Raw genomic sequence first — 72,089 nt, 5'->3', positions numbered from 1 at the left:
AACCAAAATAACCTTAGACCATCAAAACGAATTTTTTTTAAGGACATTCCGGAAAATTTACTTATTCTGGAAGCGACGAGACAGGTGGCGTGCTGATACATTTGTCGTGATCTTTTAGTATGTGGAACGCTTCGACAATCTCCCTTTCAGTCTGATCCCTCGAATAGAGCAGCAACGTTGTGTTTTTAAAAATTGGTTCGCATGGGTTGTTTTTTCCGCCCTCTCTTTTTTTTTCGCGATTTATCCAGGGAGAACTCCCTTCAGCTTTTGGACCTCCGTCTTCATTTTGACCCAAAACACATCTGTTGGTATTAAAATCCAAGAACAAAGAAGGTCCCACTGCCGTTTGAAAGTGCACATTCCAAACTAGTTAAGAACGCTAACATAACCCTAGCTTGTAAGTCCGGCCTGGAACAATCATGCGAGAACAAGTTAAAAACCAGTTTCAATCAGCAAGTTAGGCGCATCCCCTCAGCTGGTTACCCTCAGAGTTTAATCATAGGCGCCTGCGAAAGTCTTTTGCAAAAACATAAAAGTAAAAAGCACCAGAAATATGCAGGAAAAAGGGTATTAAGAAAGAAAAACTGCAGGTCATGTCCTGTATTCATCGAGTGTCGCACAAAATCAACAAAGTAAGCCGCTACGGAGTCAAGGTCATTATTTCGGCTCCATGCAAGATCAGTAAGTGTGCCCCATGGAGACAGGCATGGGAAAGAGTAGGCCACAGTGTTCAACCATGCACGAAACGCACTACACAGATTGTGTTTGTGGGGTAGTGTATTCGATTCCCTTTACATGTGACAACATTTATATTGGACGAACGGGCAGGAGTTTCAACGAAAGGGCACGGTAACACCAGTGGCATGTAAAGAACAAGGCAGGAGGCACTTTGGTACCTGCACTTTGACAGGTGCAGAGGAAAAATTAAGGGCGGAAGAAACAATCCTTGCAAATCAATTTTTAATAACACAGGGTTGCTTTCTATTCGAGGGAACAGACTGAAGGGGGGATTGTCGAAGCGTTCTACATACTAAAAAGCGGCGACAAATGTACCAGTACGACATCTGCCTCGTTGCACCCAGAAGTGAATTTTCTGGATTATGCCTTTTAAAGAAATTTCCTTTTGACGGTCTAAGGTTTTTTCGCTTTTTCTCTTTTGATTTTGTTCGTTGTAGGTGTTTTGTGCTGTGAATGCTACCGAGCATTAGCTTTTAGTCCAGGGTTCACTCTTTCCATAGTCACGCTTGTAATTCCATGGTCGCCATCACGCCCACTTTCCATGATTGTTTTCATTAAACCATATCTTGAAAATTCATCCCTTCATGACGTAATTTCTACATTTGTTGATCGGTGTGATATTCGCCGTCGGTTTTTATGTTGTTCTTTGTTTTTTGTTTGCTTTTTTTGCTTCCTTAAACCGATTTTATGCCCCCATCCTTCGCCTTTACATTGGTTATTTGTTAAGTGCCATATCCATTTCCTCCACATCAGAATCAGAATTTATTATTAGAAGTTGAGTCACATTACAAGTATTTAGTATGCAGACGGAGGTCCCATAGTTAAAGACTGTATGGGGACCTCCTGTACAAGAACAGTTATTAAAATTAACATCTCAAAGCAACAGTAGCCTATAATATGGAAGTATACAAGCAACAAGAAAAGAACGGTTGCAGAACAAAATACAGAATTGATTACAAATAATAAGGTTTAGCATATGTCATGGTAGGACGAAAAATACTTGCGGTCCCTGTCAGTTTCTTTTTTTTAATTTTATCTCTCCGTCTTTTACGACGCAGTAAGAATGGCTCAGGGTTTTGTTTGGTGATTGCCTGTCGCAATCTTGGATACGTTGTTAAGAAGCAGATAATATTTTAGGTTTTTACGTTTATCGGCACATCTGAGAGTGACAATGCGGGTACGTGCACAAATTGCCGAATGAAATATATGTATGTTGCTTGCTTTACAAAAAACAAACCGTCGGCAGTCTGCCCTCGTGGTGTGGCCTGTGTTTCTTTCTTCTGTCCACGTTTTTTCCCGCAGGTATAAGAAACGTCTAAAGCTATGAACCAACTAGACCGCCAGACCGACCTACCGGTGACGCTTGCTCGCGGGGTGATTCGGCCTTAGGACGGAGAAGCACGGTTTGCACAGGAAATTAGCCGCGGTGCGCTAGCCGTGTCCGTCATGTTGCCGTTAAGGCGGCGGTTGCTAAGCACAAGCTAAGCACGAGCTAAGCACAACGCGCGAGCTTGGGGGACGAGGCGCGGGAAGGCACCTCGAGCCCCACAACACACCGAGTAATCCTCAATTCAGAGACGCGACGTGTGCAATGACGCACAGACAAAGCACACCTTTGCTCACAGACATATCCGCGCATCAGTAAGAGCACTCGTTTGGTGACTTGCAGAATGTTTCCAGCTGATCTCCTATCTCTCTCTTGACACAAGCAGTCCTCATTTACAACCTATCATAGTATAACTCTCCTAAATGCACGCGCCATTCGTACGCGCTTTAGCACAAGCAGTGAAATCGTTGTGTTTTACAGATAGTACAGAGAAATAAAACAATTATTTATTACAGCATCTGTTTGGCCAAAGCAGAGCAAGACATTGATAACCGCCGCATCCGGTGGTTTCTGACAAATTTTCAGCACTTCAGCTACATAAACTTTAATATGTAGGTGGATTGCAAGAAAAAGTGTATTTCCAAGCGACGGCAAACAACATTACCTTGCTTCTGTCTAGGTACATGGCATTCGCATATTCTTAAATCGAATATAAATCTTTAAACTTGTCTATTGGCCGTAATTTGGAGTATTCTTTCAGTGTTTCACCTTTAGAGCACTTGTCGCATGGCCCTACCTCATCCAGAGTTTCCAACAGTCTTCTTGTGGCCGAGGTTACGTAATACGTTCATGTGACTACCGCATTTAGAGCAAGCGAAATCTTGACCGCGGGCACGCGACTGCTGTTCAACTAAGATATACATACAAAGCCCTTATCTGACATAGCACAATGAACTTCTTAGACATCGCAGCTTCATTAAGTGATGTACATCTTTCTCTGCCTTGCAGAGATTTTCCAAGATATTGCGGCAGACTGGTGTGGATCAGGGCAAAATAAAGAACTTCTTTGCCTACAATCCAGGCCACTTCATACCGCATACATATTGGTACCAGCTTCTCATGCTGAACAGGTGTGGGACATTTCTATTAAAGCTTTCTAGCTGAGCTGAACTTCTGCGCAAATATCCTTTCAGAGTTTACCGACTTACAATGTTTGACTAGCCGCGCTTAATTAGCGTAGGACACTGGCGACAAAACAAATATTTGTAATATGGCGATAACAAAAAATTCAGTCTTCCGTTACCCTTATGGCACCTTTGTCTGCATGTTATAATTTCATCAATGTAAAGCAGTGGTTGCACATTGGTGTCCGGTACTCTGCATTAGATTCCTGCAGTTGACATATTACATAAGGTGCTGAAAATTTCCCGCCCGCCTCTCCCACAATGTGATCGTCTAGCGAAATAAATATTGGTAATAATATTTGCTGCACTTGGAATAAAGTTCAAAGCCCTTAAAACATATTTTGCATTTAAAAAAAAAACAGTGGCAGCTTCGCCAGGAAGGCGAAGCGTCGATTGTAATAGCAGATAAGTAGATAGCTGTACGAAGTAAGGATTCTAGATTCATCGGCCGTATAAACTTCGAAACATTCGTTTAACAACTAAATTAACAATCATGGTGTCAGCGCGTAGAAGCAAGCATGAACACATCGCACTCGATGAGCGCAGACACTCGCTTTCAAAACGGTGGTGTGAGCACGCGCAGCAGCAGCAGCGATCGAATTGATCTTCGTGCTGCCTCTCGCTTCTACGCGAACTAAGCGGCGAAAACACATCGCGCACGAAACTATCAGAACGTGGCCCACTCTGTCGGCATCGCAGACCTTTTTCAAGATAGGACCCGCGGGGTCACGCCATACGCAGCAGCCGACAGAGTAGAACGCCCCCTCCCCCCCCCCCCTCTTCGCTCCCCTCCCACCGACACCTTGCGCATGAGCCACCATCGTCGGCTCACCCTCGCAAGCTTTCACTCGCACACACATTATACGGCGCGTGGCAACGCTGCTTCGCCCTGGAACTTTATACGAAGCATCACGGTGATGCCGATTGAGATGGCAGAAATGTGCCTGGAATGTCCATATAATTTCTATCGCAATACAATCTATTTGAAGACATCGATGTATTGCGTGGTTAGGAACAGAATAACCACGCCTGATTACCGGGTGCTTTTTTTAGAACGTATAGAATTTTGAATATCGTCTGTAGTGGACGTGGTTATCGCAGATGTTGAAGTGGATTTTTGACGTGGCGGGACATAAGTCGCACGAGAAATAAAGAAGCATAATCGACTAATTGAGAAAAATTATATAATTACCCTTGTACTATCAACTACTTCCAGGGCTAGTTCGCCATGCGGCTACATACGCGCTCCACGCATAAACGCCAAGCGCAGCTGCATGTAATCACGGTTTCACCGGTAGTGAAACCGTGATTACATGCAGCTGCGCTTGGCGTTTCTGCGTGGAGCGCGTATGTAGCCGCATGGCGAACTAGCCCAGGAGGTAGTTGAATTACCCTTGTATTTTCTTTACGGCACGTACATCAATTTACGTAATGTAGCAGGCGAGTGTGCCAGCCGTATTCACTTGGAATAAATTCTAAGGCTCACACGGGCGTTTACAAGGGCAATGAAGCTTCTTGTTAAAACGCACTGTTGTTCCACTTACCTTTTAAAAAACCACAGTTTTATTCCTTGAAGCGTAAAAGTAAATGGAACGCCCAGGTATTTCGTCGCACACTTTGGGAATGGACATCTCGATACTGGTGCCCTCCTGATACTTCGTTCCAAGAGGATACGGCTTGCAACCTCACCGGCTACAATTAGTAAATACTAATACCCGTAGTAAAGCAATCGATTAAATTTAGACTAGTGAATTTTCGTTGGATAGTACATTACTATGTAAACTTTACGTGCACGTAATGAGCCCGTTTTAGAGTAATCCAGCTTAAGGGCTAGAATTTTGCGATTTGCGGCAGGTGTTCTCATTTTTAAATTCTGTATAGCCTAAAAAAGGACACCTACTATACTCAACATCTTCGTGGAATCTTAAACAATTAAATTTATTCACAAAAGATGAATCAATGCTCACTTAGCAGGAAATCAGACACGTATACAGACTTTCTAATCTAATTCACTGTGTTTGCTATAAGTATTCGAGCTAATACATTGGGAATGATCAGGAGCAGGAATAAACGTATTGGACTGTTCTACGTTATATAAGATTAGCAACAAACGATGAAGTACCTTAAGCTCCGAAATACAATGGTCATATCATCAGAAGCCAACAAACACCGACACCAAGGACCACATAGGGGAAATTACTTGTGCTCAATAAATGAAATAAAGAAACGATAATTTAATGGAAATGAAAGCGGATGAAAAAACAACTTGCCGCAGGTGGGAACCATCCCACAACCTTTGCATTTCGCGTGCGATGCTCTGCAAATTGAGCTACCGCGGCGCCGTTTTCCCATCAACTTCTTAGGGTATTTATGCTTCCTAGTAGAACCCTGGGAATGTTAGCCAGCGGCACCACTCACAGACCATGGCGGCAAATGGGAACATCCTTTCTGCCTCAAGCGTCACGAGAACGTGATCTTTTTGGGTGAAGGCAACTGGTCGAAATTCAATGGTAGATGTTAAGCTTACTGCGCAAAGACCAAGGTCACGCTGATTAATCTAGTAAGGCAAAGAGTGTCTGTTTGGTAGAAAAACTCTCTAGTCAACGACGGAGTGAATGCATCCATGTTATGCAGTACGTCTAATTATACTTTTATCCAAATCCGTCTCAAGTAAGACCTCGAAGAAACAGAATGGGTTAACCAGGCTAGAGAAACTACTTTCAAGTAACAAAAAGTAGCGCCGCCATTATCCATCAAAAGCTACACTCAGTACATTCTTCCACTGCTTGACAATGGAGCTAGAAATAAGATAACAAAATCAGAGAAATTGAGGGGTGCGTCAGCAGGGTTGAAACATAAAAGTGTAACAGTTACTATTTTCCAGAGTCGAAACCGCAGAACCCCTAGTGCTGAGGACAATTAAGCTTAAAACTATTCCTGTCTGGACGCACTAAAGGAATGCGTCTTGGGCGGCGATCTTTTTATAGCAGAGCCATTGTGTGATCAGCATTTGCTCACTTGATTGTTTTAGATAATCTCCTCCTAACGCTTCCTTCTATTCAGGCCATAGAGCAAGTGGTTTTGCAGTTCCGTCCACCGCATATTTACGCACGCGTCACAGGACCCGCCTTACTCATAACCATCAATGTGTAGGTATTCTTCAAATACTCCAAAGAGTACTGTTAGATTCCAGCGAACACGCTAAAAGCAGAGTGATTGGCAAGAGGTCTAAATACAACACTTCTGAGAGCTCTGAAGCATGAGGTAAAGCACCACTTTGTGCTTTATTTGCCGCCGGTATATCAGCTCGTACACTGAGTAGAATTTTGCCGTTCTGTTTGCTGCGTGGCTGCTATCTCCTCTTTCATAGAAGTCATCTCTCGCATTGTTCATATGTGAATTCCCTCAAAAAAGAAGTTGTCCCAGCACTAATGAAATTTTTACAACAAGTTTTGTCAACGCACGTGACCCTATAAAGCAACATTCTATTCGCGCCATGCGGACCAGAATACTGTGTGGCTGATTTCATACTCGGTTGATGACATCCTGCATCTGATGGAAAGCTGATGCCATGATGCAAAGGATTTTACAAACGTCAGCTGACCCATAGACAGTGTCTGCTATGTGGCCAAGAAATCGATACCAAACTGGTAACACCCCTGCCCAGGAAGCTGTTCACGTGCAAACTCAGGGACCGTGCTAAGACCAGCTGCTACTAAACACTACTACGCCAATTTTATCGCCAGTCATCGCAATTTTAGTGCTGCCTGATTATGATGCGTGCGCCTACCTTTTCAGTTACACTTTCACATGGCGTCATTATTATATTAAGGGCGCATGTTCGTTCAGCTTGTTCCAAACGAACTTTCTCAAATGTTTCGAAAACATTATTGTAGGATTTTCCACGTTCCACGAAGTATGTAGGTTGTTTGTCAGCATTCGCGTGCTTTGTGTAAAAAGTAAAAAAAAAGATACCTAACGCTTTAAAATCTGCAGAACGACGCATTAGTATTGCCATGCAGGTGCCTTAGAAGAGTTCCATTATAGGATAGATGACAGAATATACTTGTTTTTTTTTGCAGCATCAGGCACCTGAACCTTGTAATTATCCTGACCATAACGAATGAAAGGCTAAACCAAGTTTACCCATCTTCAGCTTGGGACAACCAATGCCTCCCTCAGAGCAACGAAACAAAAATGGTGGGTCGCTATCACGGTTTTAACCTCTACGTGCATTGAACTTAGGAGCTTTTTAAACACATTTCTGAAACTTCCGAGTAAGTTCGACAACCATTTATGGGCAATAGTTAAAAGTACTGTTCATTATAAATTGCTGGTTGCACGATCCCATGCTTCCTTATATTAGTGCAAATGTCCTACTTGTGAAAACGTTCTGTTAATTCGCGTAGAAATATAAGTTTTCCATGTGCTGATATACAATGTCAGCTGATTGATTATTGTGACAACGAAATTAAATTTCAAAAGAATTCACAGCTGAAATATCAAAGTAAGGACATCAAATTGGTACATAATAACCATTCTCCAAAAGCAAATAAACGGCAGATAAACACAAGTGTGTTATTGAACAGAACAAGCGCGTAGAGACGCTAAGAATTACAAAATTAGCACATAAATTGCGTGCACCGACCTATACCTACAGAAAGTTCATTCGCAAAAGCTTGAAAAACACTCTGATGACGTTGTTTTAACAAATGCCTAAAACTGAACCACGCAGGTATGTAGAACACTAGACAGGGGAAGAAAAATATCGTCACAGTCTTACGCTAATCTTGGCAACTTTATACATCAAGGACAGCAGAGCTGCGTAAGGGTGTTCTAGCTGGATGCTCTAGCTGTCTTGCACCGTTCGACACGTACCGAAGACTGTGCATACGTTTCACTATATCTGGCGCAATTTCTTCTCCATACCTGATTGTTTCTATATGGTTTGGTGTATCCGAGCTTTGTACAGAGACTTGCGTCTTCTTTTTCCTTTAAGATCGTGAAAGGATCATCACCAATTGTTTCTATACAATGAACGGTGTGCTTTCACGCACGCTGGCGCTGGATCTCACGCACTGTGCAGATCAATGTTCCTTGAAGTGTTTTCCGTATAGCCGACTATCAAGCACCCTTCGGAGTTCCGCAAACGTTGCCAGATCAAGAAACGTTCTCTTTATTTTTTTCGTAAGGCCCGCACTTATATGTGTGAATCCAGTGTGTGTGTGATGACGGCAGCAAGATGACGACTATGACGACGATCGTATGAGGTGAATTCGCGGTTTTCAATTCAACCACGCTAGTTTACGATATACCGATACCCTCCGTTGTACATAGGTACTGGCCGTGCGAAGCGAGAGAGAAAGGCGAATTGTGACGCCATCTGCGAGTGAGCGGTAAAAAGTCCTGCGTATCTACGTCTATGTCATGCGATATATGTAAAACAACGATGGCATATGTATTCAGGCACAGAAATGTTTAAAACTAGAAGAGCTAAGGTTAAGGTTGTCGGGTTGTACGTGTTGAATTATTGCAGTGCGTTAGTGAGGAATAAGACACGAAACTAAAAACTGTTTCACCTGCGCTGGTCATGAAGGCAGCACAACGTCGCACAGCATCCAAGGCACATGCATACGGAGAAGCAAAGCTTTCATAGAAGCCCATGCATTCAGGAAATTGCGGTACAATCGGCAATGTATGGCGTTCAGCGTCATTTACGTCAAGAGGGGACACTTCCACCGGAATAAGAAAATGAAGCAGAAGTGACGCGATATCCGGCAAGAAAAAAAGTCGTGCCATTTATATTTTCCGTCTTCTTTATTTTTTTTTTTTCTTTCTCTGAAAGCCTAGCTTTCTTTGCCTTTTCCTTCGACTTTTTCACTGGTAGTGCTGCTACTGCTGCCTTGCAATTCACGTCGGGGAGTCGTACAGAACGTGTATATTGTGGGGATGCGCGACTCTCACGCGTCCCGATATCTTGTTTTCCCGCATAGCTCCCGCAGTGCGGCTTCGCTGCGTGGCCTGGCGCCCGCAGCGGTCGGAGTGGTACAAGCGCAGTGCGAGAGATGGCGCGAGTGTTGCGCTGCTGCAAGGTTACTTGGGCGCGGGTAAGAAAATTGTGTTACGGCGCATGTTGTAGCCATTTCCTCTTCGGCGGCGGGCCGGCGAACGCGCCTGGCGTCCCGCGCGCGCGCCTATCCATTCTTCTGCGAGACCGTCTCGCGTGGCCGCCTTCGAACGCACCACCGTTCGCGTGACCGTACGCGCGAACGACCAGGCGTTGGGATCCAGCATGGGGCGAACATATTCGCTCGTTATCCGGTCGCGGTGAGTCGCACTTCTAGATTTGTCGCGCGCCCATCGGCATGTTTTTTGTATAGCAACTCGGCTATAGACATTGATCTATGAAAGGTGCAATAAATGCCCTTGTGATTTCTTGCACTACTGTGTTGTCGTTCCTTTGTCCCAAGAGCACGGGAGGAGACCCCCACAATATAATACATAGGGTTGTTCGCTTTCCGGTAAAACCCGATTTTACCCGATTTTTGCACCCCGAACGTGTTCCTAAAATATCGGGTAAAACCCGATTTTTCCCGATTTCTGAAACAACTGTGCCCACGGAATTGTTGTGCCTCCAGTTGGCGCGCAGGCGAGAGGCGGCCGAAGCGGCCGACAGACAGACAATCATTGACTGCAGGCCCCGTGGCGCCAGCTTGCGTCGGAGTACCGAACACAGCGCCTGCAGCTTGGGCACGCGCAGCGGCGATATTTACACGTCGTACATTCGCAGCACTGCTGACTAGCGTTCACGATGGGAAGAAAACAAAAGACATTGGATGATTGGTGCAAAGAACACGAGGATTTACAGACTACAACAAAAGACTCTAAAGGCAACCGCGCGCTGGTGTGCAAGTACTGCAACACCTAGAAGGTCACCGATACAGCGAAGAAGCCCTACGACCGAATTCGCGAGCATCTCGCGTCATCGCGTCATAAGAAGTTGAAGATGGCGGTCCATGAAGCTGAAAAGGTGGGAACATCTCAGCCAACGCTTTTCGATGTTTCCTGTAGGCAGCGTGCGAAAGAAAATGAAGCCGATGGCGTGATTCACGACTTCGTTCGTGCCCTGGCGTACAGTGGAATCAGCATGCATCAGGCGGACGGACCTCTGGGGGATTTCGTACGCAAATACTGAAAGGCCGCTAAAACTATGCCGACTGGACAGCGACTTCGGATTAAATACCTGAAAGAAGCTTTTGACAAGGACATGGCGAAAATCCGTGATGATATGCAAGCCGTTAAAGTGAGTGTTATCGTCGACGAATCCGCTGACATAACCGAAGTGCCTACCATTAACACTCTGCTGTGCTATTATAGTCAAAAAGCAAAAAACAAGCAGATTTCTTCAGTCGACGTAGACAGAGTTAATGCTTCGAACAGCTACACAGTAGCCCGAGTAGTCGGCAAGGCTCTCCTTACTGTGGGCAAGACGTGGAAGGATGTTGTAGCCGTAGCCACAGATTCCGCGGAGTACATGCGAAAAATGGTACGTGAGATCTGCGAAGCTGAAGCGATCCACATCTTGCATGTAAAGGACTTAGCCCATTTGATCCATGTGAGCGTTGACTATGCGATTTCGTCACCTTGCGTGTCTCATGTTCGATCCGCAGAGATCAAGTTTGGAGCATTATTTAAGCACGCTAACAATCTGCACCAAAAGTACATCGAAATATCTGCCTCTAATAGCCTGTTTGGCGCTGCGCTGATGCAAAGAAGCCTCCTTCTGTAGTTCTGAACAGATGGCAAAGCTTCTACAAAGCGCTTGTTGTCATAGAAATGTGGAGCTCATTAACAGAACGTGAGAAACTGTTTTGACCTTTCTTTCCATCGCGTCGCCGCGAATGTTCTCGGGAGCTCCCTGGGTGTCGCCGCAATATCCTCCCGACTGCTGAAATTATCCATGGGTCCCCCGCCAAAACAGTGCAGAAGTTACAGCGCTTGACTTTGTAATAATGAGAAATAGCCTATAAAGGTGAGGCAGATAGAATGATAGACAGGAGTTAGGGAGAGGGTAGGGTAGAACCGACGCAGACACGAAACGAGTGAATTTGTGTCTCCTGGCAGCTCGCATGCATGGAGGAAGCGCAGGCGAAACAAAAGTACGTAGGAAAACAAGGTAACGCCACTGCTACACACGGCAGCAGTTGCGGACAAAAGGGATGCATTTAATTCAAGGTTAAACTCAAGTAGCACAAACGGTACGTTACTGCTATTTTTGCAAATAAACACCGTGGCTACCTTGTCAAGTGGACAAGTGACGGAAGGCGCTCCGACACAATACTGCAATCTCGCTTCGCATCGTTTTAGAAGACACCAGGAAAGCAGCCGCCCGTCTTAATCAACACTTCTGTACCCGCCGCCGTAGCTTTGTGACTATGGCGTTGCTCGAGGTCATGGGTTCAGTTACAACCGCTGCAGCCGCGTTTTGGCCTGCTCGAAGTGCAAAAGCGCTCTCGTACGTAAACTAGTGTGCACATTAAATAAATCCACGTGATCTAGATTAATCCGCAGTGCCCCTCTACCGCGTCCCACATGATCAGATTGGAACTTCTGCACGTAACGCCCCGTATGTCAATTAAAATTTTACACTTCTGCCACGATTCGATGCACCGTGTGAGGCAAGAAGGTGCATTCTCCCAGGCTAGGAAGAATGGCACTCAACATCGCCTCAAGCCAACACGTCTCACTGTGTGTTAGGCGTGCTACGTAGACCATCACAAGCGATGCACCTAAGGTAACTCGCCACTCTTGTATGGCACTAAACCCCGAAGGCCTAAAAAGGCAGCGTCAAAATCACCGCCTATTAACGTCAAGCGACGCAAACGGCACTTAAGGCTTCACTTACGAGTATTCTCATAGAGTGCGTGGGATCCGCATAATTTCTTTCTTTTGTATGGAGGGTTTCGATTAAGGCAGCGTTTTTGAACACCCTTCAACTAGACAGGAGTCCCCTGTGGACATTGTATCGTAAGTTTCAAACTTCACTCGCTTTGCGGTTTAGGTCAACGACGGCTTTTTTAGATCTAAAGCCTGATCAAAAGCGGGTTCATATCATGTGGTAAGTCAATGAAATTTAGTCATGCTGCTGCTCCTGCTTGATTACGCTGCGAGAATTAGAACATTGCGTGTTTGTAACCATGCCATTACCTTGGCCCTTGGTCAATATTTATTCTGCATCCGGCAAAGCAGACACAGCCAAGTAAAATGTGTCGTTGCAATATTTTGTTCTATGTCAGCTATGTAGGGGGCTCTGAACTGAAGAGTGGTGGCCTTCGCGGCTATAGAGAGGTCACTTAAAACAAAATCATTCCTATTGAAGTCCGAATTTCCGAAAATAATTTTGGTTGATTGACTGAATATCATCAAGCAAGGATTACACATAGTGTGTGGCACAAGATACGTGCTAACTGTGGCAAAAGAAAAATATTACCGCCAACTACAATACTCCCTAATGTGAAATTTGATCGCAGGTCTATAAGTGTTTTCATTTCGCGATATATTGGCTGGCGCGGACAATCCTGTCTTGTGCGGCACCTGATCATTCTGATCATACGTTGCAAGATATGCACCTGTTCCAAGTAAATGAGGAGCGTATCTGAAGAATATGAAGCTGCTTCCACCTTCTTCAGCAAACGTTCAAGATGTACGAGAGAGATGCGACGGGATACTCCCCATAAAGTTGGAGAATAGCTTACAAGCCTGGCGTAGTTGTTTTGCCATTGCGCTGCCAAGTTCGGAGGCGCAGGATCAAATTCAGGCCATGGCAGCCGCATTTCGTTGGCGTCGAAATGAATAAAAAAAGAAAAACAAGAAAACACCCATGCACTGTGCTTTGGGTGCACGTTAAAGATTGGCAAATTAATCTGCAGTCGCCCACTACGACTTGCGTCATGATAACATCATGGTTTTGGCGTATAAAGCAAACCCAGAATATTAATTTTACAAAATAGTTTATTGGCTGCGGATGAATGTCTACGACAGTGCTTTGAGGTTAAGATGAATTTGAGCTAATAAGCAACATTAATCTTGTATCTTCAGGTTGTCCGCAAAAATTTGGGCATTGCTGGTGCAATGCTCTATCAAAAACTATAAAATGCTGTCACGTGCAAATTTCCTAAAATAGTGACACAGTTGCCCGGAAAGTTAGTAATTTGCCTGTTAATATAAGTGTGTGTGTGCGTGTGTGCGTGTGTATGTGTTAGAGAGAGAGAGAGAAAGAGACACGCGTACTTTACCCTTAGTTGACCAGTTTCCATTGTTTTTCTTTCAGATTGATGTTGTGAGTAGCATAACAAGTGTCCAGCGCCCGACGGTCCAATTCGCCATGACACTCAGCTTGCGTCTCGACCTTTTCGCTGGTGTCTCTCTTGCAAATGTGCAAGGAGACCCCCTGCAGCAAGTTCCATGCAGATTCCACAAGGCCGCCTGGTTTTCCGATGTGAGTGGAGCGAAAAGCATGATTCCTGTGGCAGCCAACTAAGAGCGCTTTATGCCCTTCACACAAGGTGGCTAGTTTCCCACGATATTTATCGTGTGACGCTTCGCCCTCGTCTAAACGGCATAAGCATGTCGTCGCTAACTTCAACATCGTTATCAGCGAGCTTGTCAAGCTCCATCGTGTATGGGTCCTCCTTTACAAAAACATTGTCACGTCGTTGTTACGATGAAGAACACGGTAACAAAACTGTAAATCACGCTATGAACTTTTTACTGAGCGCACCTTAGCCCGCAAAGGCAACTTCCACACAAAGACCGATGGCTGCGGCGAGCGCAGTCGGTATTCTTCGAAACCTGACCAGCGGGTCAAGTGCGTCGGCTTTTATACACGACTCGTCGAAAGTTCCAGCGTAATCGTTGGTGCAGCCAGCCTTCCAGAAAGTACTACACAATTAGATAGGCGCATACAATCAGGATTCACAAGGTTCGGTAACAACAGACAACGGCTAGGACCATCGATAACATTCGAGAAACTTCCAATCCATACAAGCGCGTCCTACGCCGAGCTATTACGCTTAACATTTGTTTCGCGGTGAAAAACCGGTCACCGGTGAAAAATAAGTATAAGTGTCAATATGCGCTTTATCTGTCGTGTGGTAGTTTAGGGGATATAGGGGTGCGCAGTTGTGCTCAATCTTACGGGTTGAATCCAGGCCGTCATGAGCGTGAATTAATGGCGCCGAAATGAAAAAAAAAGAAAAAAAACACTCCATTGCGGTCCTCCTTAAAGAACCCTATAGGTGGCCAGTATTCTTCCGGAGGTCCTCCACTGAGGGCTTCCTCACAATCAGATTGTGGTTCTGACAAGTGAAACCCGAGTTGTGAAAGCCGAATTTCTATATAGCCACGTTACGGCAAAGGTCTCGCACCTGCATGCCGTGACGTCATAAATTCTGATAACATTTGCTTAAGCATCGTTAACTTTTTATCAAGACTGCATTCATCGAAGTGCAGGTCGAAACATTTATTTATTAATAAGCGAAATAGGTGGATCGGCTTAAATTTGAGGATATAGTTTTGCCGCAAAGGTAAAGAACAATCGACCACGAAAAGGTTGATGCAATAAGCTGCAAAAGAAGTGGCTGCTGATTTTACTGTTTGTATACAATGAGAAGCAAGTATGTCAGTGGAGGTATAACTCATACATTCGAAGATTTGAGAGGGAGGAACAAGCTCAGAACAATGTGTGGCTAGGAACAAGTTCATATTCTTTCGACATGTCTACTTCCCATTGTCTGGTACAGTGAACGGGACGGCATCAGCACGGGATGAAATTCGAGCCGAGCTGAGTATGCCAGCATTTTGGAAAATGTAGCATCTCGAACGCTCTAGACGTAAGTAAATACGGCGGACTATGTGAAGAAATCGGTGACAACAAAGCGAGTGATGTTGAAGCAAGCAACGACGAGTTAAGGTTTACCTGCAAGTAGACATTGTGTGCGGATTTTCAACTAGCGGTGGAAACCATAAACCAGTTGCCATCATCAAGGAATCAATTTTTTTCGTTTGGCGTGCGTTCGCAGCAATGTATCGTATTTATTTATTTTTTTTTTCTCAAATTTGAGGGATCAGCCTAGAGTGGCGGCCAGCCTAAAATTTAGTAAACAAGCGTAATTTCCTTCTAAAGGGACCAAAAAGTCTGCATAGACTGTTCAGAGGACTTGGCCTTTCGTAAATTGGACAAAGGATTCAGAATGTAATTTGATATCCATGACGTCCTTTAATGTACCGGCGTTGCGGTTTAGACTCAAGTCCCGTAAAAGGAAGGTAAGCTCGTCATGTTCACGAGTAATACCTGATCTCTCCTTAGCAAACGTATCAAAACTGCCCAGAGAGACCAGTCGAAACTGAGTGACATTGATGCTTATTATCACATTGAGGATACCCACGTGACGCAATCATCGGTGATCCAGACAGCTCAACTATCGTGACTTGATGTAACTCCTAGGCTTTAGGTTGGGTCAGCAAATGACACTTGTAGGATGAAATTGCGTTTCCTATTATTGCGCAAACATTGCATTTCTAATATGGGCTGAAAGGATAACAGAAAGATCTCGCTCACAAGAAGTGGCGTCTCGTGAAGTGCTCAGAGCAACAGCAAAAATGATACATAGGCTAGGAGGTCGTGAGCTAGCTGTTAGTAATGTTACGTGATTTGAACACCATCTATGCAGGGGATACATCAGCTGAATAAAAATGCAATGCTTTTGCCTTTTAACCCGATACCCAAACACTACTCTACACGAAGAACAGTTAGAATGACATGCATACTTTTATTTCCAGCCGTGGAAAGTGCACTTGCCCAAAAGATAACAACAAGAAGTTGCTACGTAAAATTTATTAGCGCACAAAATATTATTTAATAAATTACGTACTAAAGCTAAAGTACGTCAACAATGTGCAGAAATGATCGAAGACGATTGTTAATGTTAGAAAATAGTTTAAGGCGAAGGTTCACATACAGAGTCCCGCTCTCCTGCGTAAAAGTGACGTTGTGTCTCAGCATGGTGCCCTCGCCTGCCTTTTAACGGTCTTCTTCAGGTGTATATATATATATATATTTCAAGGAAAAGTTCTGTAGGTCCGGTGCATAGGTAGTTGAATAAACGAAGGAGCACACTTACGAAAATTCCATTATTAATGTTGTAACGTTTTGGCCGTGGCACGGCATTCTGACGAAGGCCGTGCCACGGCCGAAACGTTACAACATTAATAATGGAATTTTCGTAAGTGTGCTCCTTCGTTTATTCAACTATATATATATATATATATATATATATATATATATATATTTTAATTGGCTTTGTGCACAGACGCTCAAGGACCCGATGGGGTGGCCTAGTTGCTATGGCACTGCATTGCTAATCACGAGATCGCGGGATCAATTTCCGGTCGTTACGGCCGAGCTTCGATGGTGTCGAAATGCAAACACTGTGGTGCATCGTGCATTTGGCGCATGTTAAAGAACCGCAGGTGGTCCAGTTATTACGGAGTGACTCACCAGGGCGTGCCTCATAATCAGATCTTGGTTTCGGCACATAAAACCCCAGTATTTTTTTTAGTATTCTGAAGACTGTAGAGCATCTTGTTTACGAAATCTTCAGAAAGTCGTTTTACGTGTTCCCAAAATTGTTTGCACCGTTCAATTTTTTTCTCGCTAAGTTATGACATGTTTCACTATTAAAGCGAAGCTTTCTATGGTTACTCTCCTGGATATTGCGTTACAGCTGGCAAGGTGGGTCAGTGAATATATCAGTAGAAAGGTTTGTGGATAAATATCAGAACGTTAAATATGCTAGGAATAATATTACCACCGGGGCCCCTGTATAAATAAACAACTCATATAACCAATGTATGCGACCGACAAAGAAGTGCCTGTCCTGCGCGTAAAAAAATTACTACGACAAACAGCAACATGTACGAGCAATGTCGGCTCACAGGTACCATTAAAGTACACTCGCTTGGCAATTGACGAAAGCATTGTATTCAACGGATCTTTCCAATTTTTTTCCCCTGAACTTTGCCATGCGGCATGTGGCATGGGGTCTGCGACTATTCTTGGCCGATCCTCCAGAATGTGTACATGCAACTGTGACACAATAGGTACAGAATGTGTAAGAGTAGCTACATTTGTGTTGCATTTTTATATTTATACACATGTCATCGCCATTCTCCCGTCGACAGCTATCATACAATCCTCTCGTCCGCGTTACATCGCTGTGTAGACCTCCGACACACTCCATCCTCCTAATTTGGTGCTTGCGTTTCGGTACAGTTGTGAGTGCAGTACCAAGTACGCCGCGAGAATAAAGTTATGGCCTTCGTGGTCCACGGACGTACACACAGCGCTAAATAGCCCATTGCATAGCCTGAAATAAAACGATATTGTGTGCATCACTGCTGCAGTGAAGCAATAGTTTAATAACCGCTTCATTGAAGCTTCACTCCGCATAGATTGCAACATGTGCGTTGAATCTGCATACATTTCTTTCGGTACGTTCTTCACTGTCAGGTAGAACTTGCGTTATTAATTTTTAATGTAGAGAAAGGTCTGTTGTGTTTACAGAAAGCTGATGCTATTGCAGAAGTATAACGTAAGGCATCATCCTTCATTAGATCCGTTCGGCCTGAGCTACACTGTACGCGTCGAACACTTTAGAAGATATTCTGTTTCACTGATTAAGCCAACGAAAAACCGTACGTTCGATCCAACCAACACTCTCTCGTACAAATGCGAAAAAGAGACGCGGAGATTAGAAATGGAAGAAATGTACAACTGTTCAGCGGGCATCTGTGGCCGTTTGTAGACGACTTCAAGGCCTAAGTAAGCATTTCCCCCCTAGCTCGTAGCAGTCTGGAGTAGGTACTGGCTACAGCTTGACACGACAGATCCTACGCTGTTACAAGTTCGGCGAGGTCGTCGATTTCCCGGGCTTCCCCCCCCCCCCCCCCCCCTTCTTTCGCTTGCCTGAAGAGGCCGGCCCGATTCCTTACGACTCTGACGATGATCCAAGATGAATGCCGGGTGTTTCGTTGCAGTACTACGGGGTGCCACAAATTTTCGGAGGAAAAGGCGAAGTCCACGAGTGGCCCGCGAGTAACCGTAAGGGTGAACCGATCTAACTGTTCGGGCTCTACCGCGCAGGTGGCGCAGCTGGCCCCCTTACCTTCACTCGTCTCGTACGAGAACCACTAAGACACGCGCACTTCGATGTCGCTTTTCGTCCAGGAGCTCAAAGCTTGGGATGGAGACGCCAGTGCAAAAACGAAATGCGCTGCACAGACGCTTTCGCCAAACGCCTAGGTTACAGGCGAGACATGTACTAAGTACATTGAGGAAATGCTCAAATCGTGTAGAATAGTCAACTATCGAATATCTAAAGAGGCTAAAGTTGCACGTTCGTTGAGAGTTATAGATTAAGACGCTTACATATTTTTTTGGTTGGCAAAGAAAGCTTGAATTCATTGTCTGACGTCATACGTCACTGCAGAACCTCTGATTCGCTGACAGTTTGGTAGCTTGGCTAACGTCACAACAGTGGTGAGAGTGGATAGGAGATCGCGCAGTGTTAATCCGTCAGACATACGGCAGAGTGTTCGATAGGAGTTGCTCCGCCCAGACATTCCGTCGCTCAAACAGGCATCACTGGTGCGTACTCACAACACGATATGACCAACACAGCCGTTCGATGGTTCACACAGTGGCTGTTGGACATAGTCCTACTCCACACTCAAGAGAGAGCAGTAGCTATCAGGATTCTGACAACGACCAACACCTTTGTCGCACGCACTCCTCCCGGCGGCCCGTGCCTAACCAAGGTGAATGTGACCCACCTGGTGGCTATGAGATTGACACCAACATACCTTACTATATTGAAGGAGCATCGAAATATCCGGCACTGTTACAGGCCATAGACCGAGTTTATGCAATCGGCGCCCAATATCGTATAGTGGTCTACCAAGGTTTTCAATAGGCCCGCATTTTTTATGATGACAACTCAACTTCCGTTCACCAGCTTTTCTTCAGGTGGCGCTACTCCCCGCAACGCTGTCGGAGCCACACGCCTGCATCTAACAGGAGTTTAACACCCCAACCACCTAATGGTGCACCACGTTTACCTCGCTCTCCATCGCCACTGCGCCGCTGCGCCACGCCTTTACCATCGGAACCCGAACTAGCGCGGCCGATGGGGCAGAAGTCGTTCGACACATACTAGCGACAGAAGTGCCCCCTGAAGTTATTATCTACTACGACGTACATGATAAAAAAATTAAATTACGGGGTTTTACTTGCCAAAACCACTTTCTGATTATGAGGCACGCTGTAGTGGAGGACTCCGGAAATTTCGGCCAACTGAGGTTCTTTAACGTGCTCCTAAATCTAAGTACACGGGTGTTTTCGCATTTCGCCCCCATCGAAATTCGGCCGCCGTGGCCGGAATTCGATCCCCCGACCTCGTTCTCAGCAGCCTAACACCATAGCCACTGAGCAACCGCGGCGGGTCGACGTACATGTGCTTTTTGATGGTGCTTCTACAATTGCTTCATTTTGGGTACCGCAGCGACTGCGTGTGTATCGATTCTCGCTTTTAAAAGGCTCCTTGGGCGCAACGTTTTCTGGAGTCAGCGGCGAGTCGTTGCGTCCTGTATGTGTGTGCACTGCCGAAGTGTACTTGGGGGGTGGAGTGTTCCCGACGGCATTTGTAGTTATTTTCCGATCAACATACGAAGTAACTTTGAGCATTGATTTTTGCGACACCGCGGGACGGCCGTAAACTGCCGCACGGAAGAAGACTCCTTCGGTGGCCATCCTTCATCCGGGCTCTTGTAGGAGACGCTAAGTCAATAGGAACTGCAGATAGACACTCATTTCAAAGCAGTCTTTACTATGACCCGTTCTATAACAAGTCGCTCATGTGCACGTAACGGACTTCTCTAGAAAAAGAACTACTCAAGCACGACTGTACGCTCACTTCTACCGGTTCTGGAGCATCTACGGTCAACAATCCTTCGGATTTGCACGACGACCCTACCTCCTGTCATTTAATCATCTTGCGCAATCTTTACGTCATTCAAGCACGCTTTGACAGGCCGCAGATCCGACACTCGGTTAAGCTGTGCGGGGCCAGGTGCGTGAAATGCCAATGCCTGAAAGCTTCAGTCACTGCCCCATCTTGTCTCCGTCTAGTTGTGTCCTCCCCCAAGCTTGCCCAGTCACCCAAAAGCAACACCGCTGGATACTTATCTGCGACGACTACTTGACGCGTTACTACGAGGCGGCGCCCATACCCTCAACCACTGCCACGAAAATGTCGTTCTTCCTACTTAACCCTATTGTTCGGAGAAACGGGGCACCTTGGGTTATTATAAGTGACCGCTGACGTCAATTGAAGCACACGTCGCTGTATCATCTATCGATGAACCGTGTTACTGAGCGTATTAATCGAACGATCAGCAATATGCTTTCCAAGTATGTTGCGTCCAGTCACAAGTTCTGTGATGAGGTACTACCACTTATTACATAAGCATACACTACCACCAAACATGAGACTGCTGGCTACAGACCCTTCTTTCTTCGACATGTTCACCCTTTTTACCACCATGACAAGTCAACGGTCGCCGATCCTCAATGCCTCACTGAAGATGCTCGGCGACTTTCGCGTCTGTGTACTATGGCGTTCCAAGAAAACTCTAAAGCACGTTACGACGCACACCACTGGCTTGTTACTTATAAGTGAGGTGACCTAACTTGGCTTTGGAATCTCACAAAAGAAAAAAAAAACGTGGTTTGTGCCAGAACCTGCAAGATCAGCGAAGTATACTCTCGCGCGGCTAACATGCACTGATAGATGCTCTGCTAGGACTCAAGTTACCCATGTGACCAGGTTGAAAGCACATACGCCACGACAAGCCAGTTGACTTCCCGGTGGGCTTTATTTCCGACGTCAGTTAGGCTGCGTCCATGTTCGAAAAAGAGAGCCGGAGATCTGAGAGGAAAGACAACCAGGACCACGACTGTGCAGTGGCCATTCTTTTGCCATTTGTAGCCGATGGCAAGGCCTAAATAAACCTTTTCTTTGTGCTCATAACAATATTTTTTCACTTCAAGATAACGGAAACTTAGCTGAGCGGTACCGCTTTATATTATAGTGGAATTCAACGATCAAGGAAACGCTCAATTTAATTAAGAAAACATGTTGCTCTACTGAGAGCGTTTTCTTATTTTTTTTACAGTATATGGCATATCCTAAAGAAGTAGTTCTTTTGCAGCTTTTCTAATCCTCATGACTTCTAGGGCACCCTTGGGTGGGCTGTTTCACAGCCATTCAAGAAGCGCCTCAACGATTTTTTGTCTGCATAGTCTTCAGATCCTATAGCATATTTTACACCAAACAGACCGAACTAGGGCAGGTTGTTTACATGGCTGCCACGAAGATAAATGTCAATCTTACCCAATTTCGCGAGAAATGCGTTTTCTTTTATTTTTGCAACAGGAACATATCGATGTGGAACTAGTTTTGTAAAGACCATTGCGAGTAACAGTGTCTTTCGCGCTGGGTTTGCAGCTGTGCGAAAGCCAGCTGTTCGGACGGCTGGCCACCGGTGCCTCGATATACTACATCGATGGGACTGGCTGCGCTTTCGCCGAGGGCAACGATACAACCAATACAGTGATATCCTTCGAAACGCCTCGCACAATAAGGCACAAGGTAAGTGTTTTGATTCACTGCGTCATGCAATATCAGGCTATCACATCATGCCCATGCAATACGGCGGCATGGAAAGAATGGCAGTATATGTGTGCCGATTTGCGCTCCGGTAATGATGTTACGTGCCTTCAAATAAATAGACTGTTACACGAAAGCGAGGCCATTATTTAGGACAAGAAGAAGATTATTAACCACATTTGTGCATAAGGCTGTACTTAGCTGTGAAAGTGAGAGGGAAAAAATACTATCTTTACAGCAGCTTCACTACAGGCTCACTGACCGCTTATAGACGAGAGGAATGTGCGTACTATGAAATATGCACATTTACAAATACCACATATACTGCAATACAGCTGAAGTGGTAATATAGGTCGACCAAGTACTCTAATAAGAAACAAAAGGGTTGAAGAAAAAAATGGGCGAAACGTCTTTGTTTTCCCAAGGGCGCTGCAGCTTTACTGTGAATTGACATCACTGACAAAGGCAGTGTGCGCGCACGAATCTCCCACAAAAAGTGCGCAACTGCTTCCTCAAGCTGTTGAAGAAAAGTGGTTTTACGTGAGTTGCCCGTCCACAGTTTTCGTTTTTGCGCTCGCCATTACAGCACGTTTTCTTTTTCCGAAACGCCAGAGTGGCGCGGAGTGGCCAGGTTGCGGTTTTATTCGGCAAAGTCTACATTTTATTTTTAATGCCGCTGAAAGCTGTCTCAGTGTGCCGCTACTAGTCACTCACCGCCCGTCAGTTACTAGTGGCTAATCGTCCGTCTGTGACAGATTAGTAGGCCGCCCGCCAATCATGCGATTGTCGTAATACCATAGACATTATTGTGTTATCACGCAATGCTCGTCGTGAATGCGTGGTTATATCATCATAGTGATGCCATTGCCTTGGTTCCATTGTCTTTCTAGCTTCGTCATACGATTTCCGTCATGTAGTCGTCTACATACTGTTGTTGTGACGCTTCATCATTATGCCGTCATTGTCCGATCTTTGTCATTATTCCGAAGTCTTCATCCAGCTGTCCTGGTGACGTCGTCTGAATGTTTTTCTTCATTCCTTCTTTGTCATTCAATCGGTGTCATCGCGCGGTCGTCATGGGGTCATAGTCGCTCATTGCTCGTCATTTTCTCGCAGTCATTCCGCTGTCGTCGTACCGTCGTTGTCATACTATCGTCATCAAGCGTGGGATGCACATGTTCCTGCACCACAACTTTATGTTGAGCTAGGCGTTTGTTTGTGAAAATATGTCGAAGTTAATCGAGTGCTCTGTACTTGCGAATGGTCCTCCCCGATACCAATTAAAGCTTCGCTAATTCCCATATCGAAGGAGATATTTGCGTTAATGCGATTAGCATTCTTAATGTGCTTCACCAACTTTTAGGGCGGTGTCTCGGGACATACTATGTCTCTGACCATTTTCACACCAATTTCGGTCGCTGGGTATGTGCCACTGCGTTTGTATCGCTCTTCAATGAACCTCTCTGATGCCAACTGGGAGCACTGTATGTGGCACTTCCCATGTGCCACTCTGCAATGAAACTATTCTAGGCCAACTTGAGTTATTGAGAATGTGCCACTGCGTTTGTGTCGCTCTTCAATGAACCTCTCTCAACCCAACTCGCGTCCCAGGGCAAGTGAATATGCGCATGCATCGCGCTCAAGTTAATCTTTTTGATGTCCATTTGGGCCACTGGATATGCACAACGGGGTATGCGAGACTTATCAATGACCCTTTTTACAAAGACCTGGATCACTGCGGTATGCATACCACTGCATATATGCCACTCGGTGTATGCCGCTCTTCAGTGAATGTCTTTTACGCCGACTTCGATCACTAGCTAAGGGTAACTCGATATGCGCATTTCTTCGACAATCGCAAGGCGCACAAGTGTGCGTTGGGACTTGCGCCCGGGATCAGCACGACCAAGCTCTTAGAACTAGGCTTACACAACACGCTCGAGGAACTCGTGGAGGCGCAACGAGTGTGCCAACTCTAGCGCCTATCCAAGACCCTCCAGGGCAGACACGTGCTCGGAAAGCTCGGCATCACGAACCACACGCAGCACTTCATCAAATTAGAAATTCCAAGAACCATACGCGAGCATACGTGCCCCCATTGCCTTGCAACATCCAATCCCAACATCACACGAGGAGACGTAAAGCCAGGGCACAACGCATGAACCAAAGTTACTCCAAGAACAAGGAGGCCGTCTTCACCGACGCAGTCCGTTATCGAGACAGGAAGTGTTTCCTGGCGGCAGTTACTAGCCACCGAGGCAACCGCCTCACGTGCGTCACCGTGAACACGGCACATGCTGAAGCGGCACACGCCGAAGCGGCAGAGGAAGCGGCCAAAGCACTGGCCCTCACACGAACCAAAGCGACATACGTGTCCTGCGATTCGCAAACGGCAATTCGCAATATTGCAAATGGGCGCATCTCGCAAGAGGTGTATCACGTACTCCAGCGACATCCCATACACCAGGGAGAGGCCGAACTCGATCACCGAAGGCATTTGCTATGGCTCCCGGCACACAGTGGGTTGAGCACCCCCAACGAAGCAGCTCACCGCGTTACTCGAGGTCTAACTCACCGAGCATCATCGGAGGAAGAGCACCCGCGGGGTACTGCAAACGTCTGGGCGTGGGAGGATCGTATGACCAGGTTCCACGACATCACGACACACTACCAGTTACAAAGACGCGTACACCCATTCCCTCACGCTGCGTTAGGCAGGATGAAAGCAGTACACTTCAGACAATTACAAACAGAATCTCGCAGAAATCGCAGACTCATGCAGGCCTTGTATCCAGACATGTACAAAACAAACAGATGCACATCGTGGGGCGAGATTGCCGCGCCTAATCAGATCTTATGGGAATGTCAGCACTTAACAAACAAGTTGGGCAGTGCCGACCCCTTCCTCTCTTCTACCGCCTGCCTCCGCTCGCACTGGAAGACCGCACTGCTAAGCTCGAATCTGACAGCACAACACTGGGCCGTCCAGCGAGCCGAGAAAGCCGCTTCGAGACAAGGTATCGGAACCGCATCCGCGGCGTGTGCCAAGACCCACTAAAAAGACACCGGACTCAAATCTTATTGATTTGATAATAAAGTTTACGCTCTCTCTTTCTCGACAATCCCCTTTGACGCAAACTTGCCTCAATGGGTCTTCAATAAAAATAAAAACTTGCCTCTTCAAATAAAAATCTAATTTAAATTGGTAGGGGGCTAGGCGGAGTCGAACCCGTATCACATATATTCAGACCGCCTTTCTTGGAATATATATCCATAGGCGCTTCATGCGTGGACTTTCGTGCGGCGCCCCTAGTTTGCTCAGCGTCCCCTGGCGAGCGCGATAGAGCAGCCCGGCTGCATACACGGCCTTGTACAAGACGGGTGTTGGCGCTTGGAACATGGTGCACCGACGCACTGCTTCAATACTAATAGCGTTGTTGTCGATATTGGTCGTGAAATAAATTTTGCAGATTTTCTTAAATTTTTAATTACCTGTTATTACAGGTTTTTTTATTGCTCTTAGCAGAGGTTCTTAATGTCGCGCGTGACATCTTACACAACTCGGCTTTTTATGTTGCATTACTCCAAACGGCAAATATTTTCATAAATGTAAATACATATTTTAATTAGTGAAAGGGTATTTGAAATTACCATTCAATATACTTACTTTGCAGGACAAATTGTCGCCCACGAATTGCAGCTTGTCAGATTGCACATGCAAATATTATCCACTTCGAGCGAATGAACGAAAGTGCAACAATGATCATTATTGCGTTCGATACACACAAATTCATCAGTGACCCAGCTACATTTGAGCTTATGCATAAATACGCATAATCAATCAAACATAAATGTCAGGATATAGCAATTCCTAATGAAAGTATGACAGTTCTGATCTCAAAACTGGCACTGCCTTTAAAATATGCAATAAGTGAACAGGCCTTGCGAGATGAACTGCGTCAGTTGAATTGCGATGTCGCGTTAACGCAATGAAATAAACATTTCATTCGTATATATTAGTCATTTCTCAATTATGCAATTTGATTTCTTGCACAATGAATGTGCTGATGGAGTGATGAAAATTAATTAGGAAGATACTGTTATAAACCACAGGCATTTTTCTTAAAAATTTATTTACCGTTAAAGAACACAACAGGTATAAATGCGCAATGTTAAAGCGATACATGTTATGATTAGCGGCGTTACTAACATACGCAATTATTCAAGCTTCACACGCTCTGGCCCCTACAACTTTCCGTTCTCATAGTTGACGCGGAGAATTACTGAAACAAATGGATGGCGTGAATTACTGAAAGGAATATAGCAAAACAGTTCATTTGCAATTACGGTAATAGAAAGTAATTATTATCTAAATTTAAACATGAAACACAGTTACAAGGGGAACAGACTGATACTTGCGCCGGTTACTAAGCGGTTCGAAGAGACTGTTCCAGTAACGTCTTTTGTATTGGCTCGCAGAACTGATATTTCAAGCTGTATTCTAGCGCAATGCCATTATTTCTTACCAGCAGTACGTCGTTGAATGCTGTTATGGCCTAATCGAGTCATGATTTATCCTGCGTAACTGGTTTCATATTTCTGCAGTGCTGTGAGTAATCTTTTGTATATGTTTGTTGATGTCATAATGTTTGCATAATGCTTTACTTTTTTCCTTGTGGAAAATCACAGGGAATCATTGTTTGCCTTCAATCGTCATTGCAAGTTTTTCAATCGTTAAAGAATAATTGCACGTAAGATCGACATCAATATGTAGTATTTCGTTCTTTGCAGATGGTGGAGACATACCGCAAGATAGGCTACGACCGGACCGATAAATACGTGATCAACTGGGTGGTATACAACATGACGTATGGTCTGGCTCCAGATGTCTGCAACGGCGCACACCATCGAATCTTAGAGATCCGCAAAATAATCGACGAGAACAAGTGATACCTGCGTCATTAATTGACGAACTCACCCACGCACTTGCATAAGATCCAGTTCTCCACTACATATCCAAAATCATGCCGAATATCGCGCCTTCACTTTCTAAGAAAAAAAGCTTTTTATCTTGTACTTGCACCCCTATTTCGTAGCGTAGAGGAGTTGGCTTAAATATTCGCCATGTTTGGTCTCTTTTTCCATTAAGTAAGATCAAAAATGACCGACTGGTTTCTTTTGACCTGCGCCGAATGCCTTTTGTTTTAATTAGTTCACTGAAAGGATAAACACATATAATGATTTGCAATAATACAAGCTGCTCACAGACCTTCTAATTGTTTTTATTCCTAAAGCTTGAGTATTGTATAGCAAAACGCGTTGATTGTTCAGATTTTCTCACATGGTAGTTCCTATAGGACGTATCCTAATAACTACAACGATTCAGACTTCATAAATGTTTAGTCGACCACACGGTTTTCTTATGTTCATATTGCCTTGTGTAAGCACTATCATGCATTATTAACAAAACAAGTCGTGTTTTCCGTCGCCCACCGCTGCATTGCGCGCGACCTTAACCGGCGCGCTTTTCCCTCTTTCCACTCTTGCGCGCGCGAGATCGAGCCACCATCGTTCGCTCAGCCTCGCACACTTTAACTCACACAAACAGCATACGGCGCGCGGTGACGATGTTATGGACCTTGGACTTTACAGAGAACGCCGCGACACCGAAGGCGGCCTCAGAAATGCGCCTAGTGTGTCGTCATAACTGCTATCGCAATAAAAAAGTAAATGTACAATAGCCAAGATTCTGCCTATCCAATATGACTTTAGATGCGGCATTGTTATTTTTGCCATCTTTCGATTTCGCATTTGTTGCTACTTTCTTGCACGGTGCTAAAAATGGTGTCTAGCGTTTTATCGCATGCTGTCTGATTATCGCGTAGTGTCCCGTCTTGGTTCTGTGTGGATTTCTTTTCGCTCATATCTGCAGTATGAATGAACACTGAATTTTTGCATTTTCTTTTACAATCTATTACAGTCTATTACAATGCGCCGCTGCCGTGCTTGGTTGTTGAATTGTAGGGGAACAGAACAGAATTGGGGTGGTTACTTTCTTTGACGTCTTGCCGCATGCCTTCCTTTAGGTAAGCGTTGAAGTATTAGCTTAGCTAAAGCCTACATATAAAATAACCGGGATCGGGTTTCTTAACTTTTTCAACACAGAAAACAAAATATAGACATAAAAAGATCCTAGATTATCTCTTATTAGCTTAGTCCTTTTATTGACTATATTGTTGCATGAATTCACTGAATATGTGCTAAAATCTGTATTAGGAGGCAAACGTTAAACTGTCGTTACACATTTATTTATTTATTTATTTATTTATTTATTTATTTATTTATTTATTTATTTATTATACCTTAAGGCCCGCCGTTGAAGGGTATTACACAAGGGGGATATGAAACATCGCCAAAGGTAACGTAACAGGTGACAACAACATACAAGGTAAAAAATAAAAGCTGAAGACAATCAAGGCTATCACACTGAAAAAAAATTTATTAAAGTCGAGTTCTGTTCCAATGTCAGATGGCAGCTGATTCCACTCGGTTGTATTGGGTGGTATGAAAGGATGAGCGTATCGTGAAGTGCTGCGCAAAAGGCGTTTTACTTTAAAAAGATGATCGCGATGAAGAATTATAGAGGACTGGATATGTATTGGGTGGTATGAAAGGATGAGCGTATCGTGAAGTGCTGCGCAAAAGGCGTTTTACTTTAAAAAGATGATCGCGATGAAGAATTATAGAGGACTGGATATGAAAATATCATGAAGGAACGGGCGCTGATAATGTTTTTGAAAGAGTGGTATTGGTGCTATTTTGCCGAAGAACTGACAAATTCGCGAATTCAGCACGCTGTCTACACTGTGTGACACTAGTTGTTCCTGAATAGTCCGAAAAAATGGACCTCACAGCACGATTTTGCAGTTTCAATATGTTTAATAGAATACTCTTCTTCTGGGTCCCATAAGGCCAACGCGTACTCAACCTTTGATCGCATTAATGTAGTGTATGCTAGTTTCGTAAAGGGGGGCGAGGCGTGTCTTAGACTACGTGTGATGAGGCCTAGACAGCGGTTAACAGATGCTAAAATGGTTTCAATGTGGCTTTTCCACGTAAGGTCGCTGCAGAAGAAGAGCGCTACGTATTTATAACTGGAGGCAAGCTCAACGTTAGTTTCGCCTAATGGGTAGGACGTCTGGAGTGTAGTAGTTCGATTAGTAAAAGACACGAACTTAGTCTTTGAGGAATTTCGTGACGTTGACCTATAGTACCGCACCAAGCACTTACAGAGTTAAGGTCTCAGTTTCAAGAGCCTCTGCAACAATTAGAGAACAAATGTTACGGTGAATTACGCAGTCGTCTGCGAAAAGCCTTAGTCTGAATGAAATGATGCCTGGTAATGTTTAATGAATATACAAAGGAGTAACGGCGCAAACACGCTGCCTCGCTTTACACTTGACGTCACTTGGCCACATGAAGAGCTAAAATTGTTTGTGATAGGAACTACATTCTGTATCAGATAAGAAGTCGTTATCCTTAATGCATGCAATAACTAGCGGATGAATGTTATGCCTCGCAAGTTCAGTTAGAAGACAGTGGTGTGGAACACTGTCGAATGCCTTAGCTTAATCAAGCAATGTTGTGTCGATATTATTACGATATGCTCAAGCGATGCTCAAGAAATGAGCCGCCGCGAGAACGACGACGAAGTTGGTCGGTGCGCTTGGCGCGAGCGAGTGTCAGCCTGGCTGTCTGGCTCCAGTGTAAATAGCCTGTAAATAGCCTCTTCTGTCTGTGTCTTTCTACACGCAACATTCTGGTGGAGGTCAGCGATCCCCGTGCTCACCACGGAACTCAGAAGTGGTCGGCACACCGAGCTTGTCACCATGCCTCCCGGTGACGCGCCCACCTCTGCAACGGCTTCGGCATGTCCCACTGCTCCCATCGTCACGGTCGTCCCACATCGCGACCCAGGTGTGTTCTCTGGCCTGGAGGGCCAGGATGTTGACGACTGCATCAAACTCTATGAAAACGCCAGTGCTAATAACAGGTGGGACCCAACGATTATGCTCGCCAATGTCATCTTTTATCTCGGTGGCACCCCACGCGTGTGGCACCAAACGCATGACGACGAGATAACCAGTTGGGACAATTTCAAAGAGAAGCTACGGGAACTGTTCGGCGACCCCATTGGGCGCAAGGCTGCCGCGAGAAAGGCTCTTGCGTCTCGTGTACAGTCATCTACGGAGCCGTACGTTTCCTACATCCTCGACGTCTTAGCTCTATGCCGCAAAGCTGACGATGGTATGTCCGAAGCCGATAAAGTGTCACATATACTAAAAGGCATCGCCGACGACGCTTTCAATTTGCTTGTTTTCGGCAACGTCTCGACTATCGACGCCATCATCAAAGAATGCCGTCGCCTTGAGCAAGCTAAGAGCCGCCGTATTACACACCACATCACACGGCTACCCAACACTGCTGCTACGTCGACATGTGAGGGTCGACCACGTCAGACCACCACCTCTGACGACGTCACCAGTATTGCTCGCCGCGAACTCGAGGCCACGTGTTCGCCAGCTTTCTCCACGACGCCTCCCGATCCGCCAGCAACCACCATTGCGATGATCCAGGCCGTCGTCCGACAGGAATTTCAGAACATGGGTCTGAACTCTGTGTTCCACGTCTCAACCCAACGTTTCCCGGTTCTCTAGCGGCCCTCCCCGTCCTCGGCAGTCCTTTTCCGCCACATCTCGCCACAGCCCGTCCGATTGGCGTACCCCTGATGACCGGTCGATCTCCTTCCACTGCTGTCGCATCGGCCACGTCGCTCGTCACTGCCGCAACCGATGGCCACCAACTCCTCGGACATACACCGCCGCTTATTCCCGCACATTTGGACCTTCCGTTCCCTATACCAGCCGCCATGAATCCACTGCCGCTGATGCTCCTGCTCCGAACCTTCGGTACAGCCGCTCGCCCTCACCTCGACGCCATCAGTCTCGTTCGCCCCAACCCCGTCGCTTCTCTTCGCCGCCTATCGCCTCCCGGATCCAGCCGGAAAACTAGGCACTGCCGCTTCTGGAGGTGAAGCTGCTTTATTGACCCTGCCCTCAAATCCTCTGCTCACGTTACCCACGAACCGAAACCTTCTTGACGTTGACGTTGACGGCTATCCTGTCACGGCACTCATCGATACAGGAGCACATCTTTCAATTATGAGTGCTGCCTTCCGACGACGACTCAAAAAGCTCCTCACCCCAGCGTCGGCCCGCGTCGTACGCGTTGCGGATGGCGGTACTGTGCCTATCATCGGCATGTGTACGGCACGCGTCAGCATCGCCGGCCGCCACACTCCTGTCCTCTTCACCGTAATTGCTCATTGCCCCCACGACCTTATTCTCGGCCTCGATTTTGTCTCCGCACATTCTGCTCTTATTGACTGCTCTTCCGGTACCCTTCGCCTTGAGTTGCCGATGCTCGCAGAACCTTCTGCCGCACCACACTGCCGCTTACGTCCCACCGGTTTTCTTCGCCTGCAGCCAAAGTCAATAGCCTACATTGAACTGTTTTCTTTCCCACCAGTTCCTGATGGCGAGTACCTCGTCACTCCTCTGCCCGACATTCCAATAAGGTATGACGTTACAGTGCCTCACAGTGTACTTAATATTACTGGGAACCGCACTCGAATGCCTGTCTGCAACTTTGGATTGGCAAAGCAAATTCTATCGCAAGGTATTTGCCTTGCCACCGTTGATTGTCTCGGCGACCAATACGTGGCAGCGTTAGCGACCGAGCATTCTCGCGAGCTTAGCAGGCCCCTCGCGCCAGCCTCGGGTGCCGATCCCAATATAAAGAAAATGGTTGCAACGGACCTGTCCTCGGCACAGGCTGAAGAGCTTTGCCAAGTATTATCGTCCTACCGAGATATTTTCGACATCGACGATCGCCCTTTAGGCCAGACGCTCGCGGTCAAGCATCGTATTCTTACTGGCGATGCTACGCCTATTCACCGACGACCGTTTCGAGTTTCTGCGTCAGAACGCCGAGTAATTCAAAACGAAGTCAACAAAATGCTCGATAAAAACATCATTGAGCTTTCTTCGAGTCCCTGGGCGTCACCCGTGGTGTTGGTTAAGAAGGACGGCACGTGGCGCTTCTGTGTAGACTACCGTCATCTGAACAGCATTACAAAGAAGGACGTCTACCCGCTCCCACGTATAGACGACGCCCTTGACTGCCTGCACGGTTCCAGCTATTTCTCGTCTATTGATCTTCGTTCGGGGTACTGGCAGATTGCTGTTGACGATATGGACCGCGAAAAAACCGCGTTCATCACACCTGACGGCCTATACCAATTTAAAGTAATGCCGTTTGGATTATGCAACGCCGCTGCCACCTTCGAGCGTATGATGGACTCCTTGCTCCAAGGTTTCAAATGGTCCACATGCCTCTGCTACCTCGACGACATCATCGTCTTCTCGCCAACGTTCGACACTCACCTTGAACGTCTCACAACTATACTTGATGTATTTCGAAAGGCGAAGCTGCAACTTAACTCGTCCAAATGTCGTTTTGGCCACCGGCAAATTACTCTTCTGGACCACCTCGTTGATGCTTCCGGAGTACAGCCTGATCCCGACAAAACTCGCGCTGTCAGAGAGTTTCCGGTTCCGAAGACAGCCGCAGACGTTCGAAGTTTTGTAGGGCTATGCTCGTACTTTCGTCGTTTTATTCAAGATTTTGCGGCAATTGCTAGACCCCTCACTAATCTTTTGAAGAAAGGCGTACAATTCTCGTGGGGTACTACAGAAGCCGCCGCCTTCTCTCGTCTCGTTACTCTTCTCTCCTCACCACCCATTCTCGCCCACTTCGACCCTGATGCCCCTACGGAATTGCGTACAGATGCCAGCGGTCATGGCGTAGGTGCCGTCGTAGCCCAGCGTCAGCGTGGCCAGGATCGCGTAATTGCTTATGCGAGCCGCCTCCTCACACCATCGGAGCGCAACTATTCCATTACGGAACGAGAATGCCTTGCTGTAGTCTGGGCGGTTGCGAAGTTCCGTCCTTACCTTTACGGTCGCCCTTTTTCCGTAGTAACTGACCATCATGCTCTCTGCTGGCTCTCTTCGCTAAAAGATCCTACAGGTCGGCTTGGTCGCTGGGCTTTGAGGCTACAAGAATTTTCATATTCCGTGGTGTACAAGAGTGGCCGCCTGCACCAAGACGCTGACAGCTTGTCGCGTTACCCTGTTGACGACTCTGATTCCTCTAATATTGCCAGTGCTTCTTGCGTATTCTCGGTATCCCAGCTGCTTCATTTCGCCGACGAGCAACGCCGTGACGCCTACATCAGAGCACTCATCGACCGTTTTGAGCACTCTCCGGCCGATGCTACTCCACGCCTCTTCGTCCTCCGCGACGGTACTCTGTACCGTCGTTACCTTCATCCGGACGGCTCTGAGTTCCTGCTTGTAGTACCTAAACACCTCCGCTCCATCGTTATAGAAGAGCTCCACGACGCACCAACGGCAGGACATCTCGGCGTATGTCGAACCTATGACCGTGTACGTCGCCGTTTTTTCTGGCCTGGTCTTGTCCGTTCCGTACGACATTACGTCGCCGCTTGTGAAGTTTGCCAACGACGCAAGAAGCCTTCCCAGCTCCCCGCTGGTTACCTGCAGCCGCTCGACATTCCTGCCGAGCCCTTTCATCGTGTCGGCTTAGACCTTCTTGGCCCATTTCCGGAATCTACATCAGGAAACAAGTGGGTTGCAGTCGCGGTGGACTACGCGACCCGCTACGCCGTAACCCGTGCTCTTCCGACCAGTTGCGCAACTGATGTTGCGGACTTCCTCCTACATGATATTATTTTGATGCATGGTGCTCCGCGTCAATTGCTAACAGACCGTGGCCGTACGTTTTTGGCCAAAGTCATCGACGACATCATGCGTGCCTGCTCAATACGTCACAAATTTACCACCTCCTACCATCCCCAAACGAACGGCCTCACTGAGCGCTTGAACCGCACCCTTACAGACATGCTATCCAAATACGTTTCCGACGACCACCGTGACTGGGACCTGGCTCTACCTTACATTACCTTTGCATATAACTCTTCCCGTCTCGAAACTGCTGGCTTTTCCCCGTTTTACCTCTTGTATGGCCGCGAACCAACGCTACCACTGGACACTGTGCTTCCGTCCGCCACAGCTTCCACTAGCGCTTATGCCCGTGATGCAATCGCCCATGCTGACCACGCTCGCCAACTTGCGCGCAGTCGTCTACAAGTGTCCCAAGACAAGCAGAAGCAACGCTACGACCTCCGTCACCGTGATGTCCATTTTGTGCCCGGCAGCCTCGTGTTGCTTTGGTCACCTTCGCGTAGAGTTGGCCTATATGAAAAACTCCTTTCTTGTTACACAGGCCCATATCGCGTGCTCCGCAAAGTGACCGATGTCACCTATGAAATCGTTTTAGCCACGCCCACTACGTCCTCCGCTGTGACAACCAGGGACATCGTCCACGTCGCCCGACTCAAGCCCTACAACTCTCCACGCGCCTTGGATATTTAACAGCACCGTGACGGTGCTTTTGCCGCCGGGGGGTAGTATTACGATATGCTCAAGCGATGCTCAAGAAATGAGCCGCCGCGAGAACGACGACGAAGTTGGTCGGTGCGCTTGGCGCGAGCGAGTGTCAGCCTGGCTGCCTGGCTCCAGTGTAAATAGCCTGTAAATAGCCTCTTCTGTCTGTCTTTCTACAGGCAACAATATGAATACCAGCACCTATGGATGACTGCAGGTCAACAATAAAGCCAGCAATCTGCGTGTCGAGTGAATATCCCTTGCGGAATGCACGCTGATACATAAGCATTAGGCTGTGGTCTTCGAAATATTTGAGTACATGTGAATGTACGACCTGTTCTAATAATTTGCAGGTTGTACTTGTTAACGGTATGGGTATGAAGTTGAGTGGTGAAGCACCCTCGCTGCACTTGAAGACTGGAAGGACCTTGGCCGTTCGTCAATCGTTTGGAATGCTCGATATGGACAACGAATGTGAAAGTATCGCGATGAGTGCAAGCGATAATCCTCCAGCTCTGCTTTCAATAATCTTGTGATTGAATCCATTCTGATCCCACGCAGAGGAAAATTTTATTGGCTCGTCAAAGAAGAAAAATACCTTCTTTATCACTTACTATTTCAGACATGCCTACATCAGAAAGCACGTCTAATGTAGTACACGTAGTAATATCTTCATGACCAACACTGAGGAAAACGTGTCATTTAGAATTTGCGCACAGATTAAGATCGAAACCATCTCGCCAACTATCTCGCTATCTGAATATGCGACGATAACATCTGGATAGGAAATTGGATTTATTATGCTTCAGAATCTGTGAGCATCAATGCCAAGTTATGAAGGAAAAAATTCCTACGTGTTGTTTTAAGCAGCGATTGGTACTGAGCATCACATTTTCGTATCATTTCCATGATACAGACTGGCTGTTTTTTGTCCGCGTTTCGTTAGAGACGCTTCTTCTTGTTATTGATACTTTTCAGTTGATTAATAAACCATGGTGTGTTGTTGATGCATTATATAGTAATAACTGGTATATACCTCTCAATTAGTCTACAAGACGTAACCCTGGAAATGGAAAGAACCAGTTTTGCTCAAGTGTTCGTGACACGTGGGCCTCTAAATATTGCTCTGTAAACAATGATAACTCCGATATGACACTTGCATAATTAGCTTATTAGTAGCATCACATGCACTCAGGCGTAACTTCTTTTTATTTGGCGTTTGTGTCTGTTGACAAGTGTAGATGGTATGCGTGGGCAAGGCACGGAGAAGAGTAATCTGAGAACAGGAGGCGGGGTCACTAGTCAGAATTAAGTCGAGGATAATGGCTGACGAGGCTCAAAAGCGCGTGGGTTCTGTATTGAGTTCTGTAATGTTAAATCTGCCATCATCAGTGGTTGATGTAATATCGAATGATTCTGTATGCCTGGCTGGATCGATTCGACATTACTTATGTTTCTTTTTTTTCTACATGCAAATGGTGTCTATAATGCGTTGACCATTGTACTTACCTTTCGTACTGCATTGTTCCTTTTCAACTCGTATTGCATGAATGCGCTTGATGTTCTGCATTTTCCCCGTGTAATGTATGTGAAGGTGCTAAAGGTATTGTACAAATAAATGAATAAATAAATGAATAAATTATTTAATAATTAATAGAAACTGTAGACGTGTGTGAGAGTATTCACGTTCTTCAGTTTGCGAAACTAGAACAGACAGTGTGGCATTTAGTAGGACGTTTTTGAGGGCTAGTTGGTTCATACATGAGGGGAGGTTTAAACAGCGCGAAAAGACGAGGACAAGGAAAGGAAAAACACAACACACCACAAGCGCACTTTTTTTTGTACTGCATATTGAAACGGGTCCTTGCCAACTGTTAGTAGTTCTCAATCGTTTGTTGCCACGTTTCTTTCTATGAAATAATGGCTCGCAGGGGGCAGTCCGTTTTGTGGGTTTTACCGGTGAAGATTTCCATATGACTTGTCACATTTTTTTCGACTACCTTGCTTAAGGCATCAAGGTGCATGCTCTTTAGTAACTTGACTGCAAGGCGTTTGTTTTTTTGGGAAGAAGTCAGTCACATGGAAATTCATTTTCACAGCTTCGGTGGCCTTTCTTCCAAAGGCGGCGACAGGCAGTCCTGCCAAAGCGACATTCTTTATCTGGCTGTATAATGGCGAGATGAATTTAATTGAGGTAGTTCACGACTTATCTTAAGGGAGATATTTTTTTCCTGGCGGACCACTTACGGTGCGTTGCAGACAGTCCACTCCGGCCCAATGGCACGCTCCTGCTGCTTTTCAGGAACGCGGAGGCCCACTCGTCGCACCATGGCGAGAACCTCTGAGCGCTTGGGTGCTGTCTCAAACGAAAGCTTCGGTCCTTTTTGAAGTATCTTCTGCATTTCTTCAGGCAAAGCGGCGTTTTCAAGAATGGTCACAGCGCTACCAGACGGGCTTCTTTTCCGTTTCCGAGGAAGAGCCAAGCTGACGCGTTGCCATAAGAGATCTCCAGCGTTGGCGACTAGCTTCTTACGTTCACCGAGACGTGCAGCCGCAACGAAGGCGACTAGATCGCTCTGACGCAGCACTATAAAGCAGCCGGAGTATATCCTAACATTTCTCCAGCATTCGGACTTCAGTACATTGGTGATTCTTCGGAGAAGACACCAGGAAAGAACCAGGTGGACAAAGAATGCTCGAACTTATGGAGGGACAATCCAGCGCTTCAGGCAATCCGCCAGAACACGGAATTGGCAACGCACCACTGTGATCGTAGTGCGTTGTTTTTTTCCTTCGCTTGTCCTCGTCTTTTCGCGCAGTGTAAACCTCCCATCAAGTATGTTCCAATTATTACAAATAAAATGAAAATAAAGAAAAATTATTACCGCTGAATTCGGAAACATTGCCAAGACTTCGTTTATTACGCCATGAAATATGCGTGAGAAATAAGGGCCATTTGGCGGCCGAAGAAAAGATGTAACAATTACATCACTATTTCCCTTTGTTTCACACTCAACACAGATGATAACGCACTCAAGGAATGTAGTGATGTTGACAGGCGAAACAACATAATCTTTTTTCGCCGCAATGAGCTCACCACCACCTCTTGTTTCCTTGCGATCCCAGCGAAAGAAATTTAATTCTGATTAAATTACACCTACAACTAACGTACTCTGGACTTCGTGTTACGCGCAGCTCGTCCCCGCCATTCGAGAACGTTGCAGATAGCGGTGGCTTAACGCTTTCATACACTTGTGAAATAAATGTTTTTTATTGCAATTATCTGCACACTACAAGCGAATTTTTGCAGTTTCCGTCGCCGTCGGCGTCATCGTAAGGTTCCGTATTTATTCAGGTATATATAAGCTTGGGCCTGAATAGGGCCTGCAGTATTTGTAAATAAATAAATAAATTTGCTATATGCTACGACATTCTGTATGGCCTGCGATACTTTCGGCTTATAGTACCGCACTACTCTATCCCTAAAGTTGCTCACACCAGGCGTCACATGCTTAAGAATACTATGCCTTAGAAGTTTGAAAATGACAACCCACAAACAAATGTCATGAAAGAAAGCATTGGCAGCGCATACATTTCACCTCAAATCTTCTCAGACCTAAATATTAAAATTGCGAAGCAATAACCAAGCTCAAACCTGAAAATGCTTTAAGTTTATTGGCATGGCAGTGCACTACCGCGGAAAGTTTTGAGGCAATGCATTACCACATGGCAGCCAGGACATTTTGAGAGCCGCATACGCCGCGGCTAATCAGCGAGAAAAAAAAACACATACATATTTTTATGAAGCCCTATATAACCCACGCACTCAAATATTTGCAAGCATAGAACACTTTCGAGTACTTCTAGTCGTAGAATAGCTTCCTTGTAAGAAAAAGAAACCAAGCTGTAACCTATAGGCTCACGACTGCACATAAGAGCGGAAAGATGAGGTGGAACTTTATCGAGTGGTTTTCATGCTTACGTGTTCGTGTTGTATGTACTTGACCTCTTTATTATTATTTGTTTAAGACTGAGCACATTTTTTAAGTTGAAAAGTGCAATGGCGCCAGAGTAAAAATATTTACCAATGCGCCACAGGGAGGCTTTCGGGGTAAGAAAAATGTACTTAACTAAGACACCAGTGCACATGTCGCGCATTGTCAGGACGGATATCTCAAATGTGGTTTTACTCATATGATTTCAGCCGCGAACACATTTTTTCCTGGTTAGCGTCAAATACAACATTGTAACAAATGACATGAAATTAATATTAAAATAATAGTTAACGGTTATTTTATTGAGGTACCTTGTCATGGTGATTTCATGTGCAAGATTGTATGTCCATCCAATCAGTACTTCAAACTACACGGCCATATTATTCTGTGCAAAAATGAAACAAAAATGATCAAGCACTGCTCTCCGTCTTGTAATTACACGTTGTATACTTTCAAGTATATATACTAACTTTCCCAGTATACAGTTCTTTCAAAGCATCTCATAAGCCTATATAACATGGCATAGTCGCGCTTTATGATTCATTTATTTATTTATTTATTTATTTATTTATTTAAGATACTTTCAGGGCCCGAAGGCATTACAGAAAGGAGTGGGTGAACATAACAAAACATTTGTGCAATATACAAAGACAGATTCAACGTGGCGTTTCATGAATGCTGGTTTTGAAGGTGTCGGTATCCAGGATGGCTGCAACGGTGGCGGGAAGGTGGTTCCAATCTTTGCTTGTGCTAGGGATGAATGCATTACTACAAAGTTTAGTACGTGAAGACGGCACACCAACTTTGAAACTATGGTCAGAGCGAGATGATATGTATGACGGTTGGGTGATAAGCTGTTCTTTCAACAAAGGGTTGTGGTGGTAGATTTTATGGAATAGCGAAAGGCGGAAGCATCTACGACGGAAAGAAAGTTCTGGCAAGTTAAGTGTTGTCTTCATTGAGGTAACGCTAGCATGTCGGGAGTAGTTTGATAAGATGAAACGCGCTGCACGATTTTGAATGGCTTCTATGCTGTTTATGAGTGTAATGTTAGCCGGGTCCCAAATGGCGCATGCGTATTCTAGTTTGGAGCGAACTAATGTTTTGTAGAGAGTTAGTTTGAGTGACGATGGTGCGAATGAGAAGTTTCGGCGCAAATAGCCCAACATGCGATTGGCATTGCTACATATAATGTCGACATGCATGTGCCAGGAAAGGTTGCTGGTGATGTTTAGTCCAAGGTATTTGTACGACGAGACAACTGAGAGAGGGCTATTATTCAGGAAATATGTATGCAGATTAGTAGTATTAGTACGCTGTGATACCCGCATGCATTTACATTTGCTTAAGTTAAGCTTCATAGACCACTTGTTACACCATAGCAGAACGTTATTAATGTCGTCTTGGAGTTTACGAGAATCATTGAGGTCAGTAATTTTATGATATATAACGCAGTCATCAGCAAAAAGTCTAATAGTAGAAAATTTCACACAGGAAGCAAGATCATTAATATAGATTAGAAAAAGTAGAGGACCGAGAACCGACCCTTGCGGCACGCCTGACGTTACCGCGAGGGGCGCAGACGACGAATTGTTAGCGATTACGTATTGTGTTCTATCAGCAAGAAAGTTTTTAATCCAGTCCAGTACTAGCGGGTCAATGTTAAGAAGACTAAGTTTATAGATTAGTAGGTTATGGGATACGGTATCGAAGGCTTTAGCAAAATCGATAAAGATGCAATCGGTGTCAAATCCTAAGTCGGTGTTAGAAAAGAGATCGTTAGTAAAGCAAGCTAGTTGCGTTTCGCAGGAGAAGGATTTCCTAAAGCCATGCTGACTGTTGTTAAAAAAGGAGTTCGTCTCAAGAAAATCAACTATGTGGGAATATATTATGTGCTCCAGAATCTTACAGGGAATGCTGGTTAGTGATATGGGACGGTAGTTTTCGGGACAATGTGTGTTACCTGATTTGTGAACAGGAACCACCTTCCCCACCTTCCAGTCGCTTGGTAGTGATGAGCAGTGTAATGATTGTTGGAATATCCTAGAAAGAATAATTGATGAATACAGTTCAGTACACTTTAGTATTTTTGAATTAATTTCATCTGAACCCGCCGATGAAGATATTTTCAAATTACCGATTAGTTTTCTAATGCCCACCCAGTCTATAAGAATTGAATCCATAGGGGTATCATAAACTGTCGTTGGAGGCGGCAAAAGCATAGGTGCAGCGTCATGAAAAAAGGAAGCAAAGATATTATTAAAAATTGTGCAACACTGATCACTTTGAACAGGGGTGTTAGACTGGGACAATTGTATTGCGGCTGGTGTATTACCACGAACAACATTCCAGAATTTACGTGGGTTGACATGTAAGTATGATGGTAATGTAATGTTGAAAAATGTTTGCTTAGCTTGGGAAATAGCGCTACAATATTCATCGTTGATGCGGTGATATTCGGACCAACGAATCGGGTTGTTAGAGTTTTTTGCGGAACGAAATAACCGTTTTTTCTTGTTCCAAAGACGGCGCAAGGCGGCCGTAAACCAAGGCGACTGGGGATTACAGTGTACTTTTCGTTGCGGAACATATTTTCGAATTAGGAATAACAGTTTGCATTTATAAAGGGTCCAGTTTTCTTCAAGTGTTCGTTGGTCGAAATCGGGCATCACTGCATCCATAAAATGCTCCATTTCTTGCGTAATTGCGGGAATATCAGCTTTGGAATAATCGCGAATTGTCTTAACCTTCTTTGTGTAAGAAAAGCGTGTTTTTAAATCAAACTGCAGCAATGAATGATCACTTATCCCAGGAAGATAAGTTAAGGAGGAAACTAAGTCGGGGGTAGTAGTCAGCACTAGGTCAAATGTGTTAGAAGATGTTGGAGTGACTCGTGTTGGTCTGTGGACCAGCTGTGTTAAGTTGAAGTCAAAGCACAAATTTAAGAATTCAATGGACTCGGCTGAAGTACGTTTAAAATTAACACAGTCAGTCTCCCATACTATATCTGGAAAATTAAAGTCCCCCAAAATAAATAACGGAGAGTTGGGAAACCTAACAATCAATTTGTTAAGGACATCATGGAAATCTGCAGAGAATGTAGAGGACGAATTTGGTGGTCTATAACATGCACAGAATATGAAGGGACGGTCTGAAATGCTCACGCGCACACAGACTAATTCTAGGGGTGATGTAATGTCAATAACAGATGAATTTAGGTTATCTTTGATGGCAATCAAACGCCCCCTCCGATGGCAATCAAAACGCCCCCATGTGATTTCTAAAGTAGCTATTCAAACCTAAATACAGATATTGTAGAAACCATGGGGAGAGTTTGTCTACGTTAAGCGACAACAGCATGGCGTAAACCTGCTCAGTTGTCCAAATGATAGAATGTTAGCATTTGTGATAATAAGAACAAGCTGATGGCACGAAGAAGCTGGCAGAACGATCACTCCCTGAGGGCTGTGTCGTGACATCGGCACGACGAAACTTGAATGGCGATTACACGACGTTAGCGACGTTGCGAAATAAGTAGCATGACGATGACGAAGTGATAACGTGGACTCGACGACGACACGACGACAAAACGATGCCGACGGCAAGGTAACGCGGAGATCACGGCGATGAGCTCCAACGCACGAAATGACGACTGCAATAGGTATGAATTTGACGGCCATGAGAGCAGAATAACAATGACGGCGAACACTACGAAGAAGACGATGGTATGGTGTATGGTGTAGGGGTGATCCGCCGGCTGATCACCCCTGTCACCCTTGCTGCGCGCTCTGCCGCAAAGACCACCCGGCTGGTGATAAGTCCTGCCATCGCCGCTTCCAGACACCACACCTCCTACTCCAACGACGATGGGAACGCCTACGACTAGGACAACAAGGAGCTGACCAAGAGACGCGGCCATCGACTTCTTGAAATGGAGACTCGGCTCTGCCAACACCGAAGTCAACACGACAACCGCAGGCTCCCGAACGCAGCAATTCACGAGGACGCAGTCGGTCTCGTGGACGCAGCCGCTCCCGAGGTCGCAGTCAGTCACAAGGACGCAGTCCCTCCCCGAGCGGACCGGATTCAATACCGCCGCAGCAGCAAGGAAACGCAAGCCTTAGAACGACCACAGTTAAAGTGCAAGACGCGCCCCCCAAGGTAAGCTGGGTCAGCATTGTCTCCCACACAGGTCACACCACACAACCTATAGCAACCCCAGTGAAAACAGTTAGTGACGCTACCATGCAATGCAGCTTCATGCAGGAGCTCCGATCCTTACGTGCTGAGATACAAGAACTCAAGACAGAAAACGCTAAGCTCAAATCACAATTTGAAGACACACAACCCAAACATTTACCATCAAATGCAGACATCCTTCCTCCCCCTGCAATAGATTGCCCGCAAACTACCCAACAATCAACCTCGCACAAACTCAAAGCTCTCGAACCAATCTCAAAAGCGGCAAAACCAGCATACACTTCAGAAGGAAATGTCAACTGTGAGGCCCTCGCTGAGCTGCAACAGCGGATAGAACGCAACCTCAATGAAGCATTAGATTGTAAGCTTGCCACATTGCTCGACGCCTCCATTGCAAAGGCTCTCGAACACGCTATGGACAACCTCCTTACGGCGAAACTAGAAACGCTACTACTGCCCAGAATTGAGCAAGCCTTTGCGGCAAAAGAACAACAGCGACAGGAAAACATGGCCGACACGCGCAAAGTGCTTCAAGAAATGGTCGCGACTCTGGCTCAATATCACAACACCCGTTTGACAGAATTGGAAAACACCCTACTCCGTCCCAGAGCAGGTCCCTTAAAGAAGCCGTACTCGCGTCCCCACAAAGATGGCTGCGAGTAATCCAGAACGTGTTACCTACTGCATTTGGCAGTGGAACTGCCGGGGCTTCCGGCGAAAGCGAGCACACTTAGAGCAATACGTTACCTCTCTCGCACCACATACTTACCCCGATGTTATCGCATTACAAGAGACCGGAGAAGCAGCTAAGCTGTCGGGATACGCGGCATGCACCGCAGTTTGCAATGATAACCGCAGGCCCCAAGTAACCACACTAGTTAAGCGAAACATTCCGGTTATACAGCATCACGCAGGCATTGATACAGCAGCCCACATTTTTCTGGAGATCATCCCTCTGTAAGGCGCAAGCAACAGAGCCTCTTCATCCTCAATGTGTACAGCAGCCCCAGCGAACAACACAGGTTTCTACGACTTTTCACCAGAGCAGATCAAGTACCTAGGGGAGCCCCCCTGCTCATTGTAGGGGACCCAAACGCCCCTGCGGTGGCATGGGGATACCCAATGGATCGCCGAAAGGGAAGACAACTATGGCTTGACGGACAGAATCTAGGTCTTACTCTTGTCACGGATCCAACTTCTCCCACTCGTATGGGAAACAGCGTTAGCAGCGGTACTACTCCGGACTTGACATTCGCAAAACGAATTCCACAAGCAGACTTGATCAACACACAAGACAACTTGGGCAGCGACCACTATTTAATCCAAACAACAGTTCGAGCGGGCCCGCGAAAGCCTAAGGGCCGTCAACTCCGCATAACGAACTGGGACGCTTTCCGGCAGGCCAGAGCCCTCACCTCTTTCTCGGGTACCCAACCCCCTTTCGAAGATTGGGTCGCATCCTTGCTGCAAGACGCCAGCAAAGCCACTAAATTGCTGCCTGAGGAAGCCAATCTGCAGGAGGCAGATAGCAAGTTACTGCATATGTGGGAAGCCCTCGCCAGTCTGCAACGGAGATACAAACACAACAAGCTCAACCGAACGCTCAGGAATCGTATTAGTACTCTCACCCTTTAAATCGAAGACTATGCACAACCACTTACTCGTCAAAATTGGCACAGCAGATGCGACAGCATGGAGCGGCAACCAAACCTGCCCAAAACGTCGAATATCCTCCGTTGCCTCCTCGATCCGGCTAACAGCAAGGACACACAACAGCACAACTTGCAAAAAATTATTCACACCCATCCGGGCACGGACGCACAAGTTCTTCAAAAATTGATAGACCGATACATAGGACCTCAACCTACTACACGCGCTTCAGCATGCACAGGCACCGATAACGACCACCTGGACGCGCCTATAGAAGCAGCAGAAGTACGTGAAGCCATCCTCGCATTCCGCCCTAACTCAGCCCCGGGACCTGATGGCATTACTAATAAAATGCTTCGAAACCTAGATGAGGATTCTATACTAGCCTTCACAGCTTATTTTAACGCATACTGGGAAACTGGAAACCTCCCCTCACAATGGAAAGAAGCCAAAATTATTATGATTCCCAAACCCGGGAAGCGCCTCCTACTCGAAAACTTCAGCCCTATCTTCCTGACTTCATGTGTCGGAAAGGTCCTCGAGCACGTCATCCTCACACGCTTACACAGACATATGAACGACAACGACCTCTTCCCCAATACCATGGTTGGCTTCCGCCCGAAACTTTCTGCTCAAGTTATCATGATTCAGCTCAAGCACCAAATTATCGATGGCGACAAAAGCTCCAGGCTGGACACCAGAGCCATCTTGGGGCTAGACCTAACCAAGGCCTTCGATAACGTCACGCATGAGGCCATACTGAACTAACTGGCACAACTCCAGGTTGGACATCGAACATATAACTATGTGAAGAATTTTCTTACAGGTCGCACGGCCACCACTACCATCGGAGGGTTGCAGTCGCCAATTATTCACTTCGGCAGCAAAGGCACGCCGCAAGGATCGGTTGTATCCCCTTTTCTGTTTAACGTGGCCTTGCTCGGACTATCGCCTGCATTAGCTAGCATCCCCAACCTCAAGCATAGCCTCTACGCAGACGATATCACTCTGTGGGTCACCGGGGGCAGCGACGGGGACTTCCAAGACACGCTGCAGCAAGCCATCAACGAGGTCGTTGCATACGTAAAACCGAACGGCCTGGCGTGTTCCCCACAGAAATCGGAGCTCCTTCTGTACAAGCCTAATTGGGGAGGTCGGCGTCCAGACCCTCACCCACCCGAGATAGAACTCCACGTGCACCAGCAACGCATACCTACAGTACCTAGCATTCGTATCCTTGGCTTACGCATCCAACAAAAGGGCAGAAACACGGAGATCCTCAAGCAATTAGATAATCATGTACACCAAACCACTCGCCTCATTGCACGCATCGGAAATCGACATCACGGCATGAAAGAAAGCAATCTTATACGGCTGGTAACCGCCTACGCCCTGAGCAGGATCACCTATGTCGCCCCGTACCTTAGCCTCAATGCAACTGACAAGCTCAAACTCAATAGCATGATCAAGAGGGCCTATAAACAAGCCCTACATCTTCCCATCACCACCTCTAACCAGAAACTGGACGCCTTAGGTATTCATAACACCATAGACGACCTTATTGAAGCGCACCGTATTAGCCAATACAAACAACTTGCCAATTCCACCACGGGCAGGCACCTGCTAGGCACCCTAGGCACAACCTACACCACCCAATTCGGGCCAAAAGTACCCATCCCTCCAAACATCCGTGCTCAGCTAGTTATCCCGCCCATACCTCGCAATATGCACCCTGAACAGAATCCAGATCGACGTTCAGAAAGAGCTAAACAACTACAAAAGCGCTACGACCAAGCCGCTGACGTAACCTACGTGGACGCAGCAGAGTACCACAACCAAAACGCCATGGCGGTCGTCGCAGTCGCGGGTTCGCAGTACCACCGCTCTGCTGCTGCATCAATATTCGCCACGCAACCCGAAGTAGGAGAAGAAACGGCCATCGATTTGGCCTACGCGGCTACCAATGCACAATGCATCATCAGCGATTCAAAAACTGCTATTCGTAACTACGCAAGAGGAATGATAGCACCCCAAGCGCAGAAGATTCTCTCTGGCACTCTTCCCCCAAGGCAACGCCGCGTGCAGATCATCTGGGCCCCTGGTCACTCGAGTCTGGCTGGAAACGAAGCCGCCCACGATGCCGCCCGAGCTCTCGAACACCCGGCGCATCATCCTTCTCCAGCGTCTTCCGATCCCGACCAGCCCTCTGTTTTGCATCGCGGTCACGCGAGGGACCGAATGATTAAGTTCAGAGAAATTCTTCTGCACTACCGCAGAGAGCGGTTACGCTACCCCCCAGCACACAAAACACTGAATAAGTCTCAATCCACCACTTGGCGACTCCTTCAGACACGAACTTTTTCGAACCCCGTGCTTTACAACCGCATGTACCCCGATGCATACTCACCACTCTGCAAAGAGTGCAAGGCCCGCGCTGACCTCAATCATATTATCTGGCAATGCCCCAAAGCCTCACCCACCAACACCTCCCACACTAACACACGCATCATTAGTACGGCCGAGCAGTGGGAGACATTGCTGCTCAGCTTGGACCCAGAGAAGCAGCTCTGGGCCGTCCGGATGGCCGAAGACGCCACCAGAAAGCAAGGACTGGCCGCCGTCTGAGGAAGGGGGGGATTGGGGGTTAGTCTCGCGACCCCCGCCACCCCTTAACCCCATCAAGGACACAATAAAGTTTTATCTCTCTCTCTCTCTCATTTGCTGACGGCTCTGTTTCTACGCTGCTTTAGTTGCGCTGCTGTAAATTCTCAGCACATCTCTGACATCAGTGCAGCACTCCGAGACCAGGTCACCCACTCACGAATATTGCGTAAAGCGCCCTATATGTAAAGTTTGAAGCACCCTATATGCTCTCTGCAAGAAGAGAAGGTGAAGACGTTCACACAGAGCATAAATTACCGAAAAAAAAAGAATTGAGTCGGAACCATCGTACGTACTTTTTATCTAGAAATGTCGGCGAACTCAAGAGTAAGCTTGCCTGCATTTCTGTTTTCCAGTAACCTGCATGTGGGAGCAGCAGCATTGTGCGACGGGACTTTCGATCGTGCTACGTCGAGGAAACATGTTTCGTAAAACAATATAGAATATAATTCATTGACAGGAAAGACCCAGAGGTCGACCTGAGCTAGTGCGCTCTAGTCTGCTACTCTGCACTGAGGAAGAGGGAAGGGGGTGAAAGTACTCGGTGGAAGATGATGACAAGGAAAGTGGTGAGTGCTTATATATATGAGACATTTCCCTTGCTAGAGCCTCTTGCCAACCTAGGTGCCCTGCAGAAACTTCAACAACACTTTAGTTGCACTCACTGAACCTACGGTGTGACGCAATCGGCCGAGGATGGCTTCCTCCGACAGTGGTTGCCTGCCAACGCTGGCTAGGAAACTTTCTAACGTTCTTTGCTCCAGCATATATGCTGGGCAATCGCACAGTATGTGTTCCTGTGTTTCAGGCACCTGGTAGCGTTCACAATCAGTGCTGTTCGATTGGCAAATGAGGTGCCCGTAGCGACGGGTGAAAGCAACGCCTAGGCGAATCATGTGTAGCAATGACATTTTGCACCGCGTAACCTTCGGGGGCAAACAGAATTTACCGTCTGGGTCGATCATATCTAGGCGTCTGTGAATGTTATCGTGAGCGCTGTACGCGTCTGTAAGGTCCTTCGTGAGTGCCTTGATCACACAGTTGGTGTCAGGCCACGAGTAGGCAATCGGTACTTCATCAGAGGAAGAGAACGCCGATCCTGCCTCACTGTCAGCGAGTTCATTGCCAATCACACCGCAATGACTACGCACCCATTGAAAAGTGATCACATGGCCACTTAACTCGGCACTGTGATGGATGGATGGATGCGAAACTTTAATGAAGGTCCCGAGGTACGTGACTTAGCGCACTGCGGGCCACTCCCACGTTGGGGCAGCCAGGCCATGCCCGACCGCCGCATGGTGAGCACTCTGGACAGCCCATAGCTGCGCCGCGGCATCGGGGCTCTTGATAGCGGAGAGCCACTTGTCCTCAGTGATTTGCTCGGTGCCTCGTAACGAGGGGCAACGCCAGAGCATATGGTCTAGGCTAGCAAAGTTATTGCAGTGCCTGCAAGAACTAGTGGCATAAGTGTCGGGATAAAGCTTGTGGAATAAAGCCTGGCTGAATACGAGCCGGTTTGCAATAATCTGAGGGTCAATGCCTGCGCCCTATTTAGCTTTTTGAAAGTCTCTCCTGCTGAGAAAAAAGTGCTGCGTAATTTCATTGTATATGGTCGGTTGATCTCTCTTCTCCACCACTGCGGGCCTGTGGTGGAGTTCTCCATGGTCGCGGAAAGTGAGACCTCGCGCCTTGGAGTGCGCCAGCTCGTTGAGGTTTGTGGGGCGTCCCATGACTCATCCCAAGTGAGCGGGGAACGACGTGAGAGTGTGGGTGGCGAAGCTTTTGCCACCTAGAATGCGACAGGCTCCTTTACACACGGCTCCAATGCTGAAGGCGCGGATGGGTACCCTGGAGTCGCTAAATATATGGGCATGTTTCTCGTCCAAGAGGGCCAAGGCACGTCACCCAAGGCAATGACCACTTTCTCGGCGGCACGCGACGACGCGCTTCGTACCGAAGCGGCGTTAATGGTCGAACCCCTGTGGTTGATCGATACTACCGTGAAATTGTTGCTGTGGCGATACTGGGCCGCGTCATCGAAGCAGTTGCCGCCAGGGAGTTCTGTCGCGCGACGTAAGAGCGCCACCACTCTGGCCCTCCTTCTTTCTACGTTGCGCTGGGGATGCTTATTGCGCGGGGCGGGCGATGTGATGATGATGTTATCTTTCTGCTCTTTCGGAAGGCCCTGGTAGGCGTCTTCGACAGGGGGCAGGGGGACGCCCATCTCAGTTAGGAGTCGTCTGCCTGCCCTGGTGCCGGAGAGCCTGAAATCTGTGCCCTTTCTTGTGCTTCTGCAATTTCTTCCAGGGTATTATGAATACCCAACTGCTGGAGTCGGTCGGTGCGTGTGTATTGGTAGCCAGAGCGCACTCTTGATCCCCCTCCTTATCATAGCATTTCGCTTGCCTCGCTCGGCCCTCTTCCATACGTGCATGGCCGCTACCTACGTGAAATGGCATAACAAGAAAGCCTGGACTAGCCTTATCAGATTCTCTTCGCTCAGGCCTCTCCTATTAGCTACCCGCTTGATAAAACCGATGGCGCTATCCGTATTCTTTGCTAGTTTGTGAATGGTGATAATATTTGTGCCTGCCTCTTCGAGTGTCATTCCCAAGATTCGTATGGACGCGACTTAGGGAGTCGGATATCCGCACTTCGTGTAGATGTTATTGTCGATTTCAGTGGGGTGTATCCAGTTCTGTGACTTGCGGCCCTTTCTATTTAGGCTGTAGTGAAGGAGCTCCGATTTCTTTGGGGAGAACCAGAGTCCCGCGTCTGTTAGAAAGCGCTCTGCAGTGTCGAAAGCTTTCTGGAGAGCGGGTTCGACTTGTCTCTTACTGCCGACCGCGCACCCCACAGTGATGTCGTAATCGTAGATCGTGTGACCGGTGCCCGGGACCTTGCCTAGGCATCTTGAGAGGTCGACTATTGCTATATTGAAGAGGAGCGGTGAGATGGCTTACCCCTGGGGTGTGTCTGATCTGCTCAGCTCCATTTTCTCCGATTCCTAATTTCCAGCCTTGAGGATGGCGCATTGTTTGCTCAAGAAAGACGTGACGAAGGCATGGAAGAACAAGCCTAGGTCGAGTTTGGAGATGGCGTCGAGAACGAACTCATGACAGATGTTGTCAAAGCCATTCTCCAGGTACACACCAAGGATGGCTCTCGTGCCCCGAGTGCAGCGCTCCAGTATTTCGATCTTGATAAGCTTCATGGAGTCCTGGGTGGGGTGGCCTGGCCTGAAACCTATCATGTTTTGAGGGAAAAGGTCGTTGGTCTCGATATGCTCGGCAATTCTGTTATGGATGGCCTGCTCGGCCACCTTCCCAACACATGATTTCAGTGAGATGGGGCGGAGGTTGCTGAAGCTTGGCGGCTTACCGGGCTTTGGGATTACTATGACTTTCGCCAGCTTTCATTGTTCCAGTAAAAGACCCTCGTCCCAAACCCGATTTATCTGATCTGTGAGAAACTCGATCGATGCGTGCTCTAGGTTTCTGAGAGCCTTGTAGTTAATGTGATCCGGGCGGCGTGGTGGCCTGCCATTGAAATCGTGTAAGGCGCGGCGGATTTCACTGACCTTTAATGGCTCGTCTATCGCTGAGTTCGCCTTTCTTTTGTATACCGCCTCATCGGCCACAGTTTTGAGCGGGAGGTACTTCTTAATTAGGATCTGCAGCACGTCTTCTTCCGAAGACGACTTCTTGGCTTCGTGGAGCACTTTATCGAGGACACTTCTCTGCTTTCACTTGGTGCCGGAGTTGTCCAGCAAGTGTTTGAGAAGATTCCACTTGCCTCCCGTGCGCATCTGCCCGTCAATCAAATTGCAAATTTCGTCCCATTGCGGCTTTGACAGGGCTTGGCAGTGAAAAAAGTTAGCCTTGAAAAAAGTTCGGCGATTTCCTGCACGAGCAGGTAGTATGGTCCTTTCTTTAAAACACATTTTAACGCCTGCAGCGTGAATACCGTCCATTTATGAGGTGTCTGCGTTCTCAAAAAACGAACATCCTCCCATGGACAACATCGTGAATGTAGAGCACATGCGGCCTAATCAATATCTTCACAGTTACTCGTTCACCAATGTTGTCGGCTGACGCACCGGACATACCTGTACTAACGCACTCCAGGGAAAAAGCATTAAAGACAATCCACACACACAAAATGAAATACAATACAGCACTGGACGCGCACAATTCAGATAAACGAGAATCGGGGCATACTGGGAACATCAGCAGCGTGCTGAAGCTGAAGCTGAAGTGAATATTCAGGAGCGCAAGTCATTAAAATTCATAACTGTAAACTTGGTGGAAAAGAAATATTTCTTGCGAGTTAATTCCAAGCTAAAAGCAACGAAAACTAGATAGGAGAGCATCCAGCTGGGCAAAGGGGGCATTTAGTAGTTTTTACGAATGCCTGTTCATTCCTAATTTGAATGTCAGCTAGTTTCAATTGTAACACAGATGACGATGAGCCTGCAGTTGATGCTAATGACCATGCTGATGATAACAAAGATGAAGATGAGGAGCAGAAAAAGGAAAAAGAGAACTGTTGCTTGCTGCAGGCGAACCAACACTTGCAAAAATGGCCGACCATTGCTCCGTGTGAGAGCCAGCCATAAAACTCGGTATAGTCTCAAGCCCGTCGCAGTCCATCTGGTAACAATAATTGAAAACGATGAGCAACTTGACATGGGGCGACACAAGTTACTTGCTATCCAATCGACATCGATGTCAGCAGCACACGATTCTAACTCCAACCCCGCATCACGGACGAACATGTCTCGCAAGGACTAGTTTAGAGCACGTCTTGCACGCTTGCCCATTATACGAACATAAGATACTTGTCCCTAATACAGGTTTAAGAAAATGAGGCTCGTGTACTTTTACAGATTAGGTGATCCTAGGAGTTGCTGTATCTTTACAGAATAGAAGATTATAGGACCGCGACCTAGTGATTCTACAATGTGGAGAGCCACAAAAGGGCTGCCGGTTTTCTGGTCATGCACCAAGCCTGCATGACCAGTTGACAAGAATTATAAGACGAAGACCGTTTGGCTTCTGCGTGCCTAGTGGGGAAATATTTCTTCCTCCCCGTCTTTCAGTCTCATTTCCTCGTTCACCAGCACTGGTTTGTTAACTGCCTAAGCAACTTCTATCTTTGTTCATGACCCATACGTAATAGGCGGGAGAATAAACGATTATTACTGGGCTGATATCCGTGATATCACTTTATTTACCTTAAAGATTGGTGGCCCGTCTGCATATATTCTGGGAGTCCCTTGGGTCTTGTAGCCGCTGTCGCCCTCTTGGTTAGCGCTTGCTGGGTTTTCGGGTCTACGCTGGACAACATTTCCTTCCACAGCTCAATAGTACAATCTTCCATTATTTCTACTTCTGTGTTGTTTTGACAGATCTGTAAAATGCGGTATAGCTCCGCCTCCATGTGCACATTTTGGCTCAGTGTTGTTGGTAGATTCCGTGCAGTCTTTTTGGGCTGAAGTACGTGTTTATCTGTATTCTTTTCTTGCTTTATTTCTTGTTTCTTGTCTAGCTCTTTACACGGTGGCGTGTAGTCCCTTTCCCGCAGCCTGTGGTGTTGTCGAATTCCATACTATGTTGGCAGCAGGTTTCGGTAATGCTCGTCCGGGGTGCTGCAGAGGTCGGGCGTCGGCTTCCGCACCTTCGTTGCCCTCTACAGACTTATGTGCTGTTTTCCATATGAGTCTTACTCGTCAGAGAAAAACAATAATATAATGACAACAACGCACTATTTACAGACGCGGAAGGGCCGGTTAGAGGCATCATGACGATAGCAGTCATTCATACACCTTGATGGTAAACTCAGAAGTAGCACATCGATCAGGGTTAGAGACCTCACCCAAGGAGAGGAGACAGCCACTGCGCTCTCAATTACTTCTCTTATAACGTAAGTACTGGCTCATACCCTCTGCGGGGTATTGCACAAAAGCCGGCGGTTTGAAGCATGTTTATTATATTTTTTAAAGAAATTTCATAGCCGAGAGAGGATCAGAAAATAATACCTTACAATTTAAATTTAATGGTGCTGTCAAGAAACTTGAGATCCACAAATGTAATATAAGGAAGTTAAATAATAGCAATAATTATTACCATAAGAAATTCAGCAAAGTACTCTTTTTTGTTTCTCTAATAAAATTGTATACTACTGCGAAACCATCCCTGTGGTTGGATACAAGTGAAGTCGCCCCAGAATAAAGAATGGTTGGTATGTCAAGGAAAGTCGAAGTTGTCTAAATTAAAATTTAGAGTTTACTTCGTCCTAAACAATGGCGCACGAGAGTAAAAACGGCTCAATACATTCAGATGCATTACAGAAAGAACATAGAGAACACACAGCGAGACCAGACTTGTGTAAGTAAAGATTTAGATGCTCAATACGGCATCTCCAGTTTTGTACAGGAAACATCAAATCGCCTTGACGAGCACCCATTGGTATACCACGGGAAGGAAAGCTGGTGCCATTCAGAAGCCGATTTTACAATAAATATCGCGGAGTTTTGCCAGATGGATAAATTCCTTTGCCTAACCGTGGTTTCATAAGCTGATGTCGGCGAAACAGATATGACAGAGCCATTGAGGGATGCTCGTCTTGCTGCTTCTGATGATGTCCTTGATGAGTTTGGCGCTTGCCCACTCACAGGCATTGGCCAAGAGTCGTGCGAGTGAATCAGCCATTTGATTCAAGTGCCATCCACGTTGCACCGGTACTAAAAGCAAGTGTACTTTCCGTAAATGCGGAAGTACCATTGCCGAAAAGGTTGTCAAAATTTTTGAATTTGAAGATGCTGTAAGTGCTGTACATGCAGATTGGTCAGACATATCGGAGTCATGACTCCTTCATCTTCTTCTACTGTTTCAATAATTCGGTGGATGAAGTAGACGAAGAATTTTCTAGCTGTCGCTAGGAAGGAAGGAAGTAGAAGAAGGAGCTGCTCGGTCGGTTGCCCGTCCTCGGCGTTCGATCTAGCGTTCGGTTCTCCGCCCCGGTGAGCCCAAGCTAGAACATGCCTGGTGGTTTAGCTGAGTTTTGGGTGGATTTGGCCTAATTATCTTACTTATCTAATTTTTGTACGACTTATTTCCCGATTGAAGCAGCACTGATGTCTAAAAACTCTACTGGGCAAGGGCCCAGCACTTGGTCAGCCTCCGTTTCTCCTGATGATTTGCCTTTGCAATCTTTCTTCCGCAGCGGTGTTAGCAGCATCCCTGTCGCGCTGGTGCCCTCGAACAGTGGATTCATCCGGCTGAACGACCCACAAGCTGTTCAGGCCGAGCTCCAAGCCATGACGCATCATTTCCAGATGATAAGCGTTGTCCGACAATTTGCAAGAGTTGGGATAATTTCTAGGTCATCAGATTCGAGCTGTGTTGCAGACCTCCTAAAGCGCAAGACTTTCGCATCTGTGCCGGTGAGTGCGTTTATTCCTCCTCATCTATCATGAACTAAGGGCATTGTACGGGGCGTAGACTCTTGATTGAGCCCAACTGAGACTCTGGAGAAACTGTCTGACGCTGGCGTCATAGCTGTATACCAATGTAACCGACTCGTAAACGGGGATAACGTTGGCACAGAATCGGTTATTGCTACGTTTGCTGGCATGTCCTGCCCATCTGAAATAAAAGTGTGGCCACTTATTTTTAGAGTGGAACCTCTCGCTTCCCGTCCACTTCAGTGTCGGAACTGTTGGCGTTTTGGTTATAGTGCAGGAGGCCGCAAATCAAATGGACGCTGTCGCACCTGTGGTGATGATCATTCCCCCAATGAATGCACAGCTGAACCTGAAACGTGCTGCCTATGTGAAGAAAACCATGCGGTTGACTACGGAAACTGCTCGGCTAGAGCTATCAAAATGCAGTTACTCGAGATAATTGACAGGCGACTATGTTCGAGCCGAGAAGATATCGCAGTCGTCGAGGAAAGAGACTTTGGATACGCTGACGTCACTGCGAGGCAATCTACTTTGCATGAAGACAACTTGCCTAAGCTCATTGAATCAGCAGTAGAAAAAGCAATGACAAAGGCTAAGCAACATATTGTCACAAGTGTTACCGAATGTATTTTACAAGTGCTTACTGCGCAGATGACAGCTGTTGCAAACAGCGGCCACACCAATTACCAGATCAATTGTTATGTTGCAGAACAGGTAGCCAGGTAATTCCTAGTGCCGAGTACCACATCCAATCCAACATTTGCAGCATCCGATCCTTGTTCTTCGCGTGAGTCAGACTCGCAGGTCGACATGGAAACAGATCATGATACCAGGCCGCAAAAGCGAACTGGGTCTGCAGTAACGGCTTCTTGTCCATATACCAAAAACAAAAAGGGTAATCCTATTTCTCATTCTGTCATCCAAGAAAGTTTATTGCGACGGTAGTCGCTCCATATCAATTAGATCATCACCATAGCTTTTTAAAGTGCTACAATGGAACTGTCGTTCCTTGTTCTCTGCTTCAACAGGCTGAAATTACTTAACAACTCAACTGGATCCTGACGTCATAATCTTACAAGAAACCTGGCTTACTCCTGAGAAAAGTTTTCATTTTAAACATTTTCGATCTTTTCGATTAGATCGCTTTTCACTTGTAGGTGGTTTAATGATATTGTTATCATCTAAATTCTGCCATAAGGCGAAAATAGGTTTCAGATTAATGTCTCCAGAATCTGAAATTTTGGCAGTGCACCTTACCATCCCAGGCTACGATTCATTTTCGATTTTAAGTGCTTATTTCCCTACGGTCGTACAAAGTGCACACCAATTGTATTGTGCGCTTGCCCGCTGCAAAAATGAAGTCGTCCTTATTGGTGACTTCAACTTACATCACGTGTCATGGGGTTACAAAAAAGATGCATATGGGACACGTCTATGGGATTGGACCATAGATAAAAATCTTTCATGCCTTAATGTCATTTCTCCGTGGGCAATCTCGCTCAGTGTTAGATTTGACGTTTTCTAGCACAAGCGTCGCCGTGACATCTTGGACTTCTTGGATTTCGGCACAAACAGCGATCATCTCCCAGCATACTTTGAAATTGCATGCCCTTGAACATCAGTTGAACGACAAGGCAGAATATTTGTGAAATGCAAAAAGTTTAAAGACTGCTTGCACTCCACCATTGCATCATTAACTAATAGTAATGACGAAGAAATTGGCTTGAATATTTGTTCAGCGTTACAGATGTCCCGACAAAAGTCTGAATTTGTAATTCAGACAGCTAAGCGTTCCCCATCTAGCCTTTGGTGGAACAGTGAGTGCACGCGAGTTTATCGAAGAAGGAAAGCTGCTTGGAAAAAACTACATAACCGGAACCCACAAAATTGGAAAGATTATCATTTCATTTCGGCAACCTTCAAACATACTATTAAACAGGCAAAAGATGAGTACGATAAAAACCATTTCGATTATCTCTCTAAATCCAAAAACAAACGTGCTTTATTTAATTACCTTCGTTTTAGAAACAGACTCCCAATCAGCGTTAATATAGACTCAATCGTCTATACCTCACAGGAAATGCAGGAGTCCTTAGAGCTATTCGCTAAAGGATTGTAGAGCCGGTTCGCAACGCGCCTTCAAACTTCTGTTTTTACTCCTGTATTGCCGGACTACAATGGAATATCCTATTCTGAAGTAGCACAAGTTATGTTACGGTTGACACCTACAGCACCTGGCCCGGACAGAATAACAAATTCAATGTTGAAGATTTTCTTTCAAGTGGCTCCACGTGAGCTTCTGAACTTGGTAAACTATTCTGTTCGCAATGCATGGACTCCACAAGAATGGAAGATCGCCAAAATTATTCCGTTACTCAAAAAGCAAGGGGCCGGATACACTATAGACAACATCAGACTAATTGCGTTGACATCAAGCTTAGCGAAACTTACTGAAAGATGGCTTCTTGAAGTTTATTGTCGAAAATCAATTGTTGAGTCCTTGCCAAATTGGGTTTCGATATGGCTATTTATTATGGCACGCGCATGCACACCTTGAAAATCGAATTAACATCACCAGACAGACAAAGCAATACGCGGCTTAGTTACCTTAGATGCATGTAAACCCTATGAAACTGGTTGGATTGTTTACACTTAAACCTGCATGCTAATAAGCGTGCTATACTTGTTTTTCCCGTAAAAACCCAGTTTACATATCGCTTAACTATCATCTCGAAGATATCCCACTAGTAGAGTCACTAAAGTAGCTTGGAGTTATTTAGAACGGAAATCTTAATTGGCGGCCGCATATTGAATACAATGCGATAAAAGGAGCTCGTACAATGGACATTTTGTGCAAGTTGAGCAATTGAAGAACAGGTATGCAAAGAAAATTCCTTTTGATGGTATATAAGATATACTTTCGTTCGGTGTTACAATTTGGATGTGTTTTATTCTTAGGTGTTCCATCATACATGCTTCGGCCGCTGGTTTTGTTAGAACGCGAGGCACTACGTCTGTGCTTAGGCATTCGAAAATACGTTGCAAACCGTATTATACCTGGAAGCAAGAATGCCACCGATATTATGCCGCTTTCACCTTCTGAACGTTCAGACCTTCTCAAGGCTATATGAATCACCATTAAAGCGTCCTGATATTATTTTCATCTCCAATCCAGAATTATTTTTTTCCTGTTCATTGGCCCAGGATCATAGGCCACAGATTATAGTTGTGTAAGCATTACTTGAACCACTATATGTGCAAATTCGTGATGTGCTTCCGAATAATACGCATTCACAATACCCAGAGGCCAGGTTCGATGACATTTTCCCAAACCACCCGAAACTACTCCTTTGCGGTATCCTAAACGCTATGTTGCAAGACCGCCTAAGCACCCTAGACAGAAGCATTATAATTGCAACAGATGCCTCACAGTGCGAGGAAAAATTTGGCATTGGAATATTTTGTCCTGCGCTAGACTGGTATTTTTCTTTAGGATTGCCTGATATTGTGCCTATTTTTCTGGCCGAGTCGTTAGCAGTAATCCTAGCTTTACGTCAATTATACCGAATGATTACAACGGCTGCTATTCTTACTGACTCCCTTGCTCTTGCCTTACCGCTACTAATGAGTCACCCATGCTAAACTCTTCCACTTCATAGTTCCTGCCCATGTGCAATGTGTTCACTTGATCTGGGTGCCTGGTCATAAAGGTTTGTTTTTTAATGAAACTGCCGATTCACTGGCACATGCATCACTATCCGGCCCTGTTCTTCCTATTCTACCAGTGACAGCACAGATCACGGCGGCAAGATTTCGGACGCGATCAATTAGATTAGCCTTATCAAACCCATATTTCACTGCTTCTCCAGAGTATAATCACCTGGCATTTCCCTGGCATAGCGAATCATGTTACACAAAGATGCTTGAGGTCTGCCTCAGCAAATTACGCTGCCGCATTCCCTCCCTAAATTTCTATTTACGCAGGTCGGGTTTGGTTCCCTCTCCCCTCTTGTCTTTTTGCAATGAGGAGGAGACGATACAGCACTTTCTTTTATGTTGTCAGCGTTTTAGTGCGTTAATAAAAAGATTGTTGGAGATACCTTTTCGAAGAATTGGCCTGGTCTTGACAGAACTTGGAATCGTTTCGTTCGGGGCGTCCAATTTGAGATTCAGCCACAGGGACGCATGCTTCGCTGTCCAAACATTCCTTACAGAATCTAAACGAATGTCCTGCTAAATTCTTTTTTTTTACTTTTAAATGAATTATTACTCATTCAACATGACCTTTTATTAATAGGTAATTCCACCCTATTCAATGGTATTCCCATATATGGTTGGAAATGTATGCTCTGTATTATTTTGGAATAATCCACCCATTTTTTGGCCAATCCCCCATCGTGGGTAAGAACCACACGTGTCTCAGGCTACAACAACAACAACAACAACAACCCATCTGGGAGCAGTCTCCTCTTTCCAAGAGTTTGGTTAAAGAAGCGCAGGTATCGTGTCGATATACTGTCTTATTATGCTTTGGGTGGCTCAGCATTCCGAAATTTGCGTGATTTTGTGTTTGCATGAGAGATTATTCATAGAAAAACCGCTAAGCTGCCCTGTTTCCTAGCCCAGCGCAATGTCTGTCACGAGGAAAGTTTCGACGTCAGCAGTGCGCAGTGAATCAGAAAGTGCATACATAAGCGCAACTCTTCAGGCGTCGGGATATGGCACATTTACATCTCAAATTTGTGAAAGTCAAAGTAAAATCTGTTCACTGGTAAGCAGGCCTACCAACTTCCACTACTGGACGAGAGCATGGGCAATGTTTAAAATTAAATGCAAAACGAGCTTCACTCAGAAAATGTGCACTGTCTGGCGTTATCATAAAGCAGATAATACATATTTAGATCGAAAAGAATGCTGAAAAGAGTGTGGTGCCACGCCTTCGATAACTGCGCTCTTTGTACGAAGATTTCAGAGACTGTTTTCTCAACTGTTCACGCCGGTACCTTACAGAATTGTAGGGCTATACAACGTCGGATGTTACGTTGTTCTAATGTTGCAAAATTGTATGTGAGAGCATAATTACGTTCAAAAAATGAAATATTCACAAATAATGCACAACGTCTGTCGGAGACGGACATGTAGACCGGCATTGGTATAGCCGGCTGATTCGCGCCGTCTGTACCATTGGGCCCAAGAGAAAATTGCGGTGATGGCTCGCAATCAAATGGGGGGCGTACTTATGGGGCAGGGTTTGGGTATGGGCTAGTTTGTATATTAAAGCAACTTGACTTGCAGCGCGCGCACAGACAAAAGGACCGAAAGAACGCCGAAGACAAGCGCTGACTACCGGGTACATTTTTATTTCGTATAACAAGCCTTTATAACCAAGACACCTGGGCAAAAACTTCTCTTGTGGTTGCTTTGGGGTCCTTGATATATATGCATGTTCTTCGAAATGAAAATGCACTCGGAAGTCAGTGCTTGTCTTGGTTGTTCTTTCTTTGTTTTCGTCCGCGCTTTAAGTCAAGTTTATTTGTGGGGCGCGGACGTTGCGGCGACTAACTAAGCGCAGCAGTTACCTGGGAATTTTTTATTTCTCATCTCAGAATAATTATTTCCCTCAGGTTAACTGCTGTCGTCTGGTTCGTGGCCCATCCTCCTCAGCGGATGCATGCCACAGATGACGATCACCCCCATCATCATCGTAGTCATAAACAGCAGGAGGAGCTGCAGCAGCAGCCAGCCGCGTTACCGCTCTTGATCGTCCTTGCTCTAAATTTTCAGATTCCGGATCAAGGAAGAGTTTCAACACGTACACGACCAGCCTGCTACCCCTCCTGCTGTCACCGCACCGCGGTTCTGCGCAACAGGAGCTTCCTCTACATTACGGAAAAATCAACTGCACGGCGATCGTGATGAAGGCTGAGGTGAGAACTGGTATAACTGCTAACAATATTTGTCTAGGCTGATTCCCACATGTCCTTCCAAAAATAGTGTGACTGCGAAGTTGCTCGGCTAGGCTAGGTCTGGAAATAGGCTCATGCACACCGCGAGCTGGCTGAAGATATCAAACATCGCATTAAATAGGTGTAAATTCTATCGAAAATTTAAAATTTGTCATAAATTATCAACGAGTAACATTAATCACAATATTATGCAACTGATCCAGTGCACACGTGGACTAATAGTCACAAAAGCTCATGCACTAGAATTATTCCAAAAGAGCAAACTTTAGACTAGACTGATGCTGAAAATAATATCCAAGGTAGCCAGCCATTAGCAAAAAAGCACGTAAGAACGAAAACCTTTCTGAAAACGGACATATTGTGATTTCTACAGCTAATTGCGCATTTATTCTAGTTTCACTTTGGCAACAGCTATATGTGGAAAATCTGTGAAAATATTTTCAACATATGTGAAACAGCGTTTCACATATAATTCTTGGTTCCGGTTACGGTTGTGCAAAGGAATGATCCATCAAAAAGTATAAATATGGGCAACACTGTATCGGATAAGAGCGGCTGCTTACTGAAAGATGGTTTCACATATTTTGTCGGAATACACGTCACAAGGCGGTCTCCCGCGCAACAAATGGCGGGCAGCCCCACCAAGCAGGCTTAGGTGGAAGGGGAGGGGGGGGGGGAGTAACTTCCTTCACCTGGTTTGCTCATAGGAAACGCAAGCATTATCGTCGCCACTGGGCCTGTCAGGTCAGTTTCCTTCATTTGCCGAGTGTCTTTGTTCACGAGGAAGCGGCGAGTGATGAAGGCTCCGCTGCCGCACCCGTTTTTCCCGCACGGGTAACGCTCGTGGTGTCCTGTCCGGTGTGTGTGCTTTCTTACGCTACAACGACTTCGATGCGTACGAACTCGCCTAAGAAGTTTTACTACTAAGCCTTTTAACTGTTGCAGTCGCTGCAGGATGACTCATTTCGGAAGTCCCTCTTTTACCTAGCCTATTATTGTCTTCGATGGAACTCTCAGTTGTGCAAACTATACCTAGCTGGCCTGCTCGTAGTTTTAGTTTAAGTCGTAATACATGCTTTCCGTTTGCACGCGTGGTTGCCGTACACTGTTTTCTCGCGCTTTTGTCACACCACGTATGATGGGCAGGGGTGCTCCAACCGCGGTGTGCGATTTTCCGAGGCGTAGCGCTGTTGCCGCCCCTTCCCTCCCTCCTTAATTGAGAATTTATTGTAATGCAAATTTAGGACTAAAGAAATTCTAGTACAATCACTGTTGTTCTCTGTACTTAATGATATTATGTGGAAGACCTTTTTCCCTTAAGCGAAAAATATTTGCAAATATTTTCTTGATAGCTTATGCCTAAGTGGAACGAGATTTTTACAAAGTTAATCAGCTCGCCTTAGCAAAGCTAGATAACCAAGAAAAACACACCACTACGATACCTACAGTGTTTCGTCTTAAGTCTCACTTGCCAACCAGGATAATATTACTGGGTTTCAAGTACCTTACTAAATAAAAATGCTATTTAGCATTTTTTTTTTTGTTTCAATGCCGACTTAGATGGGAAAGTCGGATGGGAATGCAGATTATTGCTAGTATATATAATGCATACTTTCCATGGTTTGCTATAATTTTCTGTTTAGCTAACTCAAAGTTACCCCTCCGTTGAGATTTCACTTGGTGCTTCAATTAGCCGATATGAGAGAGCTTCATAGCTCGAATGTGTGCAATTGGTGAGTAACGACTGGTTACAATGTTTCAGGAGTAGCTAGTTGGAGACACGGACCAAGCATCCTCACTTGCCATTACAACCTTAATACCTTATAAACTGCGGTGAAAGAAACGTAGCTACTGGCATCAAGTAAACTGCTTCTTGGCCTAGTTCGTATCAGTGGAAAGACGGATTTGCCACAAAGAAGACACACATAAAAAAGGAAGCTACATTGACGAGGCAAAGGCGGCACTTCTGTCGTCAATGTGGCTTTTGTTTCTCTGTGTGTACGTGTGCCTGCGTGCGTGCGCGTATGTGCGTATGCGTGTGTGTGTGTGTGTATGCGTGCGCGTGTGTGCGTGCATGCGCCCGTGTGTGTGCGTGTGCGTGTGCGCGTGCGCGCGTGTGCGTGTGTGCGCGTGCGTGTGCGTGTGTGCGTGTGCGTGTGTTTTTGTGTGTGATTAGTTAGACGTTACGATTGAAAAGCACGAAACCTAATAGGGGAGGGGGCGATACTGCAAGTGGCCACCTAGTTAACTTGACCATTTTGTTTGTTGCAAAAGTGCTGATTGGTTGGAAGCGTCTCTCTCCTTCTGACGCATACCTCAGCCCAGCCATTTAAATCTTTAGCAACAGAGGATATGGACATGTCCATTAGATGGACACGCTTGCCGATATGCTGCCCCCCACTTCAGGATCAACGCCAATCAGGCACGGACAATTACAGGATAGCGCAACGATATCAACGGCTAGATGAAAGGTTGGCGCTAACTTGAAAGTTTTTGTGTTTGAACGTTAACCATACCCAGCAAGGCAGCAGAACCCAGCAGCTGCAAAGCGCACAAATACATAAAGGGCTCCTTTTAGTAGAACAAAAAATAATTAGGCACTCGTTCTCTTGCGAGAGAATGGCCATGCCCTTATCATGTACAAGCGATCTTTGTATATGAGCACGATTCAACTTCGCGATATTGAAGAGCCACATTGTGCGTTTTACCTTGCAGGTCACGGTGTGCGGTGACTTGGGACTGGATAGGCGTTGCCCTCACGAGCAACGACTTGCAGCCGTCAATACATCTAGTGGTCTAGCCAAGTGGCCGTCACGAGCCATTCACTCCCTACGTGCTACACTCCATATTACTGCAGCTACTTTCACCACTAAGCATATGTAGGAATTTGAAAACTAAAAAAATATAAATGTTACGAGGTATACACATTGCGTAAGTTCTGAGGGCGTACAGAAGGGCTTGCTGCTTTGCCACTATAGTTCTCCAGCAGTTGCGTAGTAAGTCCACCGTAGTGTGGTGCACATCATGACAGTTTTACATTTTCTCTGAAAAATCGATCAAGTGGAACGTTCGTATCTGGAATAATAGTTAAAGATGCACATTTATCTCTAGCCGATCCCCATTTTTTTTTCTGTGCTTTCTACAATATTGAAAGATTTCGCCATCACGTTACAGCTAACAAACTCAAGAACTGTTGCCCTTTCGAAGAATGTCATCTACTGTGGGCGTAATTTCTTGAAAAAACATTTTGAATTTCAGTGACACATTATGCAGCACCACTGCATTCCGCTACGTGGAATCAGAGACGCACATATAGGGCGTTTATGAAAACAATAGCGCTACAAACAAAACCTTCCTGTAGAACATAATGAAATCAACCAAGGTGAGTTTCTATTTGTCACACAGATTGTCTTCGGGAATGCCGTGATGTTTTGTCAGTTGGTAGATATCCGCGCCAAAGTACATCCACAGCATGTCAATCCATTTGACATGCGATGACACAGAAATGTGTTGCTCCGTAGTTGCATTCGCCTAGTGCCTGAACTGTTTTAAATCTAGGTTCATTTCTTTACTTATATTGTGCGTTGAACAATGACTGAGTTGATATTTATGCTAGAACTGAATTTGTGTATTGTATCGAAAATAATGTTTTCTGCCAACTTGTGGCTTTTTCTTTATGCAGGTACTGATAACACCACGCGTAAGTACGCCGAATTGCTTTCGTGGTATACCATACTGGTTGAGGAACACATTTAATACTGTCGTGATCGCAATAATTTTATAAGTTCTACGAACATGGATGGATAAAGAGCGTGACAGTCAAGCCAGTCTCAAGAAAACAAATACAACGCAAGCACTCATACACAAAGAAACCAAATCAGTGGCCAACGCACTGTTAGGAAGCAATATACTCGAAGATATTTCAACATGACGAGAAGTCGTACGAGCCACGTCTGTGGTAATGTTATGGACGGATTGTGCGTCCATAATGCGTGTTTCTTGTTATTTTCACTCCGGGCTGGTCTATCAAACATTTCCGCGTATGGCGTAAGCGCGCGCAATTTCCTGTTTAACACTACTGGTTTACGCTGCTCCTTCTTCAACAAGTAATACAGTTTACCTCATGTCCCAAAAGATTACCGTGCACACATTCAGCTAAAAAGACCACGTCTGGTCACCTCGGGTTGCTGAACTGTGGTTTCAGGTGCATTTGAACGCAAGGGCACCAGGCTCGGCGTGCGTCGAGTTGGCTCTTGAGCACAGAATTTGAGTTTGCCACAACTATTCGCAGATTGAGTATACAAGCAGTTCACTTTGGGCTGGCAGCGCCCAACTATATAAAAACGGAAGCTCGTAGGACCGTTGTCTTGCTCATTTTGCTTTTTCGCACTGTATATTGCGCACAGTCTAATGATTAAAAAATGATCTGGTTAACGAAGGCAGACGGCGCACAATGACAGGCAGGGGCCCCTACTCGCGTACATCGTTATGCACCTGACGATCCCGACCAAAGTCCTGGTGACACGCCGGGTCCGCAGTTGTGCGTTTTTCTCTTCCAAGACTCGCCTTCGGTCTTCATTGATATGCATGGCTTCATTTCTCCGCTGACAGTTAGTGCTAAATGTAGACCGCGCCAGAGCTAGTCATAAAGAACAACACGGAAAGAACGGTGAAAATATTTCGACAGAAAAATATTTGAAATCCAGATCATAGTAAGTGATTGCGCTCCCTTTAATGGCCAGTGCCCTTACATACGCACCAGAGGCGTGGTACCCGTAATTTGTTTTGCGGTGCACCCCAGTTTATTTGTACTGACAAAAACATTAAAACGTAAGTGAAGTCAGAGCGTTAAAAGAGCAGGAACCAGACGCGAACGAAAAAGGCATATATATACACAAGCTCAGTCAAACTTAAAATTGAAACCACTTTCTTTATCGATGTTTGAATGTCCTTTCTTATTTACTATTTTAAATTGTTTAAAGAGTTAAACTGCTGCATGATTTAAACTGTTGACAGGGCACGCATCACAGTAGCAATTACGCCAACGCAGCATGGCTTCGAATTTTTAGTCAGCACTTTCTAAAGTAGAGATTATAAATCATGTGCAGTCTTCACCAACTAGATTAGTGTTTCGATAAAGCAAGACAGAGAATGAAAAACAGCTTCTTCTAATAGTCGAGCCTAGAGAACACTTGGTCTTCTAATCTGCACGAGGCCGATGCACGAGATGAAGCTGATTAAAGCTTGCATCGTTGGCTTTGTAGTGGATATACAGGAGACGCTGCAATATGCAAACTGTATCAAGGAAAACAGTAATAGTCTCTATCGCGTGACAACACAGCAACGTGAACATGTGAATCCGCGCCAAAAAATACTTATTGCACTGAGCATAAGTTTTAATTCTTCCTTTTTCACGGGGTCTGTGGCCACATGTTATTCCAAGCGTACGCAAACATTTTCATAATCTGACAGTAATTACCAGGTAACACGCACGCCCAAGTTTCCCCGCTTACATCCTCAAGCCCAACAATTCGGTCAGGCTGCATCAGAGTAAATGTAAACACACTGTTTATCTGCAGGAAATGTTCGTAAAGTTTGCGTCAATATCTTCTTCGTGGTCACAGAATTCATAATCCTGCAGTAGAATACCTCAAGCAATGCATTTCTTCCGGCAGTGGTTCGTTTTGCGAGCACAATTTTTACCTTTCTTTAATTAGTGCTCAGGAATTCGCTTCATTGAAATACAAAAACACTAGCAGTCAACAGAACCAAGAAAACGCCCAGCTTGAGCACAGACTTGCCAAATATAAAAACGGTCTCCTAATACTAATTCGCTGTAGGCCATCATAAACGCTACCTTGGCAGAAAATTGTGCTTCTTACGGCCAATATCGACTGGACTACTTTTATAACCAAGCAAGAATAATTATTTTTCCAACCTGGACCGCAGCCAACTAATCAGCCATGCACGCGAGCATTCGCGAACAGCTGTCATTCGGATAAACCACCCGCTTCTATGAAACGATGCTTTCACCATTTTTATCAGAGCTTTGGGCGGCCTTTTCGGAACCAACTCAATATCTTTATTTTTTTTATCTTCACAGGCAAGACGCCGATATCTGTTGTAACTTCCACGATGTCCTCATCGGTAGTGGTACCGCTATCAACGCCACCAAGTTCCCCTATACCCTCAAACGCGACAACGACAACCACAGCTGCGCTGTTCAAGAGTATGTCTGAATTCATAATGTCATTTAGTTTTCTGCCATTATTTTTCGCTCTGAATCACAGCGTGTGTCATCAAAGCTGAGGGAGAACTTAAAAGAAAAACTTTACAGTTAAACTTGGAGTGCCCGCATGAGGAAAATTTTTGCACAACTGTAATAAATTCACACTTGAAACTTTGCGTACAACATAGGCTATAGTTTGTCCCTATTAAACGAACACCACAGGTAGCGTGTATAAAGCATTAAAATCCGAAGAGAAAAAGACGGCGCATTAGTTACTTTCAAAGCTGATAATTGGCTTTACAAGTTAACCTTTCTTCGGACAGTAAACATTACATGCCCCCCTGCCCCTCTTATCCCCAAATGTTAAATTCGTGTGACTTAAAGCTTTATCAGGAGAGTAGAAAACACAGCTCGCCGCGGCCGAATAAAGCTGCCTGGCACTTGCCGAAAGAATTTTTGGAAAACCTGTAATTTATTCTCATGCATAGTTCGCGCGCACATAGGGCCAACACCTTTATTGTAAATATATTTTATATTCGTGGCGCTTATAGCTGTCCCAGGAAATCAGGCTAAATTCTTATACTTTCGACAAACTCATTTATAGCGCTCTGGCGCGTTTGCATAAGTAATTCACAGCTAAAATCAATATTACTCCTGCACTTCGATGTTTGCATGCACAGTCTTCTTAACCTGTCCCCTATATCAACAAAACATAAACAAGATGACTCGTTTTTCGCACAGAGAACGCCACGGGCACATTGCAAAGCGTATCGGCATAGGGAGAGAATAAGGTTCGGTTCTTATTTAAAACGACGATAGTCAAGGTACATAGGCAAAAATTGCACCAAGTTTACACCTAAAATGTACCCCAGTTTCATCGAATGTAAACATGAAAGCATAGCTGATAACGGCCGTGTAACGCTGGAGGGCAGTTCATTGGGGAATTTACTGCTACGCCGGTAATTGATTGTTGCCCTTGAAACATTTTCCACAAATCACCTACAGTAAGCCACCTACTCGTATTATAGTCTCCTTTATGGCACGTTTCCTTCGTTCAGGACACGGTGTTAACTTCCGACGCGGTTCGTAAAATATGCTTGTAAAGCTCTAAAGCGTTTGTATAAGTAACCTAATGACTGCAGTTACCCTACAAAGCCGTGATTAGCCAATGCAGTAGAATTTCTTATGGGACATCACGTACAGCTTCCTTCCCGTTGAATATAACTACATAAACGAGAGTCGTTTACGTCACTGCGGGAACCGCGGAAACAGCCCACATGGCTCCAATGTCTCCTGAAAGCATGAAGCAAAGTAGCAAATTAATTTCGAAGCACTTAATCTGTACATCTAGGTTTCAGTCAAAGTCAATCATAGCGTCGTTGTCATTCTTCCCGGATATGACATTGCCGTGACGTTTGGTTAACAAACGCAGCGGGAAACCTTTCTAAACGTTTCACATTACTTTTCTAAACAGCCACAACGGAAGCACTAGTAGTTTTTAGTCACAAATTACCTCGGACACCTTCAAAATTTGCCTGCACTTTGCCCCACAGTGCCCCCTATTTTTTCGGAGTAGAATCTGTTTGAGTCACCTTATCTATCAGCGGACTCAGAAAAAACGCTGAAATACTTTGGGGCGCTTCTAGTTGCCACAACTGTTTCGCGGTAAAATGCTCGTTAAGTTCAATTCGCCTGAAAGATACATTTCACAGTGCTTTAGTACCTATTTTTGCTGAAGCGCTGCGGAGTTGTAAACCAAGAGTGTCATTCCTTGGCAGATTTGGACACTTTGTGTAACAAATTTCTTCATCTAAACAAGCTGCCTTCAGCAGAAATTTCAATCGTGGGGTCCACGGAAGTCTTCCAAGTGTTAAGAACCTTCCAGGATAGACCAGAAGAAATATTCCGCGAAGAACAATTTACAATCGGCCGTACATATATAATTAAGGGGGGGGGGGGGGTGTAAACCTAGAGGCGACGCTGCTGAATAGAAAGTCACATGTCCATAACAACCGTTTTTACACCACTAGTTCCGCTCCAGTAGCTCAATTCTTGCGCACCTGTCTACTGAAAACGTCATGAACAACATGAGTGATTATTTTTGCAGACATTTGTTACAATTTATGTACATAGCACTGTGAGTAAGAGTAACGTGCTGAGCACCACACAAACGAGCTCAATTTACATTGTGTGAGGTGCAACATTAGAACAGTTTCTAGGCCGATCACAGCGATTCTGGAAAGACTCAGGCATGAACCTCCGTGATTCTCGGTGTTCAGAAATTTTGCGCGCCGGTTTCAAAGCCTACGTCTTACAAAGCTGTATTAACTTGTACGTCTTGCCTATTAGCTCACATACAAAAGGGCACTCGCGTAACGATTTGGCTTATAAAATATATATTCATCTTACTGCACGTACAAATTTCTTTGCATAATTAGGCAGTTCAACAACAAACTCTACATAAGTATCCTCAGTGCATAAATTATACGTCTTCAAGTGCATTATTACCTTCACAAAACGAAGCGTTGAGCGCCATATATATACACCTATGCCTTCTTTCCCGTGGTATGGCGCGTCTGCTCGGTCGATTCTGAGCCGAATGAATTGGCTCGCTACTGGAGCTGGCGTAATGAAAACGGAGTGGAACTCGGAGACAGCGTAATCCACGAATGCCTGGATCGTGTGGGGCGGGTCACGGTGTTTTAACGAGCAGGGAAACGCAGTGCACAGAAGATGAACAGCTTCCTTTAATTAATTTGAAATAACCGCTTCATGAAGGCTTTTCTTCATATAGATTCCAACATGTGCGCTAATTATATCTACAGAATTTTTTAGCACTTTGACCGTTTTTAAACCCATGGTTTGGTTCGCACGTAACCGAACATTCAATTACCGCGATATGAAGAGTTTTTCGCTGTGAATGAAAGGTTCGTGTTTGTTTGGTGCAAGCAAGCGATGGTTACTAATTTTGTTTTGTTTGAGATGTTCTGGTTTCAAACGCAGTTTGCATGCTTCGTAGTTCGACTTGAGAAAAAAATTAGTATATTTATGGACTGCTACACATTTATTTTTTAGCCAAACCATTGGTGCTGTGCCAGCTGGTGTCTCCGAGCTACTTCAGGACAGGCACCCTGCGTAACGCGGTCGAGGGACAATAGGTGCCGAGCTCCACGCTGTGTGACTACATACTTCTGGACCTGCCACTAGCAGCTAACGGCAGCTTCGAATGTGCGTGATTTTCTCCACAATCGTGCACGGCGATAACAAATCTTTCTGCTGCGATAATTAGCAACTAGGATAGGCGGAACCGAGCGACTAAATGTTTGTTTGACAAAGTCATGCGAAACGTCGGCAATTCCTGAATATTGTTTCTTACATTGCGCTCGGTTAATTCTCGGGGCCACCCAAGATTGAGACGCTACCAACCGTTTTTCCACTTCAGATCCATTCTTCTACGTTTGCCAGCAATGTAGGTACTCCAATATGGTTCATCCCCTGTGGACATCATCTTCAGCGAAAATACAACTGCATATTTGTTAGCTGAAGTCATGGAAAAGCCAACGCAGATCACGTCTAGCATAGCGCAAATGTGTTCATTGTATTGGCAATTAATTTTATCATCCGTATATCATCGCCGCCGTGACTGATATTAGTGTCATGATGACGCACGTGGACACGATATCCTGCACTGCCAGGAAATGGTGCTGTGCGTTGGCTCGCAATGTATAGTTCTAAGACAAAGGCAATTACGTCACACTGCTGTACGAACTATAGGTGCACATAGTTCTTGTCTACCCTTAAGACCCTAAGCATTCATTTCGAAGCTTCGTTGCTATCCTTGCTTTAAACCTTTATTTTTCCCATGTCATTGCTCCCAAGCACAGCAACAATAAGCCGTTGATAAGTAAAAAGCATGTACTATGATAAAAAGATAAAAATAGTTTTTAAAGTTATTGCGAATAACACAATCCGACACCGTACCTAAGATAGAAGAAATTTAACAAAATAATTCAATTTTGGACACACTCGAAATCAACCCAAAATAAAAATAGCGGTACGTAAAAAAATAGACAATTAGATACACTATTTCCGATGCCCTAGATTGCACAGCATAAGGCACAGGTACCCAAGCTGAAGCACAAACATCAAACGTTCATTTTGAGGTATGACGATATAGGAGTTACTGGATAGCATGTATCCAAAAAGATTACACAAATAAAAAAATAAAGCTGTCCGAATCCGGGAGCACATTACTCTCAGGAAAGGCAAATGTTACTTGTGAACCTTCTACCTTAAACCTAAAATCTTGCCTGTGCGACTTGCGAACACGTTGTCTACGCAAATGGAACAATTCAACGGCGACATCTCAACATTGTGCCTAATTAACCATTGTAAAATAGACCTAACCCAACTGAAGTGCAACAGCTTCGCAACCACGCTTTAGACCTCGGGTCACTGACAGCAAAGGTTCACAAGTGCTACACTTACAAAGATGAAGAAGCTGCGACTCAGTGCCATTCCTCGTTGACAACGCCTGCTCTCGCTTAAGGGATCATTTACACATCGGTCAGCCTGGCCGCAGTGAAATTTGCCGCAGCTCAGTGAAATCTCATCAAGTGAGAAAAAAGAAAGGAAATAAAAGATGCGCCACTCGTAGAAAAAGAGTATGCAACAACTAGCCCCGCAAAGTGTCTTATTTGGCTGTCTTTTGTGGTGCCTTGCCTTGCAGTAGACTCGTACAGCTTCCTCACCCGTGCACACGCAAGGCACCGCCTCCTGTTCCACGTCGACATCGACCTGTACGGCGTTGGAATGGGAGGTTCCTTGGTAAACTCTACACAGTTCGAGGACAGCGTGCAATATTTACAGAACTCGCTGGGCTCGAGCAAGCTCCATGGGTTGGGCGTGCTCAAAGGTCTCCCAACCTTGCTTAGCCCGCTGCTACCGCACCGTTTGATAGCTTACCTGGAGGAGATCTACAGCGTAAGTTTTCCGGACGCGCGTAACATTGCACGTCGCGTGCGTTGTTCGCCGTAAAACGTTATTTTGCCCAAGTGAGTGTAGTAAGTTGCCGGATATTCCTGAACCTTAAGTGTCAACTAGTTTAATCATTTTTTTAGTCAAATTCTATGGTTGTTTGAAATTGGAAACAACACTATTATATCAGGAATATAGTGTGAATATATGACGAAAACATTGCAAAGGCACGAGTGAGTTTTCGTCCTACGAATATTTCTTTTGCTCAAAGAAATACTTGATTTACAAAGCAGGAAAGTACCGAACGCAGGTAAGC

General features: G+C 45.7%; 1 protein-coding gene across 1 annotated transcript; it reads left to right on the top strand.

Moving 5' to 3' along the window:
* Positions 1-13,451: 13,451 nt before the first annotated feature.
* On the top strand, positions 13,452-27,646 carry LOC129385027 (uncharacterized). The gene is made up of 3 exons (XM_055070831.2): positions 13,452-13,747; positions 21,873-22,016; positions 26,826-27,646. Exons 1-3 carry the CDS (start codon positions 13,634-13,636, stop codon positions 26,982-26,984), a joined length of 417 nt encoding a protein of 138 aa, XP_054926806.2. The 5' UTR covers positions 13,452-13,633; the 3' UTR covers positions 26,985-27,646.
* Positions 27,647-72,089: the final 44,443 nt, after the last annotated feature.

This window comes from Dermacentor andersoni, chromosome 5 (genome assembly GCF_023375885.2).
Source record: "Dermacentor andersoni chromosome 5, qqDerAnde1_hic_scaffold, whole genome shotgun sequence".
NCBI classification, from domain to species: domain Eukaryota; kingdom Metazoa; phylum Arthropoda; class Arachnida; order Ixodida; family Ixodidae; genus Dermacentor; species Dermacentor andersoni.
The sequence above is the reverse complement of the archived record's forward strand: the minus strand, read 5'-3'. Positions and strand labels throughout refer to the sequence as shown.

Coding starts and splice junctions, on each gene's coding strand:
- LOC129385027 (XM_055070831.2), top strand. CDS start 13,634: ATGACACTCAGCTTGCGTCTCGACCTTTTCGCTGGTGTCTCTCTTGCA. Junction 13,748..21,872: donor AGGCCGCCTGGTTTTCCGAT/GTGAGTGGAGCG, acceptor CTGGGTTTGCAG/CTGTGCGAAAGCCAGCTGTT. Junction 22,017..26,825: donor CTCGCACAATAAGGCACAAG/GTAAGTGTTTTG, acceptor CGTTCTTTGCAG/ATGGTGGAGACATACCGCAA.